The sequence below is a fragment of the Strongylocentrotus purpuratus genome, unplaced genomic scaffold (genome assembly GCF_000002235.5).
Source record: "Strongylocentrotus purpuratus isolate Spur 01 unplaced genomic scaffold, Spur_5.0 spur5_scaffold_12, whole genome shotgun sequence".
Lineage (NCBI taxonomy): Eukaryota > Metazoa > Echinodermata > Echinoidea > Camarodonta > Strongylocentrotidae > Strongylocentrotus > Strongylocentrotus purpuratus.
This window is the reverse complement of record NW_022145597.1, coordinates 28,968,959-29,041,047: the sequence shown is the minus strand read 5'-3', so window position 1 is coordinate 29,041,047 and position 72,089 is coordinate 28,968,959. Positions and strand designations below refer to the sequence as shown.

The following is a 72,089-nucleotide window of genomic DNA, read 5'->3' as shown; positions in this document are numbered from 1 at the left end:
TTGAATTATTGGGACATTCTAAACTTTTATGCGGGTAGTTTGGGAAAATCATGATCTTAAAACAAAATGTAAAAGTGATAATAGGGTACATATTTGATGACCACATCATATTTAACAGCAGTATATACTCGCTAATTGCTGATAAAATCATTTTCTGTCTTTTTAGACTCAATTCAGTCTGCATTTATCTTCTTCTTCTTCCCCATCACAGAAATGGTATATTCGTTCGCCATTTTGTCACGTGACCTTTCGCTAGCTCCTCTGTTTTAATAGTCAACCTGGGCATGCGAATATGATCGCAGAATAGAAAATTGTAAAGCAATCGAGTGCATAAAGTCCACCGTCCACATTAAACAAAACAAACAAATATTTTGTTATGAACGCCCGCTTCTAGTTCACTATCTGCACCATGTCCTAATAAGCAAAGCATTTTATCAAAGATTCAGGTTCAGATTTTAGTTTATTGATCCGTATTTAAAAAAAAAAAAACAGAAATTGGAAATGAAAATATTCACAATTTGAAGTAGGTCCTACGTGTGCAACTGTAAAATGGCGCCAAGCTGGAATCCTCCCAAGTGGAGGGAAAACACAGAATTGGCTTTTGTTCTTCATATTCCATTACACATGAACTTATCACGTGATCTTAGCACTTGTCTCATGTATGCTTTTATTTGTAAAGATTCATACAACCTGCCTTTATGGGCTGAAGTTGAAATTGAATAAATAGTCAACTGATCAAGTTGAATTGAAATGCTGTACGATTATAAAATTTGCTATAAACAAATTCTAAACTTTGTTGATATTTTGTCATAATTATTAGACATATCATTCATTATGAAATTCTTCAGTTTTCGTTGCAAGCAAAAACAGCTGAGAATAAGTACTACAGTCCTTGTGTAGGCCTATGTGCCTCGTGTATGTGCATAGATTCTTCGATATTCCCTCTTTGCTTGTTAGTATCGTACTCCTTCCTTTCTCTATCTCTCCCACTCCTCCTACCCCTCTCATCCTCTCTCTGTTTCTGCATGCATCACTTTTATACTCTGTCTCTCGCACCCTATATTCTTACCTACCATTTCTTTTCTGTCAATGTTTGTTCAATGTTTTTAACAGGGGAACATAACTTTTCTTGTTTAAAGTAAATGGAATGATATCATTGGTAATATTACATATGCATCAAAATAATATTCTTATATCGAAACGATATTTTGAATGGCACACATAAAGTCGATATAGGGTTTGTGTTGATTTGTATTTTAATAGAAAGAAAAACAAAGAAGAACGTAAACTGTTTTTTAATTTCTTAGTTTTATTAATACAGCAAACGAATAATATCGTGTTGAATGAGACGATGGTTCTAGTTCTCACAATGGTTCAGGAAACAGGATAGAAAATATGTTTTGAAGATCATATGCCACGCTATGTCCAATCATTTCTCAAAATTCCTATTTATGTTAAACGAAAAAAGTGTGAAATGTTAAAAAACTAAAAATCTAATATCGGAGTATCACTGCTACGTTTTGTTCATGGTTACACGTACATAGAACCTGTCACAACTTTATTGGTGGCTTTTTTTTTTCTTTCTTTCTTTTCTTACCTCCCCGGATATAACAGATCATAGCCATTAGGTATGTGGTGTAAAGAAAGTTTTCTTGAATTTTGCTTTCTGGATTGTGCACAAACTGTATTATTAGGGGAAACTTTCCTCATTATTTGAAAATATTGCAGTAAGTATTTGTTTCTCATTATCTTTATACATATCATTATATTTTGATAATAAATTCCTAGCTACTATGGAGTTCCTCGTACTTAGTATAAAACTGCAAAGTAAATTTTTACCCACAATATTTGTACAATCAGCTGTATCGCGAAAATTTAAATGAAACAATGTACCAAGTCGTGTTAGATGTCTTATTTAAGGATGTATGAAAGAAAATTCACAGTTAGAAAAAGAATTAATATATACAAATTTTAAAATAACGGCTTTACAATAAACGTCAATTAACATGGGTACAATCATTGTAAAGCAAAATGTTTGGTAACATAAGAAGTAACGATTATGTCCCAATATTAATCTTGATTTTTTTTGGCAACATGGTGCAAATTATGTTCAAGCGTATTATATTGCATGCTTCTTGTCGTACAGGCTTACTCCCATTATAGTGATACATTTACATAATGCTGGGATCTGCGAATTAAAATCTATTTCAAAGGAATTTGCCAGGTCTGTGAGGTCTGCTAATCAAAATATATTTGAAAGGAAACTGATAGGGTTCCGTTTATTCAATTTTTAAGATGAAGATGGACTACCATTTTTCATTTACTCTGGAGATCTGAAAGATATCATTTTATACAGAAAAATTAAACACGTAATAATTATGGGAAAATAAAATCGACTCTAGTTCAATTCAGAAGGATACATTTTAGGTACAACACATAATTGACATAATTGAACTACTATATATAGCATCCTTTGAGTCGTCATGCTATAGATCCTGTTGGCACGCACAGGTTGAACTGAAAAAGGGATAAGAAAAGAAAAACGAGAATTACATTAATAATAGTTTATACATAAACCACTTTTTATACTGGATTTTTTCTTAATTAAGATGACAGGGCAATTTCTTTAAGTCTCATCAACAAATGTATGTCAGCAGATTTGATTTGATATGATTTTTTATTTCTGCATTTTTCCTAATACAATAACTAAATAACAAAGAACATATAAACGTAAGGTATAATACCAAATATACAAACAATAATATCTTCATGTCGATTTTATTTAATTTTTATATATGTACATAATTATGATAACGAAACTTAACATTTCTATAACATATTATCAAAAAGTTAAAGTATTATCCGAACTATCTGTGGAAGCAGTGCAAAAGACCGCAATCATAAACGATGCTTGACTAGGATGGCGGCCTTAAAAAAGAAAATCTCTAGGTAAAATTTAAATTGAAAAGTGTTTGAACTATCTTTGTGTATGAGCTTGTGGGTGTGTTGTGTAATGTATATTGTGTGTGTGTGTGTGTGTGTGTGTGTGTGTGTGTGTGTGTGTGTGTGTGAATGTGCGCGCGAGCGTGCGTGTTTGGTTGTGTGTGTAGCGAATAGTGGATGTGCAAGTAGCTCTGTGTAGTATGGTAGAGTGGAAACAAAATAATGTAGCCTTTTCAATAAAGGAAACCAAGAATACGAAATAGAATACAAAATTTGCAAAAATGAGTTGCAATGTGACCCAAATTGAGATATCAATGATATTTACCTACTGCATGTTGAATAAATTATATAGATACTTCGATATGAGAGTTTTTAAGAGATGCTTTAAAAGAATAGAGATATGAACAATGCCTCATTGAATCTGGTAAGGAGTTCCAAACATCCGGTCCATGATGTCTTACTGACTTTTGGGCTAAAATTTCAAGATTTTCAAGTGATAATTTGTTGAACAAAGGGTGAGTAAGTTTTTCAATGTTTGAGTTTAAACTGTAAATTTTGTGAGAGAAGGTTGGTAGTTGATTATGAGAATATCTCTACATAAAAATGCCTGTCTGAAAAATGTGAATATCTTGATTTAATGTTTTTAAACGATGAAATAAAGGTTCCGTGTGTGATATATAATTAGAGTTAGTAATCATGCGAATCGCTCTCTTTTGAAAAAAAAAAAGGGAATTAATTCTTGAGACAATGAGGGCAAAATACCGAGCAATAATCAAACCCGGGACCTCTCGGATAAGTGTTATGAGACTTCACCAATACACCACATAAATTATATTAGAATAATTTTATATTGACTCTAAATTACAAAAATTGCCTCTGGCCTACTTACATTTCGAATTATAGCTATATATGCTATAATCATCTTCTTCTCATTAAAGACTAATGAACATTTGGATTCTGCATGGGCAAATATTACACAAAATGAATAAGGAACTATATATGTTAATGTTTGCAAAGCTTTTCTCGTGGGCTTCCTGAAAGAAACTTTCATTAAGCAATGTATTACCAAAAGACCTGATCCCATTATCGTCAAATGATAATATATGTTATCAATGATTGATTTATTAACTAACTTTCGTCCGTGTTTCTAGTAACGAAATGTAATTCCCATTTCTAAATCAGATAAGATCCAGTAAATTGGTATATGATTAGCATAGACTGCACGAGCTACAGCTCAAGAGGCAGATAGCTAACAGAGAACCGACATCCCATGAGGCCGAAAAGCCCTAAAAACCGAAAGCCCACGGGACATAAAGCCCATGAGACCCGACAGCTTTTGATACCAACACTCCCACTCGACCTACAGCCATCGAAAAAATAGCCCAAAGAGACCAATAGCCCAAAAAGTCCACAGCCCAAGAGACCAGCAGCAGCGAGACTAACAGCCCAACAAGTCGAGAAAGCCTCCGATACAGACAGTCCATTAAAACGACAGTCTTTAGTAGTTTGTGTTTGTGGGAAAACACTAGAGCTACCCTGTACTTATCTGATTATAAACTTTACCTTGTCCGTGATCCTATGCGCGCCAGAATGTCTCAATGATGTAAAAGGACACCATGATTAAAAGCCACGGGATGATCACAAAAGTGACTACTCCTCGGAATGGTATCAGACCAAATCTGCCACTGGAACCCTAGATAAAAATAATGATTAGCACAAAAATATTGTACATGTATCTGGACTCTGAAAACTAGTAGTGATGATAATAATAATAATAATATTGATAATGATCATTGATAATAATATTAATGATAATTATGATAATAAGTGATACATTTACAGCGTTCATAATGCACCACGCACGGAGCTCAAAAGCAGTAAAGAATTACCTTTAGTGGATAAATCTAGATCAGCGTTTTTCAACCTTTTTTCAGACACGGCACCCTATTCACAAGAAAAACAGTTTTGAGTCATCCCAACCCCGAATTCATCACAGAATATCAAGTGCATCACTCTGAAACTCGCACCATGTACACAACTACGAGGACATACTGTATATCCACGAGCGAGCGAGTAAAATGGGACACCTTTAAGATAAGATATAAAATATTATGTGAGCGACCAACTTGCCGCTCAATTTACATGAATATGAGGATATCCGGCCTTTCGTTGCCTGGAATTATCCCGTTTCTTAGTGTACCGAGCTATTAAAGCTGACATGTCAAAAATGCAATTTCGATAGAAAAGATTAAAACATATTATCAGGGCACTTTGCTGTCAATTAGAATGATATTTGGGAACGTCTTTGCTAAAATATTGATTTATTCGGATACTGACTGAAATCATTCTGTTTCTGAAGATTGCGAGGGAGCGAAGCGAGCGAGAAAGTACCCTTTTTATCTTATAAAGCTATTTCCTCACGTGATTACATACTTTAGTGATTTTTAATATTTGGTATATCACGAAATTAATGTTATTCCACGATAATTTTTCGATGCGCCCCGGTTAAAAAATGCTGATCTAAATAAAATTGCCTCCAATGATGTACATCATTATATCTTTTGCATAAAACGATTACGATGTGTTAATACAAACATTTAATATCGTTTATCACATTATAATACTCTCGAGTAATGTGCTCAACACTACACGTAAATTCGTCACTCAACATCACTCCCTAACCGCCACAAATAAAAGAAGATAAAAAGAAATGAAGCCAATATCACATTATAGTCAACATATAATATCTCTTCTATCTGTTAATTATAAATAATATGTATCCAATCTCATGATAAACACACATAAAATGTTTATTCATATATTTACATGCCGTTGTGGTTCATTATATTTGGGTCCAGACGTTGGTTTGTCAGACATGTTGTATAGACGTCACCTTTCGATCCAACTTGCACAAATTATCAAACTCGTTTTGACTCTCCTACGGCAACGAAATTAGTGATGTGCTTCCCCGCGCCAACACCACTACAATATATCAACTAATGCCTCTCTTAAAATTATAAAATGGGTTCAAGAATGTAGCCAATTAGAAGCGTCGAAATGGATAACGCGTGCGACATTACTTTTACCATTATACACGCGGAGTGCATTTTGGTGAATTCTCGATTTTTTACTCATATTGTAGACTCATCTTATATTAAAAAAAAATCATGTTTTTAGGTCATGGATTAGTAATATGCACTTGATTAAGTCGCAATGAGACAGACAAATAATTCGACAAGTCCAAAGGTCATTATACTACTGTGACTTAACCTGCGTGCAGTGCATATTCATTTATGCACTCGCAAACACGTATTGTTTGTATGATTACGGGCGAACAAGAAGAAATTAAAATTAAAAAAAGAAAAAGGAGGAGAAGGAGAAGAAGGTGAAGGTGAAGGGGGAGGAGGGGAAGGAGAACAACCATCATTTGCGTAGCAAGGGGGGGGGGATATTTTGGGTGTTCAAACACCCCCCTCCCCCTGGCAAACAGGGGGTGTTTTAGGTGTTCGAACATCCCTTTTTGTTTTGCTCAAAGGGGGGGGGGTGGATATTGAGGGGGGGGAAGGAGTGTTCATAAGGCCATATTCACCCAACAAGAAATTGTCCCATTATGGGAAAGTGGATCTCATAAAATAGATTTTTTAAATTGCATTTAAATACGGGAGTGATGTTGATTGAACCGTGCATGCTGAAAATAGAATTTTCATCTACAAGTAGATTTTTGTTCAGAGTAAGTTTTCCTTATTTTTCTTCTCTTCTCCCTGTGTGCTCTTCATTTTACGAGTTTACCTTTTTTTCTCTGTCAAACACTCACAAACACACGCACATGCACTCACTCTTTCTCTCCCTTCCTTTCTTACTCTCTCTCTCTCACAACATTTTGTCTACCCCTGCTCCTTTATCATTTCCCTATTTAATTGCTTTACCTATTATCATAATAATGTTTCTTCCAAACACCGCCCACCTCTCCCCCAACCCCCTCTCCCTTCCTCTCTCCTCTCTTTTGTCTATTTGTCTCTCTTTCTCTCCCTCTGCCCTTCACTCCCTATCTCTCTCCCACTCATCCTACCCCTCTCATCGTCTCTCTGTTACCGCATACATCACTTTTATACTCTGTCTCTCGCATCCTCTATTCCTACCTACCATTTCTTTTCTTTCATTTTTTATCAATGTTAGGAAGAGTTGAATATACCTTCCTTGATTAAAATAAATGGAATGGTTGCATTGGTGATATTACATATGCATCAAAATTATATCCTTATATAGTAGGCAAATATAAATGGCAAATATAAAATTTAATATAAGGTTCGTGTGAAGTTGCATTTTGATAGAAAGAAAAACAAAGAGGAACGTCAAGTGTCCATAACCTGTGTTTTAATTTATTAGTTTTATTAATATAACACTCGAGTTATATTGTTTCGCATGAGAAGACGATTCTAGTTCTTTTATTGGTTTAGGATAGAAGATATGTCAGGAAGATCATAGGCCACTTTGTGCTCAATACTTTCTTTAAATTTCCTATTTAGATCGACAAAAGTGTGAAATTGTAAATAACTAAAGATCCAATATAGAGTATCATTTTAACGTCTTTTCCATGGTTAAACGTACATAAAACATGTCACAAATTGATGGCATTGTATGAACCTTTCTTTCCCCATTTATTTTCTTTCCTTCCCGGATATAACAGATCATAGCCGTAACGTCTATTGGGTTTAAAAGGTTTCTTGATTTGTACTTACTATATTGTGCACAAACCGTATTAATTTGGCAAACTTTTCTCATTATTTGAAAATATTGCAGGGGTTTGTTTCTCATTATCTTGGTAGAAACAGAACATTTTTGTTGATAAAAAATTCATACCTACTATAAAGTATCGTGTACACAAACTTATAAAAGTGCAAAGTAACATTTCATTTCATTTCATTTCATTTCATTTCTTTATTGTGTCCCTAAAGGATAATTGTTTATATGCACATGAATAATCTTGCTTCAACATAAGAACATAGGAACAACATATAATTGACATTTTTACCACGGAAGATTTTGGCAATCAGCTGTATTCAGCAAATTCAAATGAATCAATTTACCAAATCGTGTTTTACCAAATCGTGTAATATGTCTCATTCAAGGATGTATGAAGGAGGATTCACAGTATGAGAAAATATTATATTAAAAAAATTATATTTAACGGTTTTACAATAAACATTAAAATGAATATCATCATTGTGAATCCTGTAAAAGCCAAAGGTAGGGTAACATAGGAAGTTACGATAAATCTAAATGGGCAAACTGTTACCCAAGTAGGGTTTTTAAAAAGAGTCAACAATTTTGTTGGATACATAATTACCCCCGTGAAAATTTTGTACCCAGTATATTTATATCAAAGTGTAGCTAACAACAGTTCCATTAACATCTAGCGGAGCTTGGCTTCCTTCACCACCAGCCTGCTAAAGGGATCTTGAGGAAAAGCATTCCTAATCCTGATGTTTTCTGCGAAGAACTTCACTTGAAATAAGTTCTTGCATCGGGAATAACAACCCTATGGAAGTGTCGGTCGTTAGGTGTGGCTGCGATGGGGCGTTTATAATCTTGAGGGATTTTATCTAAAAGAATCCAACTTCAAATTGTGTTAGATAAGTCATCTTTGTGGCACTTGTATTTTCAACGTTGGATGTAAACCATTGCATCTAGCCATCTTCTTCATTTTTTCTTCTTTCTGTACTTGAGATGACATTTTATACATCTGATCGCATCCGGAGAACAATACTTGCCACATTTGGCACAAGAATTGCAGAGTGGCTTCTCATAACATTTCCTACATCTACTCGCATTACGAGAACAGTATCCGCCACAGTCGATACAGCCATCATCGTCATCATCGTCGGATGAGCTCTGGGAAAGGTGACAAATTATTTGTGACTTGCTTTCTTTCTTGTAGTGTTAGGGTGGAAGAACATCATACAAAATATCACCTCAAAAAGGATAGCTCCTCAACGTATTTCACATTTTATAAGAATATTTATATGCGACATAATCAGCCTAGTTTATTCGCGTCAAGACAGTTTCTTTCAAAATGAAATCTCATAGCCAGAACGCGACTTTCTTTAAAAGCCCTCTTAAAGCGTCGGGAGCCCCAAATTCGCTAACAAATTCGATGGCAAAATTTCACATGAATTTTGTAATGATGTGAATGAGGATGTCATATAATGCTTAACTCTGGAAGGATTTTCAAAAGAAATGTGTCGTGAGACGAATATTGATGAAAGAATACAAAGGTTATAGAACAATTACTCCCTGGGCAATCTTTCCCCGAGGACAATTACCCCCCGGAAAATTACCCCCTAGGACAATACGAAAAGGAAAATCTGCTTTTATTAAAACTCACTTATTATCAGGGTGGACTTCTCCTTAAATGAACAGGGGGCATTTTCAGGGGGAGAGATAATTGTCCTCGGAAGTGGTTGTCCTTGGTTGTCCGGGGGGGGGGGAGTAATTGTCCTAGAGGGGTATTTTCAGGGGTAGGGAGGAGGTGGGTAATTATCAATGGGGGATAATTGTCCTCGGGGATTTTCCGGGGTAATTGTCCTCGGAGGGTAGTTTTCTGGGGGTGATTGTCTTGGGGATAATTGTCCTGATACGGAATAAGAAACTTGGCTTTTGTGTTGTACGCCGAAAACCTAAATTTTGTATTCTTTCATCAATATTCGTCTTCAAACACATTTACTCTGAAAATTCTTGCAGAAGTCAGTTTTAAATGACAACCTCTTTCACTTTATTATACAATTGAAGTGAATGTTTAACATCAAATTGTTTTGGCTCCGAACACTTATAGAGAGGCTTTAAGGGACAACAAAATAAAGAAATTATATATAGACCATTAGCTGGCATCTTCAAATATATAGCGATACAGGCGACATTTTGTTACTTGACTCCTATTTTGTTAATACCAAATTGCCAGTTTCCCGCAACAAATAATTGTTATGGTTTTGTAAACACATTTCGGAAATTTTTCAGATTGATCGATTAATTTCTGATGAGTTCCTAATTTCATCTTCTAAAGTCTTGCAAACAGATCCTAGCCCTCAAAAAAATGGAGATGATTGAATATCTTTCGCCGATTCTCAATCACTTGTATTTCTTGTTCGTATGATACAATACGAAATCATAATAAAAATGGTAGTACATGTATGTTCCAAACAATAAGCCATCCGTAAACTTCGTCGAAAACAGTAATATCATATGCTTTTCACACTAGTAAAATTTTGCTTAGCCCCGAAATATCGGTAGGGCTAAAAGGGAGTCTTAGCACCTAGGCTATATACGAATAGACTGATCATGGGCTAAGCATTGCCTACTTTTGGTTCAGACACGAATTTATCGAAGTGGGCTAGCCCACCTAACGTACGGCCTATGGGGCTAGTTGGCCCTGCAAAAAAGCAGGGCTAACTCCGCAATTACGGTGCTAATGTGAATTTTCTTATCGTGGGATAGGCGCCAGGTACAGCAATAAAACAGCATGTGTGAAAAGCCAAAAAGGTTAGTCCGGGGCTAAGGAAAGTACGGAGCTAAGAAAACAAGTGTGAAAAGCATTAAATTGGTGCTATATTATTACTGCTACAAATAATTGCGGAGTAACCAGAACAAGTAATAAACAGACTTACCGTGTCTCGCCCTCGGCCTCCTCCCGATTTCTTTCGTGTTGGCTCGTTTCCACGTGTTGACGAAGTATTCGGTCGCTGTGTTTTCTTTTCCCGTTTTGGTTGATTTGTAGTTGGCATGATGATAATCGTTGTTTTATTTTAACGATTCAATGCTGGCTATTTCAGTTGTTTGTCGATTGCCTCAGTCACTTCAAATATGAGTTACTTCGCGCGTCTTCTGGAGAGCACTATGTTGAATTATTGGGACATTCTAAACTTTTATGCGGGTAGTTTGGGAAAATCATGATCTTAAAACAAAATGTAAAATTGATAATAGGGTACATTTTTTATGACCACATCATATTTAACCCCAGTATATACTCGCTAATTGCTGATGAAATCATTTTCTGTCTTTTTAGACTCAATTCAGTCTGCATTTAACTTCTTCTTTTTCCCCATCACAGAAATGGTATATTCGTTCGCCATTTTGTCACGTGACCTTTCGCTAGCTCCTCTGTTTTAATAGTCAACCTGGGCATGCGAATATGATCGCAGAATGGAAAACTGTAAAGCAATTGAGTGCATTGTGCACTGAAAGACACAAAAAAATAATAATATTCATCAAACGCCCGCTTTTAGTTCATTTTCAGCGCCATGTCCTAAAGCAAAGCATTTTATGAAAGATTCAGGTTCAGATTCTAATTTATTGATCCGCATTAAAAAAAAACAGTATTGGACACCACTGGCATGATTAATTTGAAGATTGCGCCGGCCAAAAAGTCGCTCAGTGGGGGGGGGGGGGGGGGGAGGGGGGTTGGCCCTCGAAAATTAGAAAATTTGCATCCCCCAAAAGCTAAAAATCACGTGTTTTTACACGTTCCCCCCCCCCCCCCCCCTGGATCCGACACTGCCTGGCAATCGCTAGGGTAATAATGATTTCAGGGTCCTCGGGAAAACAACATTGAAGCTATTGAGGCTTAATTCCCTAGGTTACCAAATTATTATTATTGTTACTAGTAGTAGTGGTAGTAGTGGTGGTAGAAGTAGTAGTAGTAGCAATAATAATGTGCGTTTCGATGTTTCTTCAAGTAGTGCGATGATCTGTCGGTTTTAGCAATGTTCCTCACTGCTTGTGTCATTCCATGGTCCTGGGCAGCAACTGACTGCCCGAAAACCTTCCAACTGGTATCTCTTTGTTTGCTATCCCGATATTAGATGATCGTACATCCGTGCAACAGTCGCTGCAACAATCACTTCCAGAGCTATAGTGTAATTGTTCTTAGTGTGAACGGGTATCACTTTAGGTATATAAGCATGAATATGAATGTCAGGATCAGTTTGCATTATGAAAATATTTTTAAAAAAACTTCATACGAAATTTAGCTAATCATAAAAATCACCTCACATACAATTATTAAAACTAATCTTGAGCTCTGGTATGTGAATCTTTTTTCTTTTTTCTTCTTCTTCAACTTTCGACCCTTTATTTTTGTTTTCAATCTTTATTCATTTTTGGGCTTGGAACTTTTTTTAGCAGTACCCCCCCCCCCCCCTCCCCCGTTGCAAGTACACCGGTGAGTGTACCAAGAGCTCACGAGACCGAGAAAACAAAGAGATGCCTATAGGGGATGAAACAAATATCTGTTTTTGTGGGCTGTAGATCTAGTGGATCATTAGAAAAGTTGGCAGAAGGTCCGAGTGACCAATATTGTCGGTCTAGTCTGCTGCCGGTCGCGGAAACTATCGGTTTCATTGGATGTCGGTCTAGTCTGCTGCCGGCCGCGTGGACTGTCGGTATCGTGAGATGTCGGTTTATTCTGCTGCCGGTCGCGTACTTAGACTATCTGTATCATGGGATGTCGGTCTAGTCTGCTTCCGGTCGCGTGGACTGTCTGTATCATAGGATGTCGGTCTAGTGGGCTGTCGGCCTCATGGAATGTCGGTCTCATGGAATGTCGGTCTAGTCTGCTGCCGGTCGCGTACTTAGACTGTCTGTATCATGGGATGACGGTCTAGTCTGCTGTCGGTCTCATGGACTGTCTGTATCATGGGATGACGGTCTAGTCTGCTGTCGGTCTCATGGACTGTCTGTATCATGGGATGACGGTCTAGTCTGCTGTCGGTCTCATGGACTGTCTGTATCATGGGATGACGGTCTAGTCTGCTGTCGGTCTCATGGACTGTCTGTATCATGGGATGTCGGTCTAGTCGGCTGTCGGTCTCAAAGACTGTCTGTATCATGGGATGACGGTCTAGTCTGCTGTCTGTCTCATGGACTGTCTTTATCATGGGATGTCGGTCTAGTCGGCTGTCGGTCTCATGGACTGTCTGTATCATGGGATGTCGTCTAGTCTGCTACCGGTCGCGTGGACTGTCTGTATCATGGGATGTCGGTCTAGACTGCTGTCGGTCTCATGGACTGTCTGTATCATGGGATGACGGTCTAGTCGGCTGCCGGTCGCGTGGACTGTCTGTATCATTGGATGTCGGTCTAGACTGCTGCCAGTTGCCTAGATGCTTTGTATCATGGGATGTCGGTCTAGTCGGCTGTCGGTCGCGTGGAATGTCTGTATCATGGGATGACGGTCTAGTCTGCTGTCGGTCTCATGGACTGTCTGTATCATGGGATGACAGTCTAGTCTGCTGCCGGTCGCGTGGACTGTCTGTCTCATGGGATGACGGTCTAGTCTGCTGCCGGTCGCTTACTAAGACTGTCTTTATCATGGGATGACGGTCTAGTCTGCTGTCAGTCTCATGGACTGTCTGTATCATGGGATGACGGTCTAGTCTGCTACCGGTCGCGTGGACTGTCTGTATCATGGGATGACAGTCTAGTCGGCTGTCGGTCGCGTGGACTGTCTGTATCATGGGATGACGGTCTAGTCTGCTGTCGGTCTCATGGACTGTCTGTATCATGGGATGACGGTCTAGTCTGCTGTTAGTCTCATGGACTGTCTGTATCATGGGATGACGGTCTAGTCGGCTGCCGGTCGTGTGGACTGTCTGTATCATGGGATGTCGGTCTAGTCGGCTGTCGGTCGCGTGGAATGTCTGTATCATGGGATGTCGGTCTAGTCGGCTACCTGTCGCGTGGACTGTCTGTATCATGGGATGACGGTCTAGTCTGCTGCCGGTCTCATGGACTGTCTGTATCATTGGTTGTCGGTCTAGACTGCTGCCAGTTGCCTAGATTCTTGGTATCATGGGATGTCGGTTTGTCGGCTTCCGATCGCGTGGACTGTCTGTATCATGGGATGACGGTCTAGTCTGCTGCCGGTCACGTTGACTGTCGATATCATGGGATGTCGGTCTTGTCTGCTGCCGGCCGCGTGGACTGTCTGTATCATGGGATGACGGTCTAGTCTGCTGTCGGTCTCATGGACTGTCTGTATCATGGGATGACGGTCTAATCTGCTGTCGGTCTCATGGACTGTCTGTATCATGGGATGACGGTCTTGTCTGCTGCCGGTCGCGTGGACTGTCTGTATCATGGGATGACGGTCTAGTCTGCTGTCGGTCTCATGGACTGTCTGTATCATGGGATGACGGTCTAATCTGCTGTCGGTCTCATGGACTGTCTGTATCATGGGATGACGGTCTAGTATGCTGTCGGTCTCATGGACTGTCTGTATCATGGGATGACGGTCTAGTCGGCTGTCGGTCTCATGGACTGTCTGTATCATGGGATGTCGGTCTAGTCTGCTGTCGGTCTCATGGACTGCCTGTATCATGGGATGTCGGTTTAGTCTGCTACCGGTCGCGTGGACTGTCTGTATCATGGGATGACGGTCTAGTCGGCTGCCGGTCGCATGGACTGTCTGTATCATGGGATGACGGTCTAGTCTGCTGCCGGTCGCGTGGATTGTCTGTATCATTGGATGTCGGTCTAGACTGCTGCCAGTTGCCTAGATTCTTGGTATCATGGGATGTCGGTCTAGTCGGCTGTCGGTCGCGTGGACTGTCTGTATCATGGGATGACGGTCTAGTCTGCTGTCGGTCTCATGGACTGTCTGTATCATGGGATGACGGTCTAGTCTGCTGTTAGTCTCATGGACTGTCTGTATCATGGGATGACGGTCTAGTCGGCTGCCGGTCGTGTGGACTGTCTGTATCATGGGATGACGGTCTAGTCTGCTGCCGGTCGCATGGACTGTCTGTATCATTGGATGTCGGTCTAGACTGCTGCCAGTTGCCTAGATGCTTGGTATCATGGGATGTCGGTCTAGTCGGCTGTCGGTCGCGTGGAATGTCTGTATCATGGGATGACGGTCTAGTCTGCTGTCGGTCTCATGGACTGTCTGTATCATGGGATGACAGTCTAGTCTGCTGCCGGTCGCGTGGACTGTCTGTCTCATGGGATGTCGGTCTAGACTGCTGCCAGTTGCCTAGATGCTTGGTATCATGGGATGTCGGTCTAGTCGGCTGTCGGTCGCGTGGAATGTCTGTATCATGGGATGACGGTCTAGTCTGCTGTCGGTCTCATGGACTGTCTGTATCATGGGATGACAGTCTAGTCTGCTGCCGGTCGCGTGGACTGTCTGTCTCATGGGATGACGGTCTAGTCTGCTGCCGGTCTCTTACTAAGACTGTCTGTATCATGGGATGACAGTCTAGTCTGCTGCCGGTCGCGTGGACTGTCTGTCTCATGGGATGACGGTCTAGTCTGCTGCCGGTCGCTTACTAAGACTGTCTGTACCATGGGATGACGGTCTAGTCTGCTGTCGGTCTCATGGGCTGTCTGTATCATGGGATGACGGTCTAGTGGGCTGTCGGTCGCCTGGACTCTTGGTATCATGGGATGACGGTCTAGTGGGCAGCCGGTCGCGTGGGCTGTAGACGCCCTTCGAAGAGGTGGAAGGGCTGCGCCTGCTAGAAATGCCTCTGTTCCTTTCACCCCTTCTCTGAGTCCCAGTAATTCTGTACAAAATTAAGTACGTCCTGTTTTACTCCTATCACTCTAGTAATCAATTAACAAAAATTTCTCTTCTGTCATACTCTAAACAATACTTCCTGTGTACTGTCTTTCATGGTTATGTATAGGTTTAATGGTCTAGTGGAATCGTAAGCGGACTGTGAATCACATGGTTCGCGGTTCCAGTACCGCCACAGCACCAATGTCCATCGGTCAGACGTAGATCTACAATGGTCACTCTCCACCCAGGTGAGGTACCTGGCCGGAGTGACAGATATTAGCGCTATACAATAGATCTCTATTACTATTATTATCATTATTGTTATAACTTTTATTTTTTACTACTATAAGCAACTACTACCTATTTAGTGGCATAGTAGCATTGTTAGTCGCAAGTGGAAGGGTCATGGCTTAGTGGTAGAGCAGTCAGTGTTCACGGAACTTGAAGGTCCTAGGTTTCATACCTTGACGGTTTGTAATTACCCTTTGGTAAGCCATCAATTATCTTTTACCTACTACCATTTTGTCCCATTCAGTGGCACAGTAGCATTGGTAATCGGAAGAGGGGGTTCATGGCTAGGTGTAAGAGCTGTCCACCTAACCTGAAGGTTTAGGTTCCAAACCTTTACGATGTAGTTGGTATTTGGTAGTTGGTATTTGGTAAGCTATTCATTCTCTTGTAACTTTCAGGACTCTTACACAGATCACAAAGAAAAAAAATCCACTGGATGACTTTCTTTTTAAAACAAGTATAATTTTTTTCGTAAGAAGTCAGGTAAAGTAAATCATTATTATTTTTTTCGAACTATCATAATTACCCCCCAAAAAGAGTAACAAAACCCCCCAAATCAAACAACGTAAATGAAAAGAGTAAAGGGTGAATACGAAACCCGTATCATACCATAGTCAAAGTTATTTGTTTTCTATTTGCAGTACATGTATGTAGGTCAATCACTCTGTGACCTAAGCTAAATGAATAATTTGGAAAGCAATCATTGCAATGATCTGCCGAATCAAAGGTAAATGTTAGATTAAAAAATATACATATTTCACTGAATTTGTATGTCTTGCTTGGACTTTCACATTTCTTAGTTGAATGAGATTTACTGGGACCACGAGGAAGGAAGCAATACTCGTATACATGCCGTGTCTCCTTTGATCACTTAGTATGTTAGTACGAGGAACAAAGAGAACATCTCGTGTTTGTACATTACTATCAACGTCTAAATCAGAATATTCTAACATAATTTTAGATTATTCGAGTTACGTTTATCTTATGGCGATGAAAAGAGATGCATGCAAAAGACACTCCAATTTCCTTTTCTGGATGTTATGTCGATTCACAATTTTTTTAGAAATAATTATCCAAACTTGAGTGTTTTGACAAGACTGTGTAGAAACCTATGGGAAATGTATTTCGAATACCCTGGAAAATTACTTACAAATTATGAACCAAATCCAAGTGTTACTTATTATTAAGTGCCTTCTTTATTTATTCATTTTACTGACAGCATAATTACAATTAGAAAATGTCAAATACATGCATTAGCAAATATACGAATAATAATGTAACTTTGACTTTGACGTGTTGGACACTACACACTAAGAAATAGGTTGCAATTGGGTGCAGATTTTCATCCACCTACGCGTATTTGACAGAGGGTGCTGATATTGTAGCATAATATGCTGTCATGGATGTGCATGGGTGGCTATGCAATATATCTTAAACGAGAACTACTACTTCAATTAAAAATAATACAAATTGCCCATTAAGTAGAACTACTATATCATCAATAATCACTATATTTTTTCCCTCGAAATTCACAATCGAATTGCCTTCAACCCTGAATATGTGTAGGCCTGGGATAATAAAGTCTACTGTTTTCTGTGCTTCTCCACTTACTCATGTTATCAAAATGATGTAAATCTATTATAAGAAAATTGTTGTATACGTTTTAAATCAGCTATGCTTATCCTACGAACATCATATATTTATCATGTGTATTCGCTTGCAAATGGGTACTTGGATCATGGAGATACTCCATGAGGAGATAGAAAGTTCATTCTGCAGGCGAATTTTCTATCAATATAATTGTAAAGTATTTAGACATGTTCATTTCCTTTCTTCTCCGATACTCACTATTCTACAATCTAGTATGTAGACCAATAATTTGTTAAGTTAGCATATAATGTACTTTACTATACCATATTTGAAGTACAGAGTTACATACACTGCAGTGGTACGTATGTTAAGATGGTTGCTGTGGGAAAATGAAACTAGACAAGCCAAACACACAAACAGTGCGATTCGCAGTTAAGGCCCAATCTAACCCGTTGGGCTCTGTATAAGCTGTTTAAAATTGCCACATAATTTTAGCTTACTTCCATTATAATTTTCGAAAAAAGATGAAACTCGCAGAATTCTAAAGGTATTAGAGCATTGTTGTCTGGACCAAACACCAAATTTTGTCAACTAAAAGGGAATTACAAATATTTCGACAAATGTTAGTAGCATGTATATTAACCTATGGCATAATCTGCAATCTCGAATAGGTTATTATTTTGAGGAAAATGTATCAGTGCTTTTAATCCCTGATTGTCTCAAACAGAATTTGTCACAAAAGAAAATGCAGGTGTATCCAATAATTATATTTGTATTTACTTTTTTCTTTTGGTGTCATTTAGTTGCACACTCAAAAGCTAGGTACAATGAATGGTGTGATTTTATTGGCAACTGGTTGTAAGTTACTGATGATCTGCTTTAGTTTTGGTATTTGACTGACTTTAATTCAAATAAGACGGAATATATCTCATATATTATTCTAAATTGTTTATAATTCTTGTATCACACTGGGCATGGCACGCTCGGAAAACAACAAACTAGGGGAGGGGGTATTCATAGCATGAGTGAAATAATAAGGCATTGATTTAGGTTATATAATTATTGTTCACTATTCTCTTTTCTAGCATAAATTTAATGTGATTATAAACCTCTCATTTTCACTGACGCTATCTTTTTGACATGAGTAACAGCACCTCTATTTATAATCCATAAACATAATGGCCCGAATTCACAAAGGAGGTTTAGATTTAACCCATGCTAAATCTAACCCTGGGTTATTTAGCCCAGGCTAAATCTAACCCACGGTTTAAACCTCGCTCGGTATTCACAAAGCGCGGGTTAGATAACCCATGGTCTAAATCTAACCCACGGTTTAACCCACGGTTTAAGCATGCCTAAGAGAGCAAAAAAATAAACTGAGCATGCGCAGAATTGAAGCATTGAACTGAGCATGCGCGCTCAGTACACTTGGTTACTCCACCTAGTTTACCGTCGTCTGCTAAGTCCAGATTCAGTTGTATTTGGGCTATTTACTCTTCGCCTACAAGTAGGGACTGAAAACCGACCGATTCTAAGTTGAGATAAGACTTTAAACCACTATTCACATACTAAAACAGTTCTCTGACAGATGTCCTCAAAATATTACCGAATTTCGCATAAATTACCTCAATAATTCCTCACTATCGTTGTTAATTTATGGCCTATAATCGTCCGACATAATTATGATCAGCTGGGCATCACAACACACTAAACATCGACAGTTTTCGTGGAAGAGTCCACAAAAAACTTCTGTAAACGACCCTTATACCAGAGTGACAATTTTCTATGATGTAGTGTTCATTTTTGAGCTATATGATCACATTTTCGTTGATTGTTATGATGATTTTAGAGCGTAGGTCACACTTTAGTTTAGCAATTAATCAATCCGAAGTAAGAGTAGACTCGTGTTATATATAGCGTAGACTCCGTAGAGGCAGCGAAAGCGATCGATGACGTTTAGTCCAGAATGTGTTGATGATGTAGAAAGAAAGGGCTGAAAGGTTACGATAAATACTATCTGATAGAAAATACTGGCATTAATGCATAAAATGCATAGATGTATTGAGAAAAAAAAAACCGGGCCTACTGGTCATATAAAATAGGAGGACAGCAAAAACAAGGCAGTCTTGACATGTGATAAAGAATTATTAGGCCTAATTCGGGGGGGGGGGGGAAGGGGACATTAATTCTTTTCTTAGGGGATGGGGTTTTTTTTTGAGGGGGGGGGGGTTAATTTTGTTCTTAATTTTTCATAGGGGGGAGGGGGCATTAATTGTTTTCTTAGGGGGTGGGGGTAATTTTGTTTTTAATTTTTCTTAGGGGGGAGGGGGCATTAATTGTTTTTTTAGGGGGGGGGGCATTAATTTTTTCTGAATTTGTTTATTTGCTGTATTAATTCTTTTCTTAGGGGGGCGTTCATTTTTTTTCTTAATTTTTCTGCTTTATTGAATTTCTCAAGGGAATAGTTATTTAAACGAAAAGAAAAGAACTTTTTTGTAAATTTCGTCTCTATTTCTCACTCTTTCACCTTCCTTGTTTTTGTTTGTCTCTCTTTTTTTCTCCAGCTCTCCACCCCACCTCTCTCAGATATCTTTTTATTTCGTTAGAACTCCATTTTTTAAAATCCCTCTCGTACCCCTTTTCTTTCTTTTTTCTCCACCTCTCTCTCTCTCTCTCACACATACCCTTTCTCCTTCTTTCTTCATCTCTCTCTTTATCTTTTGCTCTCTCTCTCTCTGTGGGTGTTTGGATTTAGCGAAACATACTGAATCCATTTTAATTCATGGGGTGTACTGGGTAATTATAAGTAATAGATAACAGCAAATGGTATATTAATAATTAAACAAGATAAACAAAGTAGGTCATTCACTTGTAAAACATTTACCTCCTAACTTAATGATTTCACGAGAAAAAGCACACCATCAAACAAGAGAAATTTATATTTAAATATTGACGATTTAATATGGATAATCAAAACAAGTATTCAAGGTTATTGACGAAGACAATGTTGAAGTCGATGATGATGTCAGTGATGATAATGATGACAGCAATGTTGTCGGTGGCGATGGTGATGAAGCAGTCAAAGAGCGATTTCAGTGATGATGTTGATGATGATGAAGATGATGACGATTTCCCTTTCAAAGTGGTTGGTACCTTTTGCAAAAATGTTTTTGGGAGGAACTATATCAACCATTAGATTTCAAATCATACGGTCTAATTGTTTCAGACCACAGTACTGCATGGGTGTACGTTTCGTTCAGAGAAACTAAAGGGTGAACCAATTCCATATCGGTCATTTAATTAATTGGATTAAAAGTAAATGGGGAGCATCTCCAAAAAAAGGGAAAATTTTCATTTCATTAATAGAGTATCTGTTCTTCCTATTAATAAAATACAGGGCTTGATCTCCACCAGGACTCCTGATGTAGACATGAGTCCTATCAATTGCACCTAGAAAACCTGGCAACCTGCAGTATTGGCAGAACTGCTGCTGTGTTGCTTCTATACTTCTTCTCTTGATGTTGGGAACTTCATGAATTGTTTCCTTCTTCTTGCAAACGCTTCTGACACGTCTTTGATGACTCTGCATACAGAAGACTGTGAAAGTTGTGCCCCATCATGCACCATGCATCTTTTGGAATGACCCTGTAGAAAAAAAAATCCTTTTAGTGAAATATCAACTAGTACAATTTCTTATAAGTTACATGGCCAGATCAAATTCTCAAACTGAGAAATGTTTAATGTCCTTAAAATTGTAGAATAGATTTTTTATTAAATCAGGGCAGTCAACCCTCTTGCATTTAGAGGGAGTCTCACGCCACCACGCCCTTCCTCCCGCTTTGATGTAGAATCTCCCGGTTTATGAAAAAACCTCCCGCAAAACATGGTAACCGCAATTTTACCCTTTTACTTTTTCGCTCAGCCCAGATTAAATAGAAATTTACTAAATACTAAATAAGGTAAATTACTCACCAACAGCATAGAATCGAAGTGCTGTCACTATGTATAGGTATTGGGTCGTTTCTGTCTGTCGTCCTCCGCAGCTCTTTATCCACCAAGTTGATGAGGTAGAGCGCTGTCTCTTTGGAAAACCAGTACCTGGTCCAAAATGAATCATCATCATACACTTCAAAAGGGTTCATGGGTCACGAAGGCTTCTCTGAGGTCTGCCTATCAACTCTCTGTTCCGATCAAGCTGGCGGAGATGGTGAATATATTCAGCCATGCTGTCTCTGTCACAACAAAATAGAAAAAAGTGAATTAAAATTAGAACATGAAATGAAAAAATATCATTCATTGTTTATCAAATAAATCCTATGATATTACATGTTTTGCATTCTTTTGTATTGTAGACAATCTGATTTTGAATAGCTTTTGCAAACTCTAAAAAAAATATTAACGATAGATCTACTTTGATTGCATTAAAGAAATGAGTGCTATTGATTCATACTAGTATTGGGTAATTAGGAAAGATGATGTCACTGAACCTCCAAAAGAACGTAGGGGCCAATTCCTGTCATGTTTTGTTAAAAATCTACTCATGCTTGATAAAATGTGAAATTAGATACATGTAGATCTAGATCTAGACTACATGTAAATTAGCATTAGATGTCCCATGTGAAAGGTTGAATTTGACTAAGATTACATGTACATTAGGAAGAACACACATTGATTTATTGGCTATTTGCTTGCACAGATTTTAAACTTGCTTCGAAATTCAAGTAAAACAATGTATTGATGTAGACTCTAGGCCTAGACATGATCATGATGTACATGTAGTATACATTTGTAGGAGTCGAGTGTAGAGACATTCGAGAGTCAGTACTAGAGTCTAGACTAGTCTAGATCTAAGTTAGATCTATCTAGATGGGCCTAAAGACAAAGTACCTCTCATTCAGCTCAGACTTGTGCTCGAACTCAGTGACGGTGAGACACACAAACACTCAACTTCTCAAGACACAACACAACAAACCATCGGCGCGGGCTTGGCATGAATTTATGAAAAGTAGACTAGGTCTAGTCTAGGTTTAGAAAGGTCTAGAGTCTAGACCACATAGACTAGATTCTAGATCTAGAGCCTGAGGTCTAGTCTATACCGGTACTAGACCCTACGGCCTAGGTCTAGGCCTACTAGTTCTAGAATCTAGATCTAGAAAGTCTAGATCTCTAGAGTACTAGACTAGACCTAGAGGTCTAGACTAGATCTAGTCTAGGTCTAGACCCAAGATGTCTATTTTGAAAAATATTTTATTCCATTTCAATTTCTAAATCTAACTTTAGAATAGGCCTAGACCTCTAGTCTAGATCTAGAATTAGACTAGATCTAGATCTAGGTCTAGATTCTAGACCTCTAGATCTAGATCTGCATCTCTTACAATAATTTACAAAATACTTTTAATAAATTCATGCCATGGTTTGGCGTGCTTTGACTAATTTCTTGAGACTGAGGACTAGATCTAGATAGATCTAGGTCTAGATCTATCATCTAGCCTAGGCCCACGTCGTGTTTGCGTGTCTCACTGCCACCGACTTCGAGCTCAAGCTCAAGTCTTATTCAGTCAGTACTGAGTGTCAGTGTAGGCTTAGTAGTACTAGAGACTAGTCTAGATCTACGTCTAGACCAGGCCTCTGTATATAGTAGGCCTCCGTTAGTCAGATGAGAAGCAGCATCAGCAGAGCAGAAAATACAAATGGAACTGTCGCTACCCCCCCCCCCCCCCCCCCCCGAGGCCAGGAATGTCTCAAATGTCATGATTAACATATTTTTCTTCCCGAATCACACAATTGTGTGATGTTAGACCCTATAACTAATTTCGTATTGTTAGCTGGCACATTCGCAGTTATTGCGAAATTGCCTTGCCTCGCAGGATTACATAAACAACACAACACAAATACACACGCATGGGTCCGAGCTGCGATAGGTTCTGCGACAATGTTCGCAAAGGCTGTGCAACTTACGATGAAGATTATTATTCGTGCACTTTTTACGCACATAAATAATGTTCAATTGGGCTTCCATTGTAGCAGAACTGAGAATATGGTACACATATGTTGTGAATAACTAAAAATACTTACAATGTAGGCTATCAAAGTTGAAAAAAACAGCAACTTTGTGAAGGTCTCTTCACTTTGTTTCACCACAAATTTGTCAACAAAATTTGTACGGTCGTCTGCGCTAAAAAGCCAAAGCTCGCTGGTATGACGTCAAATGACGCGTTAAACCGTGGGTTAAACCGTGGGTTAGATTTAGCCCGCTGTTTAAACCACCCTTCTGAGCAGGCTAAAAATATGACGTAATATGACGCGATTTAGCCTGGGTTAAATCTAAACTTCCTTTGTGAATACCAAAATAATGACCCATGGTCTAAAGCTCGGGGTTATGACGTATTATGACGCGATTTAGCCTGGGTTAAATCTAAACCTCCTTTGTGAATTCGGGCCAATCATTCTCCAAAAACTTAAAAAGTACAAAAATATGTATAATAAACGAAATATGATGCCTTGTTAAATTTTGTCTACCAAGTTTGTTATATGTTCAAGCTGATGTAATGTAAAGGGGAACTCCATTTTCATCATACACAGGACTGTATTACGCCATAGCTTGCATTTTCCCGCCGAAAATAGTTTTTGCTACTTTAGTTTTTAACCTAGAACCAAACTCGGGGGAATTTATTACTCGAAAAAAACAGACAAAACAAATAAATGGTTGTTGTATTCCAACATGCTACTCTTTCTCTAGCTATGTGGTCGTATCAGAATGAAATACAAGGTCAATGGGTTAATCACGTGTGAAGGAGAGAACAGGAAAGAAGAAGGTGGTCATGACAACCAAATTGTGGGACCGCCTTGGAAATTCTAAAACCAGTGGTATAAATTGTGCACCATTCGTAAAACACATGATAGCCTACATCCCCCATGTGATTTTGAGGATTTAGCAGTTTTTACGAGTAAAAGTGACATTCTAGGGTCAACAATTGACCAGTGATACGAACCGACAATGAAGAATTGTAAAACAATTGATGAATTTCCAATCATCCAAAATTATAAGGAGATATGAGTTCTCGACTGACAAGGAAAAAGAACGCACTGCGTCCTCTTCGTACGGTAGTGGAAAGACGCCGGCTATTCAGGGATCGTCTCAATAAAGTGGTATTTGCCTAAATAGGGCAAATTCTAACCAAATTGATCTGTGTACTGCTAATTAGTGATTGAATACTTTAAAAATGATAATTAACATGTATGTGTGCTAACATTTACTGAACAAGACACAAAAACAATCAATTTCAATAATTACTAGAGTATTTAACAGTAGTACTACACATGACGTACAAAGTCAATGGTGCATTGAATCTGCATGTCGCAACTTCATAATAGGTTCATATTAATCTCATTACTATTCTCATTCAAACTTACTGATATAAATCGTTGATGATTATCAAGTCTAGATTGTTATCTTATTTAATTTCTCGCCCCATTAATTATTACTGTAACCAATGAAGTTCACCGCTAACCTATTACTATTTGAACGCACACATAATACAGGCAATGCAGTACTTTTGGCAATGGCGCCGATATTTCCCTCTACATAAAACGTTGATTACATTACTATAAGGGAATTTTTTTAAACAGATATTTTATACTTTTATATTTTGCTTCCTGATATACAATTTGGCAATAAAAAACACGGTTATTTGTGGTATTGTCGACATGTTAGGCAACATGGTAGAGCACAGGGGAATTCAATAAAGAGGTTGCACATGATACCGTTTGTATGACCATGTATATAACACGGTTTAGCATTTCAAATCCATATTACTATGAAAGGTATTGAAATTTAAAGGGAATTTGGTTGTGGGTTTCGTACATTCACGATCTTGAAGCATGCAAACAAAATCAACAATTGTTTAATACTTCCTGAAATATAGTATTGACAAGGAACTATATTTACTTGTGGTAATGACGATATCTTTTTGTCTGCCTGAGAGAACGCTGGGGATTTTCATTTGAAAATTGCACCATATCACTTGCAAGCTAAATTTTAACAAACATGTATTTCGAAATCCTCTCTATTGTTACTGATATATACTATATTAAAAGGAATATGGGTGTGGGTTCCTGTCTTTTGTTTACATTTATTTAATTTCAATACATGTCTGTCGACAAATGCTTAAATTTTGCTGGGTGTTGCAAAACAACAGATGTGGTTTTCCCCGCCAAGATATACCCTCCCTATAAATTCCACGATGGTTTCATTTCTATTCCATCTTCCTAAGCGATTCGGTTAGCCTAGCTCCAGATTTTTCCATCTTACATTTTCGGAACGAACTGTAAGTCAACTATCTTTAGTAGGTAGGTTTATTCGGCCTCTTTGTAACATAACCAAAAACGACTGAAAAGCAGCTAGGAAAACCTCTGTTCTAGGGTAAGCAAATCACCCACCTTGCCTTATTTGGTCATGGAGTTGTTGTAGATTATTTATTGTTTTGCTAATGCATATTCAATATTCAATTTCATGTTGTAATAATTTATGCAACCATTGTTTGACCTCGGTGAGAACACGCCCATCGCCTCACAGAACAACCCGAACCGACGCGACAGCCTACCGCGAACATTTTCTGCGACAACGCAGTGGTAGAGATGACATTTATTGTTCATTCGCACTTTGCCAATATCTCCCGTCGCATAGAAGAGACAACAGGCAACTGTATATTTCGATATACAAATCGAATCTACAGATAAAGCGTGATTGTGAGACAAAAATAAACACATCTATTTCTATTGTTTCTTTGGTGAAGGAACCAGTTGGACAGTGCGACGTGGCAGTTTGATACCAACGCTGCGTGCATCCATACGGCTGACGAAGGCATCCATTGCTCCGACGATTCGCTGGTCTCGCGGTAAATTCCCTTCAGACGGTTCCTAAACGTGAACAGCTGAGCAATCTGACTCGTCTCTCGCTGTCTCTAAGGTAAGAATTGTAATTTGTATGATTCTTCCATTCAATTTCTTGTTAATGTACATATTGAGCTGACTGTTACAATATCAATATCCCTACCACCAGCTAAGAATTCAGAGCCATGAGTATGTAATGTTCGTTTCATGCCGTAAAATCTCATTTCTACATCAGAGGAAAAGGCGTGTATATTTACAAAAAGATATATATATTATATAAACGTAAGCTTTTGATGAGCACAATTTGATAATGAACAGCGGTATATAAGTAGTCATCGTAAAGAGAAAGATACAAGAACGATAATAGTATACATGGGCTTTCAATGTAGGAAATCACAGCATTATACAAAGAGAACATCTCGCTATTTCCAGAGCCGTACAATGATGGAGTGTCCATTAGCTTGTGACAGCTGACGGACATCACATTGTTATTAAGTCCTTGACTGAGAAACACAGATTTAACATATATCTTTGATGCCTCTACTACCGTATTCACTTCCCATCGCCCGTCAAGTTCTTTTCAATGTTTCGATTTGTACATTACAGTTATCATGCATTGAATGAGTTGTTCGAGGTGTTCGTTTGATATGTAAAAGAAGTATGGACCTCATTTAATTTGGTCAAATGTTTTGTGAAATACTACCATCAGCAAATTATTCATCATCATTCTACTCTCCTAACATGAAACTTAGAGTGGATGTCATTTATAACATTATTTCAGGCTGCTGCCTCCTTGTGTGTATACATAGAATGTGTATACACTGTGGTAGAAACTGTTGCTATTAATGTATTAATACTGCTTGATTATCATTTATCTGGGGGGACATTGTGATTCTAAGGATATGTGGATACGTGTATGAGAAACTTTTTACTATCACAAGAAATACAAAGGAACCAAGTTTTCATAATAGGAATACCATTTGCCACAAACACGTCATCATGCTGGGAAGCTTTAATGTGATCTGAGTTATAAAATGCATCACGTGCCCGCAGGCAACTCTGTATACTACTTCAATACACTACGGGCCTACTAATTCGGCGGTGTTGAACACTGGCGACGGCGGGGGAGACGGTCCGCTTAATTTACACCAGATAATATTATTATTAATAAGATGCTTCATTTTTCTGACGATGCAGTATAATTATGTGTAAATACTATATATCTTAATGGATTACGCTTGTATTATCATGGATACTTCTTTCTTGAGAAGGGAAGAGCTGCTCTATTTCATTAAAAAAAAAATAACAGATTATCGTACTATTGCGAAACTGTACTGGCTGTGCTTTACGTTTGCCTAACCATTGTCACGGCAGAGTGATATATGTGAAAAATAATATCTCTGAATTATGGACACCTTTATTTTGGTGGGGCATAAAGCAAGGCAATTCGAATAATTCGATATAGACTCGCAAGAGTTCAAATCATGGCATACATTCCACATTCCAGTTTAAGCTATTTCATTGATATAGGATTTAGGATAACGATGATTGTAGTAGATAGAGCCCGATGAGATTTTAAATTGAATTACAAATATATGCTCCTTGTATGAAAGGACCCTATCTTGCGATAAGCTTTTTTTTTAGATTGCTCTCGCAAACTACAAAGGAAAATGAAATCAACCGATTTGTTAAATCAGGGGGCTGGCTTGCTTAATTTACCCATCAATGGAAACCGTTGATGACCTTTTCACCTCATACCGAGACCCACTGAGAGAGTTGCTAAGTAACCCTCATTGACAATTATAAGAGAAGCTGTTGGTCCAGGGATCAACTCAACAACACATTTCTTTGAAATCGATCTCCAGTTTCAGTTTTATTTTTCATTTCCAACAGAACAGTAATTTTGACACGAAATCAGATATAAAATTCAAAATTCAATAATATAATACATTTTAGTGACCACAATTATAGTAAGATACATACAGAGCGTTAAAAAAACGTGACGGGAGGAAAGGAAGGCAAGACATGATTTGACAATGCACTGATACTAACTTGTATTGTAAAGGAAGTATTAGAAACAACTTCAATTTCCTCTTAAATGAATTAAGAGAGGGGGCAAGTTGAATGTCATTATGAATAGAGTTCCAAAATGTGGGGCTGTATAAATAAACGTGTTTTGAGCTAGAAGGGTTCTCAGCAAAGGTAGATGAAATTAATTACAATGCCGAGTTGGGTACTTATATGAGAGGATATATTTAGGGTGAACATATCAAAAACGAAAGGAAGCATGTTGTTATTATAAGAATACATAAACTGGCCTAACTGAAAGAGATAAAGATCTTTAACTTTCAATATTTTTTTGGAAAGAAAAGAGGATCCGTATAAGAGCGAAAATGAGAAAGGCTAACGATACGAAGAGCTTTCTTTTGTAATAATAAGATTCTGTTTAACAAATTTAGGTGTGTATTGCCTCACACCAGGAGTATATAATTAAGACCTGAGAGGAATAAAGCGTAAGTAAGGAAGACGAAGGGAGATGAGTTTTTAATCTATCCATGACACCAATATTACGAGAAATAGTTTCATATTTCTCTTCATCTTCTTCACACCAATCACTGGTCTCCACCCTACTTTTTAAAACCATCCGCCTTCTATGTCCATGCAAATCAAATTTTACGATGCTGCATATTTCTTAAACACAGACTAAAGAGCAACAACTGCAATTTCGGTACCATGGCAACGGCAACTGATGACAAGGCCACGCCCCAACAACTACAGGTGAGCACGGTATCTACTTTAGAGCCTACTCCGGGAAACGACCCCGAACATTGGGCAGCACAGACGGGGACCTATCCAACGGTTAACGAAGTCAAGAGGAAAAGACCAAAGAATGGTAAGTCTCTAACAGCTTTAAATTCATTCCGATTACAATTTTACCCAAAGGAGGAGGAAGATGGGATGGTGGGTTTAGGATTTAGCTACTAGCTGTTTAGCTGTCTTGGTAGTTCCATGTCTTTTATGTGAACATATTTACCCATGTTTTGTTTCAATGTTTCACAAATCAATACCCCCTCCCACGTTATTATGTTTTTCCTGATAACTTACGGTTTGAGCTTTATACCGTTGAATAAATACATGATCACGTCATTCAATTTTTCCCCATCACGAATCGCTGAGATGTATTTCTTCCCTTTTTCTAATTTTTGTCCCTTATTCATCATCGTCAATAACTAATTATCACAGCAATCAAAGCTTCGTTATACTATTCCTTTAACATTCAATGTGGATAATTAAAAGGAAAATTTCAGCCGTGGGGTTAAGCTTTTTCTTTTTCTTTTTCAATAATATTAATTGTGTTTCATTATCATTTACAAATATCCCCTATGTAGGATCATCACACTCTGATTGAGGAAGACATGAGGCTCTCTGCAGAAGATGGAAGCACCTACATGCCGTGAAGTAGACAACATCTTTGAGCGTTCCCATGGTGACGCCAGGCTATAGGAATGCACATCCTTGCAGAGACAACTCCTGCAGCTGAACTTTTGTATAACAATATGTGCGTATGTTCAATTTCTTCTGTGTCTATGTCTAAGAGGCATGTAAAATAAGCTGAAATAATATGAGCCGTTTCTTATTTTGACCATGTACTGTAGTATGAAGGAATAGACGATTTTTTGTGTCATCTGTCAATGAAAAAGCTTTTGTTAGAGAACATTCCTTGATTTGTATATGACTTGTCTATAATGAAAACTGAAATAGACTGGCTTGGAGGGGGGAGGGGGAGGGGGGGGGGGTCAGCTCTTCATTAATTGGGGATAATTGATTTGATATACATACATATATATATATATATATATACCAATCCCCCCCAAAAACAGTATATAAACATCGTCGGTAAAATGAAAATGTAGACTTTAATAAGACCTTAAAATCGAATTCCACGAGTTGCATGTTTGTTAAAAACACCAATTTAAGTTATATCTTTTCCTTTATCTGCATCCTCATTTATATAACAATCCTTATCATATTGAGAGCGCTACTGTTTGAAATTATATGTAGGTTATATTAGTGCCTTCACCAAATCTTTTTCATACCGTTTTGAATGAGCCGGGTACTTTAGCAGTAGTTTTAAATATTATCTCTATTAAGCCCGTCTGTACTAGTTATCCAGGAGGGATTAGACCTCCCTGCATGGTCACTGGACAGGTGGTTATCTCATCAAATCAGCTCTCAATTAACATAAGAAAAAGGGACCACGGGGGATCAATGGTCACCGATTAGGCTTTGTTTGCTATATAGAGGGCGCGAGTAGCTATACGTAGTGCAGTGGAGCTTTAATTCATAAAGACAAGGTTTGTTTGCAATCATACTCGTGGTGATATCAAATCAACTCAAAATAAGATATGTTCCCCGTTTGAAAACCAATATGATGACTTTGTTTTGTATTTCTGTCCATTTAGTCTCATTATTTTAAGATAATCACGATCACGATCTACAAAAATCCACTTAATTTAAAAAGCCTTGTGCGTCACCAATTGAAATGGGCGAACATGACAATGATGTATTACGTAATCTGAACATGATTTCGATGGGTCATACAATTGGGAATTGAAATTGCCCTTGAGTTAATTTCGTTCTAAATAGATGCGATTGTTTTTATATATATATATTTTAAGCATAATTTATCACTATCCCTTCGAGCTTGGTTTACTTGTGTCACTTGTTATTATGTAGGTTACGATTCCTTGATGATTGTGAAAGACAAAATTGAATAAGAACTCGTTCTTTCAAAAAGAATACTTTTCTTTATTTTTATCATTTTTGTATAATCATATATTGTTGCAAAAGACCTATTGTATATACTATAATAAATTGTATGAACTATAAAAACAGAATGATGAGCACTTTTTTATGAAGTTACTTGGCTGTATATCAGACACACTATTTGGAAAGTTAAGATTGGTACAGAACGTACTCTAAATCAATGTGCAGGTTGGAAATCAATTCTTTAAGGGGTCATATTAGGAATCACTTTGTTTTGGAGTGGAAATCAATGATTAGACGAGTGGAATTCACTCTGAAAGAGTTATATATTTAAACCACTAGTTTGGAGGGGAATCAACTTCTAACCAAGTGACCCCTAACGTGACTCATAAAAAGAGTAGATTTTCACTCGTCTGTATGAAAATATCCCATGTTCCCGTGACGAATGTCGTATCACTATAGAGTGGTGAAGTGTAATGTCATCAAAATATATTTTTAGAATTTCTCAATTTTTTCTTCATTGTCCGAAAGAGCATCAAAAATAATGTCAAAATGTCGAAAACCAATTTAATATGTTAAGTATTGGCTGAGATAGAAGCATCTGAATAAATATATTTCCTACAGGAACTCAGTGTTATATGCTCTGGCTCCTAACCATTAAAATATTTGGACATTATTTTTGATGCTCGAAGAAAAAGTTGAGAAATTCTAAAAATAGATTTTTATGACGTCACAGCTTCGGTACTCTATAGTCCATGAACCAGCACTCCAGCAGCAAGCAACGTTGCAAATCAATGTTTTCACAACTCAATCAGCATCTCAATCAGCATGTGACACAGAGAACTGTCTTCTTATTTTTGTTGGAAGAATGCCCCCCCCCCTTTTTTTTTTTACAAGAATGATGAGACCCTTAATCTGATTTGGCTGATGTGTGGACCTTAACGAGACGAAAGTTACGGAGGTCCCTAAAGTGATTACGATGAACCATCTATTTTGTGCTAACAATGCTCCTTGTAAGCTTCAAATTACATCAAGTACGCATATTTTTTCAAATTTACATGGAAAATCAACAAATAAACTAGTTAAAGTCTAGAAGCCCTGTAATTGCATGTGCGTGTGTTTACTTATAAATATATATAAATATAATTCAAGAAAAGTTTTTCCTTTTACTAAATCATCAGCAACTCTCATGGGGTAAAATGTCCACAATTTCTTTTTTAAAGTAGGTACAATGAAAACAAAAGACACGCAAACTATTTCCACTATTTGATTGTTCATATTATATATATATATATTTATAATAAGAAGAAGAAAATTCAAATGCAAACAACCTAGCGACTCTGAAAATGCAAACGAGTGAATAATGGTGCGTCCCTTTATCAAAGTACCACATGCAGTGCGGTCCTATATTTTGTTTCCATAAAGGTTGATAAAAATGTCTCCACCGTTAATCGAACCCGGGTCATGGGCCTAGAACGCTAATGCCTTAACCACCTGAGCACGGAAACGGGCCAGTAGTTTCGGCGAGATCAGATTCAATTAACCGACAGAGTGAGCAATGTTTTCATAGCTGACAGTAAATATTATACAGGAAATATATATATATATTCATATTCTATGTTTATATTTCTTGTCGGCGATGAATTCTTTAAATAATTTTCAAGAATTTTATAACAGGCAAGATATATCTGACCGACAGATTAAAGGATGAAAGCTTAGTTGATGATGATATCCTGTGGCATTCCTTTCATTATTGGTTAATGATCACATTTTATTGACTATATGATTGTAAAAAAGACAAAAAGCAACATACAAACACGATAAGCAACTCTCGTTTATTACCATGATCTTATAACATTTTTAATGACGTGCAGACATGCAATTTGGGGGATTTAGTTTGACTTTCTAAAATTCTTCATCCCAAATCTCTATACTCTCTTCTCCGTCTCGGATTTTCCTTTTTTGTGTCCTTTTCTCTCCTTTCTCTCCTTTATTTTGTAAAGTTCTCATCAATTTCTCTACCCTCTCTTTATTCAATACTTTCTCTTCATAACTTATTATGTCAAAACGTTTAACGAGTTCTACCGGCGTTATTATATCATCTCGAGTACCATACATTGCATTTGAGTGTTTTTGCAGCAACATTGGTACAGCCATTGATGTCTATTTAATATCGTGCTTGTAAGGCGATCACTCGGTTGGATTCTCTGAGTACACCGCGGAGTGAAGCGAGAGATTCCATGCATTATTGGTGAGACTTCATCCGGGGTACCATCCTCTTTATCAGTGGCGTATCCAGGGGTTATGGCCTCAAGAGAAAATTTGCACCCTCCCTACATATTTCCTCTCTGCTTCACAGCGTGATGATTATATTAAAGGCCAAGTCCACTTCAAAAATAACGTGCTTATAACAGAAGCAGAAAAATCATACAAACCAATCAAAAACGATAATTAATAAGAAAGTTATGAATTGTTAATGACATGAACAACTTTGAAAATCACAAGACAAAATTGGCAACTCACTCATGAGTCCGTGACGTCATTGCCTCACTATCCAGAAGCCTTTAATGTACAAAACCCCAGGGTCGTATCGTGGCAAATTCCCTCCAGGACAAGTACCCCCGGAAAACTAACCCCCAAAGACAATAACCCCGGTGAAATTACGCCCCCCCCCCCCAGGACAATTGCCACCCTTTCAAGGGACTTACACCCCAAGGGAAATATACCCTTAACCCGTTTACTACTGAACTCTCTTATTCTCATAGGTTTGATACAGGGGCCACCAGGTTCCAGGAGGGAATGGGTTAAGGAAACACCTTTAAAACTCAAAAGTCTCAATATATGTTTTTAAAATATGTTTTTATACAACCCATGATAAAACAAATCTATTCCGTCAAAACTAAGAAAATGAAAGCTGATGACATTTTTCTGTGCAGAGCAACTCGGAGAGGAGTTCGCATGAAACAAGTCATGACAGCGTTGCCAATTTTTTTTTTCTCGGATGACAACTTCAAAAATGCATTACTTTCATAATTATGTTTAATCGGATTTTGCTCAAACTTTCACCAACTTGTTTCTCTATTTGTTATGCTTTTATCAAACCCAACTTACTATCAGGGTAGACTTCCCCTTTAATTACGGAGTGGTTGTCCTTGGGAGAGGTAATCTTCTAGAGTTTTTTTCGGGGGGTAATATTGTCCGGGGGGGGGGAGGTAATTTTTCAGGTGGTGTAATTGTCGTCGGGGTGATTGTCCAAGAGTGTAATTTTCATGGGGGTAATTTTTCTGGGGGGGGGGGGGTGGGCGTAATTATCCTAGGGGTTATTTTACGGGGGTTGTCTCACTGGTACGTGGCTGAGGTGATTGTCCCGGGGGTGATTGTCCTAGAACCCTCGAAGGGTTGATAATCAAAGTCTGAATAGGCCGATCTGAAGCTTTGAAGCACATCGATTAAAGCGGTATAGTTGTTGTTTTTCACCACAAGAAGCGCATTTTTAGAGTGAATATTTCCATAAAACTTCCTTCAAAATTTGTTCACCATAAAACTAGACCTCATTAAAATCATGAAAATTATAAGAATTGCAACGAAAAAAAATCATCTAAAAATGTAACGAATTATATCAAGGCCTACTAGGGATTGAGCTATGATGTCATTAAGATGTAGGATTACAATCGAATGTTGAGCTTTTGACATGCTAATTTATGCACTTTATCCTGTTTTGGAGGCGAAAAGATTCAAGAAGATATTAACGAAACTTATAATTATACTTGGAAGTATAATGCAAAGATATTTATAATCAAAATGCTTCAAAGACACTTGTGTTGCACTATATCCTTTTTGGGAGGGGGCAATATTACCCCGACTCTAATACACCATCCTTTGTACTTCCTATGCCCCCTCCCCCCCCCCCCCCAAAAAAAAAAAAACTGGATTGGGGACGCATATAATCCTTAAAGAACCGCAATTTCTATTCCTTTTCTTGCCTTACTATTTCTTTTCTTTATCCACATTATACCCCACTGATAAACAGCGACAGAGATGCCAATGGCATGTCCTATTCTTGTTTTTCATATTTTTACCATTTCTCTTCCTCACAATGATTTTTGCACTCTTCCACTATAACCGAAAGAAGAATATTGTAGTAGGTTAGCTTATTAATATGACTAGGGAATAAGGAAATGAATTTCGTATATCAGAAATGTTTCAAAACAATTATTTTGACCCATATCTGACTCTATACTGAAGGTATTTTCCCGCTGACAAACGCAATAATCTAACAACAAAAGAAACTTAAATACAATGCATCTTAACATGTCGTAAACACGCCCCTCTCCGTACACACGAGCTATGGCTATTACGAAATACCACTTTTTCCTTGCCGTGCAATTATCAAATTTCGAAATACATATTTCTCCCTCGTATGCATGTCCTAACGTGTTTGGGTGTGCGCCCTCTTATTCATTAGATCCACGACAACAAACAAACACTCCGAAATAGAACGTAATCTCACACCTATAACGTGCACTTTTTAATAGAGTAAACAAACCGAACGTGTACTGCAAATTCGTGCGCGATAATGCGGGTAGCGATTTCATTGGTATATTGTTCTGTTTTCCGCGCATGACCGGGTCGTGCATACCAGGCTATATTCGGGTACGAGAAGCGGGAGAAATACAGCACTGGTGTATGAGTCCGATGTAATCTTGCATACCCGTCTAGGGTATATTATCAGTACTATATGTGCTTAAAACGTTTTGAAAAAATGGGAAAATATTACAAGACTTTTCAGTCAGGTCCCCATTAATTTTATTTGTTCTACTTTATTTGGGATTTTAGAATGCACGGATCTCATTTCAAGATACTATAATTCTAACATTCCGATAACAATAAAATATTCCACCATTTCAACAATATTCTTAGTAATCCATGCAATGTTATTGTTATATATTAGTTAGACTTCACAATGTTTATGGTGGTTATAATATTGTCTTATTATCTTTAGTATATATATTACGCACGTTTTAAAGGTCTACATTTTCGTTTAACTACATTGCATTTGCTGATTAATGACTATGAGATAAACTTTTTGTAATAAAAATATGTTAATTCCAAAGGTAAAGTGAGCAACATGAACTTGCCTTTTTAATCATAGGACTATATAGTATGAAGAAGCCAATATCATTTGTATTTAATCTTGCAGTTTATATTGACATTATTAAAGACGTGCGTAACAATGCAGGGCATTCCTCCGTCTTGTTCCGCGCATATTGTACGGCATATGGCCCCTGTAAAAGTATCTACCCACTTAACTTAATTACATTCTCGAATTTATATTGCATGGATCAAGGCAGGGAAACCGATCAATATCCGCATACATTTGAATCCTAAATTAAAATCTGAGCTCGCAAGACGCGTGCCGATAGAGACCCACTAATTTGGGGAGTAGTCCACTGATTTGGAAATCCCCTAGGCCTGCAAGCCCCTGCAAGCCCGCTATCAGGTCATGGTATTTCCCGGGGTATCAGCGGCATCAGTACTCGGTGATTCGGTACGGAGTCCGTCGTGGTGCGGGGGTGTGGAAAGTACGTGCTGCTAGTATGTGTGTCCGCGTGTGTGTGCGCTCGCTCTTTTCATATCATGTCAAGATGCCTCGCGATGACCGTTAGGCTGAGAGTGCGTTTGGAGCGTAGTGGTATTCAAACATTCAAGACGATCCCTGAATACATACCGCAATAATGCTGTGTGGCGGCTATTTGAAATGGTGTTCGTACTCGTCGTGGGCTGTGCAAGATATATCGTTTTTATGCCTGCATCACCACAAGTAAAAAAATCAACCAACTTCTCTCCAAAATGATTATTGTAGCTACTATGACGTTGGGTAGATAAACCTTTTCACGCAGTTCAAAATGGCTCACCCCAAAATTCAAAACGAATATATTAAACAATTCCTCTCGCGCCCAGGCCCTTTCTTTCTCTACACATCTCCCTTCCTCTCTTCCGTTCTATCTCTCTCTCTCTCTCTCTCTCTCCTTCCCTCTCTCTCTCTCTCTCTCCCTCTCTCTCTCTCTCTCTCTCTCTCTCTCCAATAAAGTTTGTAATGCTCTTGTGGGAACCTTCAAGAGGCAAACGCATCAGAGGGCACCCAGCAATAACTTATAGATCAGTTAGAAAATGACAATAAGTGCCTACCATGGCAGGAACTCCCGAAGATCATGGAGCTTTCTATGGTGAAATATAGACTTGAGAAATTGTTGTGGAGCATATTATGGTTTGTTGAGAACCAGAAAAGCATTAACTAGAATAGAACTGAATAGGGGGGGGGGGGGTGTCAAATCAGTGCGAGTACGCTCGACCTATAGTTGTGAATTGATTAAACAAAATTGTCCCAAATCATGTTATGAACATTTTCCTAGAGACAGGCCGTGTCTTTGTCAAGTGGCCGTTGTTTGTTTTATCATGAAAATAAGTAGAGTGAAATATGCTTACTCAGTTATAGTAAGTTTATTTATGATGAACATCGATAAATGCAATGTATAAACTAGTAATACAAAATAAATAGTTTTGGGCTGTTATTGAAAAGAAATTGTTAAAACGTAAAGGAATATCTTGCAAACACATAAAGTAAATGCATAATAATTAATTTGTTTAATTGTTGTAAGTACTTGGTTGGAATTATGAATTTCGTCGTGAAATGAAGATTCAAATTCTATGACACGATGTAAATTTATTATATTTTATTATGTTAAAGCATGGCTCTCTTTAAGTGTAGGCCAACCCCATTATAGATATCTAATTCACACTAGTAGGCCTACATGGTGTTTTTTTTTTTTAAAGCTAGTTCATCGATATGAATCTCCTGTTTCCCCCTTCATCTTCTACTTTTTATTTCAATCATTTCTCTTCTTCTTCTTCAACTTCTCCTTCTTCTTCTCATCATTATTTTTATATCACTTATTTCTCTTCTTCTTCTTCTCTTTCTTCTTCTTCAACTTCTCCTTCTTCTTCTTATCACTATTATTTTCCTTCTTCCTCTTCTATTTCTTCTCTTTCTCCTCTTCATTCTTCTTCGTGTGAGAGAAAATTCTGTCTCACAAAGAGCATCAAATATTATATCAATAACTCAATCAGGTGAATCGTTAAGAATTCAGAAGAAAATGCAAATGTAATATTTTCCGAAAAAATTTATAAGATAAAAATTGTTTCCAATTTCATCTATCAAGACCAGAATTAACGATTAAAAGAATGGAACCTATCTTTACCTGCACTGAGGAAACTACATCTTTACCCGCTACTGCCGTCTTAGATATCACATTAGTTCTATTATGCTCTTCGATTATTTTTTGAAATATAGATTTTAAGTATTCGTAATCGTCGAATTCGAAGGAAAGCCCGTGGTCAGAATTCAACACTCCATACATTTTATGAAACATGAGCGAGTTCCGTGTATAGATGGCGCTCATGCACACAAAAGAGACGGCAACGCTCTCAAGGCCAAGCAAAGTTCAATGACATCGAACGACGTCACAAAGACCTACCGGAGAGTTGATTGTACCCCATCTACGTTAGAAAATCTCCAGTCCCGTAGTCACCCATGAAGAAATGTACATGTATTCATGTTTCTTTGTCTTTTATATCGAAGTATTATGAAAAAATACTTATAATCAGGAGACAAAAGTAGCCTGCTTGTGTTTCAAAATATGACCTTTTACAATACAGAAAATATTGTAACCCATCCTCATTATATTGCCCATATTACAAGAATTTCCTCCCTTTCTTTCTCTCTGCCCCCCCCCCCAACAAAAAAACCCTCTCTCTCTCTCACCTTTCTTCCCCTATCTCTACATTACCTACATTAGTCCTTTAGCATGTAATCAATCACCAAAACCCATAACATGTCAAACTTGCCTCTTCCATGTAGAATGGCAAGGCATTTTGGTTTGTTTGTTTATTTGTTTGCTTCTTTTTGTTTTTGACACATCTTTCCTCAAATTTCAAATAATCCTCACACTCTACAATCCAGATCGATACCATATTATGATAACACGCACCATACTTCTCTCTATGTTCTATTAATCACATATAAACTTTTAAATCATATGCTTTGGCATTTTGGCCAATGACAATAATATTGATACTGATAAAAATAATAATCATAATAATAAAAACAAAACATTTCATTTTCTTTTGATCTACCTAAATTGAAGATTTATTTATATACCATTTCATCATATGATTTAAAGATCATAATTCCTACACAGCATTCATGGTATTGGCATTCTTAAATAATTGCTAAAACTAAAACATTGCAATCTCACTTGTAAACACTGAGACGATATTTAGTATTCTCGATGATCTAAATTTGAGAATATTTATTTCAAACATTCAGCTAATTGATTCGTGCATTCGGAACTCTTCTACCATTGCATAATCATTAATATTTGCAAGCTAAACTATTCAAAATAGTGTACATCTATGTTCACAGATAAAAATTTGATTGTCAATTTCAATTACAATTACACGTATACATACTAAAACACATTTTGCTTTTCACAAATACATGTTTAAAAAGAAAAAGAAATGAGATGTATATTAAAATTCAAAAAAGTTGAGATGTCTGCCTCAAAAAACAAAATATTGGTACAAATCTAGTTTTTATATTATATGAATTCATTAGAATCTAAAATAATATTTCAGTCACAAAAAGACATAAATAACAAAAGCTTGGCTTAACATGATAAACAAAGTAAAATGACTCAAGGAATTTTTAACAAATTGGTGAAAATAGAACAGATCTGTTTTTTGACTCGTCTCTTGCGAGACTCACATTTCTGTTGTTAGCATGCACTCATTTCAACTTACTTCTCACTTTTTGAAATTATTAGCATGGGCAAGATAAAAAATGAGTTCATAAATATTTACAAAAAATATGTATACTGAAAACTCTGTCAATTAAATTATAAATACAATGCAGTACTGATAGAAAAAACAAGAATATAAATCATGTGTAAGATATGAAAAATCTAAGAAATTATAACACATTGCTAAATAATTATGTTTTTGTCACATGAATACGATAATTAAAAAATAAACAGCAAAGACAACTGACAAAAGAAAATATTCGTCATCAGTTGGAATGTGTCAAGAAAATGATTCAGCATGTTAAAAATCTAAAATCTTTTCAAGGTATATATGTTAAGTATCTAAATATAATATTTGTAGTACAATCCTTACCTCATATGGTAATGTGGGGTCTTACCAAAACTTTGGTTCATTCTTGTGTATAGAAAGAAAAATAATTTTTCCTAAAAATTAATCACCACTTGATGACAGGTCTTCAAAACCAATGGCAAGTGAATATGAGTTGGTTTATTTCAAGTAAATTCAATTTGAGATTAAATCTCTTTCTGTTCTATTAAATATTATTTTATCAAAGGAAAGAATATTATACAAATTTAGTTATAGCATCATGATTTTCATTCAAACTTTCACAAATACAACCAGATTAAGATACACGGTGTACACAATGGTGACAAAATGCATGATCTGTAAAAAATCTCACTTCAAATTTGACTTCGGTGCCATAATTTTCAGTTTAATTTCTCTAAACTTTCCAGACTACAAGTTAAGACTAATAGTGTTAGAGTGTAAAATGTCTTTGTATTTGATTAAATATATGTGCAATCCATCCAAATATATTGCTCAACTACATGTCAATATCTTTAAGAATTATCTCACAATCTCTAAGAACTATATTCAGAATTTCCTGTTTCATGATTATTATTACATTTTACTGATATTCTACAACTAGTACAGATCATAATTAATTGGATATTATTCCAAATCCTATACAAAAACACTGTAATGGTATACATATAAATACAAATATTAGGTGAATGAAAAACATGTATAATTTCAATATAGTACTTGTTTGGTACCTTAAAGGTAAAGACCAGTTCTGGTCATGCAATTGCATTGTGAAAGAAACGTTGTGAATTCAATCAGAAAAGGTTGATCATCTAGCAAATAAGTATTGTTGTATACTGCAAGATTCTGGAATCATCAAAATGATAACAAATTTGGCCCATTCTTCGTAAAATTACAAGCACTGTACACAGAAAGATGTATATGGGACTACGCGACACGTGCGCGATATCTATCCGGTCCAGATAGATTATAATAATTTACCAAATATATCAATTAGTAGGCGGTTTACCGACAAAATTTATTTAGTCAAAACATATTCTTTCACATGATTGGTAATAAGAGCTTCTATTCCATTTTTGAGAAGGGGGCATTTCCAAAAGTGGTCTACCTGTATACCTTGAATGCAAATGCCTTCTGGAGCTTTTTATTCATTCAACTTATTTCTTGATAGGTTTGGTGTCAGCACAGGTAGTTCTCTTAACCTCTATTGGGCTACTAAGTTTACAAACAATCAGCATAAATGAACTATTAGGCCTGACGCATTTTGAGTCTTTGTTAAGTTGTACAACGGAGGACCAAAATATTTTAAATGGGAACTAACCTTTCAATGTACATATTTTTACATACATGTAACTGCTTTTGTTTCAGAGAGTTAAAATAACACTTGGGTTGTTTCTTCACCTTTCTGCATGGTTGCTCATACATGCACTTTTGCACAATTAAAACAATAGTCACCGATTGGCAGAAGGATTGCTTTGTGCAACACAATGACTTTGCAACATCACCCACTTCAAGTCTTGATTAGCTCCATGACAACCCTTTTAACACTGGTATAGATTAATCTTCCACTGGATACAGTTAAATAATCTTAAAAGCCTTGGCTATATCTATTCCATGATAAAGAGATTGTGGCCCTTGAAGAATCTTTGTATGGCATATAAATTGTTAAAAGCTATATCTGGTTCATGCACAACCAAGTTCAGGGAGTCTGTATATACATGTAGTATAAAAACGTCAGGATCTAAGATAACATCATTTACGGTAATTTCATTTCATGTCTCATTTCCTTGGCGCTTTTCATGAAACATTACACTTCTTTGGGTCAGGAGGGCTGTCAGGAATGCCTGGACTTGATGGCTTGATAATGTCTGAAAAAAAGGAGGAAAATGTGAGAAAGAAAAAAATACCATGAAGATTTTCATTTCCAGCAAGTTGGTATTATTTGGTCAGAAATCTAATACTGGTTTGTGTGAAAATTAAAAAAAGACACACTATATTAATGATCTCTTTAAGGGCTAGGTAATAAAACTGTTGTGAACGGTAAGTTACTAAATATTAATGTAATCCTTACCAGCTACCCCATAACCTTTACAGGTGTAGACCAGTTTTTGAAACGCCCCCCTCTCAAAAAATGGAAGCTCTTATTACCAATCTTGTGAAAGAATATGTTTTGACCAATATGTGATGAAACACGGAGAATTGCATACAATCAATATATCTTTAAATAAAATTGAATCGTATTTCATCTAATGAAGAATTGGCAATATACATATTAATTACAGCATGAAATATACAAAGCCCTCCTTCAGTTTATGACTACTTTTAACCAATCAGACGTGAGATTGAAATCATATGAAAATTTAGAAAATTTATACAAGATATACTAGTACCTCCAGCTCTCTTTCTGTCCTGTCTATCTGACTTGGTTCCGGCTGAACTAGTACTTGCCTCTGAGCCAGCTGAGCTAGAACTAGCTTCAAGCTCAGTGACAGGAACAAAAAGGCCTTTCTCATGTTCCTGTAAAGATAAAAGTGACAATCTTCATTGATTTCTGAATTCAGGACGGATTAACGGTCATTCAGTGCCTAGGACATGGACACAGGAACCAGGGACCCGTTTCACAAAGCCCCAATTTTCCAATGACATTTTACTAAAATCAGTGGCAAATCTGCTGATAACCAATCAGAAGCAAGGATTTCAGTAGCTTATCACTGATGACAAGTTTTGAGAAACACCCTCCTTGTGTGTGTGTGTGGGGGGGGGGGGGGAGGGGGTTACGATGTGTTGGTCCAGTGGAATATAGATCATAACTTTCTATCCTATCAATCTTAATATTATCTGTACTGAACGGTGTTGTAACATGAGCTTTGTATCTCTACAAAAGGTGGCATGCTTTGTAAGTAAATAGAAGCGGTAGTAGTAGGAGTAGTAGCAGCAGTTGTAACAATGGTAGCAGTAATAGTACCTCCGTAGTGGTAGCAGTGGTAGCGGTAATAGTAGTAGTGGTAGTAGTGGTGGTGGTAGTGGTAGTACTAGTAGTAGTAGTAGTAGTAGTAGTAGTAGTAGTAGTAGTAGTAGTAGTAGTAGTGGTAGTAGTAGTAGTAGTAGTAGTAGTAGTAGTAGTAAGTAGTAGTAGTAGTAGTAGTAGTAGTAACAGTGGTAGTAGAAGTAGTATGTAGTAGCAGTGGTAGCAGTAATAGTAGTAGTAATAGTAGTAGTAATAGTAGTAGTAGTAGTAGTAGTAGTAGTAGTAGTAGTAGTAGTAGTAGAGGTGATAGTAGTGGGGGTACTGGTGGAAGCGGTGGTGGTAGCAGTAGAAGTAGTATTAGAAATAGTAATAGTAGTAGTTGTAGTATCAATACAATTTTGCTTTCTTTTAATTCCTTTTATATTTATCATCAACTTCATTATCAACATCAACATCATTATCATAATGATGGTGATGAATACATGTGTGAATAAATCATTTCCACCAGGATTTATACAGCACTTTCCAGCTCTTTAAAGCACAAATACATGCAACACTTCTCATATTTTCTAGAAACTTGGGGTAAAAATACATTACCTTGAACTTGAGGCTGTATCGTTGCCATTCCCTCTTCTTATTGAGGATGTTGAATAGCTTCTCGATGTCCTCCTTGAGCTCATTATAGTCCTGACTGCGTCGTTCATACCCAACCTTGAACTCAATAATGAGGGCTCTGTCAAAACACTCCTTCGCTTTCTTGTACTCCTCAATCTCAACTGAATGTGAAACACAGAAAATTGCGACATGGAATAATTATTTAGAAATCTGCATTCAACAAAATCTCAACATTTCAAGGAATGGGTAACTAGAATTTTCTCCTTGTTTGCAAATTAGAACAATATTTGTTCAATTATCTGAATCAAGTTTTCATGAATATGAAGAAAATGTGTGAGCTTCTCATACTCTTTATTCTTACAAGTGGAGTAATATAAGAGAATAAGAGAGTAGCAAGTAGCATTAAAGGGTTCATCTTGAAATTGAATTGAATTTATTTACCACTTTCATAAAAACATACAAAGGCAAAGAATACAATACTTTTTTGCAAACATAGAAAAACCACTAAAATGGAAAATACACTAAAGGAAATTACGAAGTGGTTGGATCATCAAAAAAGTTACAAAAACTTATAAGTAGATGATCCTAAAAATGTACACAAAAAAAAACTAAACAAAAAGGGGACAAAGAAAATACAATACTACAATGGTAATTACACACATAAAAATTGCGTTTGTCAAATTCAAATTTGCTGTATCAGGTGAAGTTTTAAATGATGCTTAAAACTGTTTAAAGATGCACACTGTTTAAGTTTAGGGGGTAGTTTGTTCCAAATAGTGGGTCCTTGGCATAAAAAGATACTATTTGAAAATGAAGAATGACCATATATTACACGAGTGTCTGCTGAAGTCCTGGTATTATATCTATGAATATCGTTATTGCTCTGAAATATATTACAAAAGATTTCTGGTAATAGGTTATGATAATATGAATACATAAAAACACAGAGTTGAAAATCATGTAATAATGATATTGGGAGAATATTCAGTTTCAAGAAAAGAGGTCTGCTTGGACTTAAAAATGGCTTGTGGCAAATTATACGAACTGCTCTTTTTTGTAGGAGGAAAATACGATTAAGTAAATGCTGTTTACAAAAACCCCATATAATGTTACAGTAGGATATATAAGGCAAGATTAGTGAGTTGTATAACATTATGAGAATTTTGGTTGGCAAGATGTCTTTAAGTTTACTCATAATTCCTATTGTTCTAGACACTTTACGTAGAACTTCATAGACGTGTGTTTTCCATTTAAGATCTTTATCAATATTAATGCCTAAGAACTTGGTTGAATTGGTATGTTCAATCAGATTTCCATTCATATATATTTTTACTTCACTAACACACGTCTTTGGAAAGTTAAATAACATAACATTGGTTTTTTCATAGTTAAGTTGCAGTTTATTTGCTTTAATCCACTCACTAACCTTTAAGAGCTCAGTGTTTAGATTTTTGGTCAGGCATTCAACATCTTTATGCTTATAAAATATATTTGTATCATCCGCGAACAGTATAAAATTCAAAATGGGAGAGACTGAATGTAAATCATTTATATAAATTAAGAAGAGCAGTGGGCCTATAATTGACCCCTGCGGAATACCACAGGAAACTAATTGTAAACTTGAATTTTTAGAATTGAAAACAGTGAATTGTTTGCGATCATTTAGATAACTGCGAAATAATTGAAGAGTAACACCACGAATTCCATAATAATAAAGTTTTGAAAGGAGGATATCATGGTTAATTGAATCAAACGCTTTTTTAAAATCCAAAAATATACCAACAATGATTTCTTTGTTTTCAATTGCCTTTGATACTTGTATTAAAAAATCTAAAAGAGCATGATCAGTTGAATACCTGGCCCTAAATCCAAACTGCTTATTATAAAGTATACTATGTTTATCAAGAAAACCGTGTAGTCTGGTATAGATGCATTTTTCAAAGATTTTAGAGAAGAGTGGAAGTAATGAAATGGGTCTGTAATTTGAGAATATATCTTTAGGTCCCTTTTTATGAATGGGAATAATTTTGGCAATTTTCAGGTCAACAGGTACAACACCTTGCTCAATACATGAGTTAAAAATATTGCACAACGGTTTACATATGACATGAATAACCTTTTTCACTACAGAACAATCAATGGAGTCAAAACCAGGAGCTTTACCATTTTTGAAAGATAGAGCATTATTAATTATTTCTTTTTCAGTGATGGGTAAGAAATATGCAGTATGAGGAAAATTGCTATTTAAATAAGAGGTACAGTTAATATTCGTTACGTTCCTGTTCATACTAGCTAATTTATGACCAACATCTTTAAAATAATCATTAAAGCTCTCAGCAATTTCTTTAGAATCACTTACTACTGAATTGTTACACTTAAACACAGAGGAATTTTTCTGATATTTCTTTCTCTGGAGAATATCATTAATAGTTCTCCAGGTTTTATTAATGTTTCCTTTAAATGTACGAAACTTTGAAAAGTAATAATTTCTTTTGGCACTACGAATTTGGTTTGTGTAAAGATTACGGAATTTGTTGTAGCAATCTTTTCGGAGTTCAGTAGGATTTTTAATGTACTTTTTGTAAAGGTAATTTTTTCTTGAACACATCCTTTTCAGTTCTTTAGTAAACCATGGTTTATGATTTTTCTTATAAATTATTTTTTTGAGTGGAAAACAAGTACGATAGATCTCAGAAAAAACCTCCATAAATTTCTCATACATCAGGTTTGGCTCCTCACGATAAACAGAAAGCAAACAGGTAAAATCAGTTGTAGAGAGATCTCTAAGAAAACAGTTGACATTCATATCATTAATTTGATGTTTGAATACCGCTGGTTGTTCTTCATGAATACCTTTAAAATCAAAAACTCCAAATATTGGTAAATGATCAGATATTTCAGAGGTCAATATACCAGAAAAAATATTGCAGATACTATTTGTAAATATGTTATCTATCAAGGTTGCTGTGGAATCTGTTATTCTTGTTGGCTTTGTAATTAGAGGAGCAAAACAAAACGAATAAAAAAGTTCCACCAACTCATTACACAGGTTTTGCACATCTAGTTTCATCAAGTCAAAATTAAAATCTCCAAGAAATATACACTCCTTTTTCTCTATGTACACTTTGCACAAGATGTTCCTAATGATATCAATGAAATTAGCCTGTGATTGATCTGGAGGTCTATAAAAAACGCCAACAATAACATTTTTACCTGGCTTAAAAACTTCTATAAAAAGACTCTCACAAACAGGGTTAAAGACTGAAATGTCATTGCGTACAATGTACCTCCTATGAAATGCCCTCCTATGCCACATAAGATAAGGAATATTTTCAAAAGGGGAAAATCTATTTTAACAAGATCTATTGAACTCAGCTCGGAATGTTTCCAACCAAATGGGAAAGGGGAAATAACAATAACAACAATTCCTGTTACAATCATCTAAAGAACTCACAAATATTCTTGCCAGCCTTTTTCTCCTGTTCGCCTAGCGACATGTAGAGGGAGCCCACAAAGTAGTGCGCCCTGGCGACATCAGGATGATCGTCTCCTAGGGTCTTGACCCTTATACCGGTGGCCAGGTCCGCGTGGTTCAGGGCCGTCTTGTAGTCCTCCATCTCGCAGTACGTCATGGCCAAGTTCTTCAGCATGGTGCCCATGATGGAGGTTTTGTCCAGGTCGACTCCACGAAGGGCCTCCTGGCCCTCTTTGTAGGTGCGGATGGCTTGCTCAAAGTACCTGTTGAAGACATGCAAGCAGGGGTCGTCAAGGGGAATCTGACATCATTCGGGTATTCACACAATAACAGACATTATCAATCACTTCGAGTGGCCTTCACATTTACAACCAACAGGTTCTTTGTAATGTAAGCACTACACCAGAGATGCCAATCTCTTGACACAAAAAACAGATTTTGGAGAGAAAAATCAGATTTTCTCGAAAACTCGACACAATACTACAGGCCCGTCTGCCCCGGGCCAGTAAAATTTCAGAAAAATGTTTGCTCTTTCATTAAAATTTAATGAGAAAATTGTAAAGCAAAGTTTTGTTGGGGTTGCGAGGGTTTACTTGTACATGTCTCTTTGCGATTTTGCTGTTTTTATGGGTTTAAAAAAAAATGAAAATTGAAAAAATGAAAAATGAAAAATTGTATATTTTTAAGATCGTATTTCACTCTTATTATCGAACTAAATACGATTTAATCGTACTGGTTGGTATCTCTGCTACACCCTTCACAGAGAGTATCCCTGCTCCATCAACCATCCAACATGGAAAGTTCATCACCATGAATTACTCTCACCCAAAGATTCTCTGAGAGACTGGAGAGCATTTCTTTAGGATACCCTTTTATCTCCTGGCTGGAGATTGGAAAACGTGGATTAATGTCTTGCCAAAGGACATTAGTGCAGGGCTGTGATTTAAACCCTCAACCCTCCTATCAAAGTGCACATACATTTTATCATAGTGTATAATTTTAAGTGTCTGCAGTTCCTCATTAATGTCATGATGGATCACATGAATCAGATTATCTCCCATCCTGAATCAAGCATGGAGGATATTAGTTCCCTTACCTCCTTCCCTTCTCCTTCTGGGTGATAGATCGGCTATAGCTGTAGCCCAGCTCGTGGTAGCAGGTACCAATATTCATCAGATAGAAAGTGTAGTCTGGATGCGTTTCTGGGTGGTTCTTGGTAACGGTCTTTAGCACTTCCAAGGCTAACTTGTGCTGCTCTAAGGCTTCTTCGTACTTCATACCCCTAAAGAGAAACAAATAACCAAACAAACAAAAACCAATTGAATATTCATCAGATAGAAAGTCTAGTCTAGGTCCCTGTAAGAGTGGATCTTCATTTCAGTCTTTAAAGGAATAGACCAGTTTCGGAAATGCCCCCCTCTCAAAAAATGAAATGGAAGCTCTTATTACCAATCATGTGAAAGAATGTGAAGGAAACCGCCTACTAATTGATATATTTGGTAAATTATCATATCTATACATCACATAGTCCCATATACATCTTTCTGTGTACTGTGTACATTTTGATGATTCCAGAACCTTGCAGTATACATCAATACTTATATGCTAGATGATCAACCTTCTCTGATCGATTCCACTACGTTTCTTTCACAATGCAATTGCATGACCAGAACTGGTCTTTACCGTTAAGCACATCTACAGCTCCAAAGGCATTATTGTGCTTTCTGCTCTTAAAGATAGGCATCAACAACATTTCTAATGATATTTAAATCTCATTGGTAGATTACTGTAACTTTAAAAACAGGAATGAATCCACATTGTTTTGTCTCGCTACAATCACTTACATGCAACTTTACCAAAGTCATGAATGCACTTACTTCACTACTTCTATAAAGTAAAGTTTTAAGTTTGTACATATGTTCTAAATGTACCATGAAGTTCTTTGCACTATTCTCAAACTAGAAGGTCTTCCTAGAAAATAAAGCTAATGCTAAATTTGTCTGTATCTACAGTACCATGTAAATAATACGACAGACGGAAATGAACCTACTTGAAGTATGCCGAACCAAGAGCGTTGATACTGCGTGCACTGACGAGGCTGTTTCCAAGGTGACGGTGCCTCACCTGGATGCACTCCTTGAGAATCTTGGTACCTTCCTCTCGCATCTTGTTCTGCATGTGGCCCCTAGCCTGGGGTTTCTGGACTAACAGATTACCTGAGAGTGATTGACAAAGAGGACAGAATGGTAGCTATTATGGTAGCTTAGTGAAATGAAGTGTCTGGCATGCAAAATGCATAATTATTGAAAAATAAAATCTTCAGACCATTGATGTATGACCATGCCATCAGTAAGCAAAGCTAAAGAGATAAATATAGAGTGAAAGAGAGAAAAGGCCTATGGAAATATTGAACGAAGGTATAAAACTTTTAAGAGTATCTGAAACGAAATGAAAAATGACAAACGAAAGAGGATAATCATTAATTGAAGGACTTGATCATAAAAGGATAAGTGGTTTTATTAAAACTGTTCTAGAATGTATAGGCAATCTTATTGGTATTATGACACCACATGACCCTGCATCATCTCTCCTACTATGCCTAACATACAAAAAAGTTCCTATCATAGAGTGATAATTCACGACTTATTCCTGACACGTACAAAAATAAGACGCAATGAAATGCAGTAGATGCAAATGCCAAGGACTTTGATGCACATACTGAGATGAGTGTTAGACTGTTAGACTGCACTTATACTGTGATGTCATTCAAGAGCGTATGGCGGCCCCCATGACTGTGCGATTGTTGGCATTTTGTTCAGGTTTGTTGCTTATTTCTCTACTTTAAATTCATATTGTGGACCAATTTTATAAAACAAATAATTCATGTTTTAAAGCTTGTGCATTAGTGGTATGCACTGCACTCGGTTAAGTCAAAATGAGCCGGATAATGAACTTGACATTTAAGTCTCCTTCATTGTCTGATTGCAACTTAATCTGCATTCACTGCGTGTTCACTCACAAACATGAACTATTTGTATGATATCCATCCCACTACACGTGTGGTTCACTGACATCAACTGACCTTTGACATAGAGACACTGACTGTAACCTTCCCTGAGGTCAGGGGTCATTGTGAGCTGAGTCTGACAGTAGGACATAGGATTGGCGATTGCAGTCTCAGCCTCTTTGAATCTGGGCAATTCATAAAACATTGAATCTCATTTGTCCACGAGTGAAAAATGCAATATATCTTAAATTAATCCAATCCTATCCAATTCAAAAGATACTTGATATAGCGCCTTAAACCTACAGGAGACAACCTATAGGGATCCTTGAGAGTTCAGGCTCGTTCAGATATTGCTTTCTTCTCTTTACCTCTTCAGAGGGACATTATTATTGCATTTTAAAATACATATATTTACAAAACAAGTAAAATGAAACAAATGAATTATATACAAGATCAACATAATTTCTTAAAATGATCATTATAACATTTCTATTACTTTCTTTACTTTGTTGAGATATGACGCAGTAAAGCATCACAAAAAAAAATCTTGAGCGTTTCTCTTTGTGTAGAAGAACGTCAACTGTTTGCAACAAAAATTCTAAGCGTATTCAATGAGCTTTGAAGCATATTACACTTTACATCATTAAAAACCAATGCGGTTTTGCAGCATCATATCTTGAACGAGGCTTTAGCAGCCCTAACCTCAGCCATGACCAAATAAAGCCCGTGGAGCAACCGTCTGGGATGACTACCTAACTCACTTGTGAAGCTGCAGCTCCTGATCGGCGAACCACCCCTGATGGTTGACCCATCCAGGCATGTCGCCGAACATCTTCGCAGCATCCGCCCTTTGGCGGAAGAACTTAGATCTCTCCTTGGTGAACATGAACCGCTCCATGAATGCCAGGATGTCGCTCTCCCTGGCCATGTTGGATCGGAGAAGGACCTGTGGGTACTCCGGGAGATACTTGGTGAGGGGGTGTGGTTTCCCGCTGAAGGTCTTATGCATCTCAAGCTCAAGGTACTGGGTGATGTTGGCCTTCTCCTTCTCAAGGCGCTGTAAGCTTCCGCAGGCATCCTCGTCATCATAGGCAGTGAATTGCTGGAGGGTTTAGAGATAGGAGATGAGGAATTACCAACGCCAGCATCTCTTCCTGACTCACACATTGATCGAGTTGTATTTTGGCTTAATATATCGAAAGCTATCAGAGATTCATGACAGGAGGGTCTTGCAGAAAGCAGAACGCCGCCCTTCCATAAAGACATCAGACATGACAACGCGTCGTTGCTACATACGCACAGCATCACTAGCTGCGCAGTTTTGAAGCAACAACATAGAAGCATTATTCAAGAAACAGGTTAGTTTGAAATCCGTCTGGCCAGATGCAGACCACCTTATGTGTTTCTGCATCAGAAACGGATTTAATTTTTAAACATCTGTCACATCTGGCCACTGAAGAAGAGTGTGACACTAACCTGTTTCTTTTGTTTTTTGTTTTTTTTGGACAACTCATCGCCCTCCGCCTGCCGGATGGAGGGTGTTTTATGCCGTTTTGTGTTTTTTTCACTTTACATTGGACTGAAAACTTCATACAAGGAAAGCGATTCAGAGCTTGCCCTCCTTGATCCTTAACATGCTTCCTCTATAGACCCTTAACTTGTCATTATACCATGATTTTATTGAGGAACATCAAAAAGACTATAAAATTGACGCTACTGCAAGTACAATGTTGAAGAGTAGATGGCAACCTTCCTCCCACACTTAGCAGATTTGATACTGGGGTAGAAAAGTTTTCTTCCGGCTTCCATAGAGAAGGTACAGCAGTGTCAACTAATTCATTATTTTATCAAACTATCATTCAGGTTTCATGAAATCCCCCAGTGATCTATGTAGGCACCATCATAATCAACCCCCTATAGTTAATTAGTTACAAAACTATAATTTCTAGCAGACTTTCAACTTCTTGACCCATTGTATTTGTATGGGAACCAGGGCTCCGTCTTACAGAGAGTTGATATCAATCGCAACTATGTACATAAGAGATAGGAGACTGCAAAATTGCGATTGATTGGATGACTTACGATCGATTTGGATCGATCGTAACTCTTTGTAAGACGGGGCCCAGGAGTGCCTTTGCTAAATACACTCATTGCCTCTGCTACCCTCTATGACCAAATATTGTAGTTGCAGGAGTGAGAAGTTCTACCTCTAAATTTCATGCTTACTTGTACCTAATTGAATATTTTTCATTTACTTTTGTCGCTCCCAATAATTTCAAATGATTGGGGGGGAACAACATTGAGTTACCTGTCATACCTGTCATAACATTTTAACAACACCACATTTTTTGTTTACTTTGCCTCATATGAAGATTTGTATCCCATGGTGATATTGAACTTTCATACTTACCCTGAGTTGCTGAAAGCATTCATCTATGAAGGAAAGGAGACCGGACTGAAAGGTCCTCTTCATTTTCTCATCCGCCTCCACCTTCATCAAACAAAGGCATCTCACGAGGGGGTGCATGGAGTAGAACTTCTCTCTCGCCCTTGCGTCCCTCCCACCCCCAGACTGAAAGATATCCAGAGACTCTCGGAGAAGTAGACTCGTTCCCGCGACGTCATCGAGCTCAAACTCCAGCTCGTCGGACAGGGACTGGCGGCGGGAGCCCTCTTGGTCCACGTCGGAAAGGATTTTCAGACCCCAGGTTTGGCTGAAGAGACCGGGGAGGACGGCCAGACGAATGAGGTGTAGCTTGAGGTTAGGGTTCATGTCTTCAAACATCACACCAAGGCACTTGAGAACCTAGGTCACACAAAGCATATGGCAATTATAAGTTTTTAAGACCTTGGAGTCACTTCCTTAGTAGCATTTGAGCCAAAACTCAGAGTATTTCTTTATAAATACAGGCAGAATTTGACAGTTACTGTTTTGCCATTGGACATCGGTAAGGTGCAGTATCTCATCCATTTGGTGTACCAATACCACTTAAATAATCAAAGATTATTCCCTTCTGCTGATCCAGCAATCCCTCCTTTTTTAAATCAAGAAAAAAAAATTAAAAAATCGGGGGGGGGGGGGAAATTGGGTAATTATCAGACCTGATCAATGTCATCTCTACCAATCTCCTTCTATTTCAACATCTCTCCTTCCGTATCTGAATTATTTACTGTATACTCTATGTTGAAATAATTGTATATCATGTATATATACATTGTGTTTCGTATTGTACTGTTGAGAAGGAAATAAATGTTAATAAAAACAATACAATAACAATCTCCTGTTCAACCATTCTCTCTACCAACCTATCAATGCCCACATTTGTATATCTAATATAACAATATCCCTCTCTATCAATATCCATCTCTAACAATATCCATCTCTATCAATATATCTCTCTAACAATATCCCTCTCTTCTCTCTACCAATCCAATCCAATTGGTAATCTTAAGTGCCTTTTGTACTCTTTTTACCTGATTAGATTCCCTGGCAGACTCTTGTGTAGCATCCTGGCCCAGACCCCACAGACTCTGATCGTTGAGGACCAGTTTCATCTTCATCGGGTTGGCGAGAAGCCGGAGCACTGTGTCTGGGTCCTTTCCTGATATAAGCTGGCTTGCCACAGCTCGAAGCGCCTGAGGGTTATTCCCACAGTGCTCTGCCAGCTTCATGGCCTTCTCCTCGGTAATCGGCTCCTCTCCTTTGACCGGTAAGTTACCCCGGGGACCTTGCTGGACCGACTTGAAGAGGAGCTGAACAGCTTCCTCCATCTCTAGGGATTGCACTTCTATCTCCTTGAAGTTCTGATGGAAGTTCTGATGGTTGTCCAGGTGAGCAAACTTCACTGCATACCTGTGTCAAAAGAAACATATTTTCAAATGATTTCGATTCCTCATGCAATACACAATACAGTGAATAATTATAATACAAAAATATGCAATGAAGCGACAAATATAATAGAAAAAGCATGAGAAAAGAGGAAACTAACTGGAAGCAGAGCTTGTTGAAGTGTTAGTTCCTTAGATGCTGTTTTACAATATAACATGAACAAAGTATGCTTAGAAATATTTAATCAATTTCCTTCAAGGGCAATCCAACCCTTGTAAAAAGTTAATTTTTACGAAAGCAGAAAAATGACAGAAACAGAATGGACTAATTTTGAAATGAATCAAACCACTAATGAGTGAGTTATGAATGTTTGAAATATGAGATCACTAGAGCTGTCCGAATCTCAAAAATTATAATTTTGTCTGTGGACTGTGGTGTAGTAACGAGCAGTAGTACGGTGTAATTCATTCCTTAATTTGTTATTTTGTCACTGATTTTATTCAAACTTTCACAAGTCTGCTTCTCTGATTTTTCTGCTTTCTTTTAAAGTTGTTTGCTCTTAAGTCTTGCTATTAATGATATACAGCCGCCAAAAACAAATTTTGACCAGACCAGGGGGGGGGGGGGGGGGGGGGGGGGGGGGTTGTTTCGCAAAGACTAAGATTGACTTTAAGTTGGACTTAACTATGGCAGGCCGTTCATGCCACTGTTTGCTCAAACCATTTACTGGCATTTGTCTCTCAAGGGACGTACAAATCATGGTCACAAATCTACAGAATTTAGACTTTTTGATGATTCATTATTGAAGGAAAAAATATTATCTAAAGATCATAATCAGAGCTGCCAACCTTGTGCGACCAAAAAAAGGAATCATGATGGCAAAAAAAAGGAATTTCAAGCCAAAAAAAAAAAAATCATAAATACAAACTTACAACCACGTGCGACACACTCCCAATGCAGAAATGTTTATTCATCATGCTGTTTTTTCCATACAAGCAGGTAATTTTTTGGAGGATATTTTGGTATTATCGGCATTTCATTTTTTTTGAGAATATTTTTCTCTTCAAGTATGTTTTAAAATGAGTTTTCTATTGAATTTGCGATCAAATCACCATTTAAGGGCAGTTGTTTGACATGTGGTATGTAAAAAAAAAAAAAAAAAAAAAAAAAAATTTTTTTAATTATTAAAAAAAATATTTAAAAAAATATTTTATGAACAAAAAACGTTATCACGTAATTTGGAAGAAAAAACGGAATGGTTGGCAGCTCTGCATAATGGACGGCCTGCCATAGTTAAGTCCAACTTAAAGTCTATCTTAGTCTTTGTGAAACACTCCCCTGTACTGCTGCTAATAACTTAATACCTTGATGTGATGATGATTTTTATATTGGAGTTTTGTTGCAACTCCAGAGTTTGTTTCAGCATGTTCTGGAAATGGTCTTTGGCCAGTGAGGTCGGCTTCAGCAGGTCGTCAGCATTGTCAAACAGGAAGATATATTCTGATGGTAAAGAATTTTAAGAATTTAAGATATCTTTCTGGGCCTCACAGTCAAGTTGAACATAACTTCCTATTGTCACTCCTGATGATGAACAGTCAACCTGTTCAGGACTTTCAGCCTCTCTCTCTCTCTCTCTCTCTTTCTCACACTGCATTCATAACCTGGTTCACAAGCACTTTTCACAACTCCACTCATGAAATAATACCCCTCTCTCTCTCTCACTCAATTTTCTATTCTATCCCCTGTTAAACCCAACAATCCTTTTTAAGACTACCCACATGGTGAAATCGCAAAGTTAATGAATGTTAGATTTTTAGCGTATTATTTTTATTCTAGGAAGACTACTCCAAGGTCTAATATGACCCCATGAGACAACTTCCCCCTCCCCCCCCCCCCCCCCCCAACTACCTGTACATAGAGTGTACCCCTTTTCAGAACTACCCACATAATTATGAAAATAACCCCCTGCAAAAGAAACCTGGACAATTCTCCCCTAGAACCCTACCCGCGGACAACTCTCCCCTAGAAACCTACCCCACAGGATCATCAAAATGATAAGAAATTTGGCCCAGTCTCTGTAAAGGAACAAGCACTGTACACAGAAAGATGTATATGGGACTACACAAACATGTGACATAGTTGAGTGGAAGATGACTACATACATTGTACATCATCATCTTTCAGTACTTTCTTCTCTTAATAAGGGTTAATGATTTTCTACAAGAGTGCCTTTCTTTAGTTTAGTTCATATATTTTTTTTTTTTTTTTTTTTTTTTTTTGGGGGGGGGGTGAAGATTTGAAACAATGATCATTGAGTATGCTGCACAAGTTCTTTGAAGCATGAATGCACTCTTTTATGAGTCACAGTTGGATGCCTTGATATATCTGTGACTCAAAGAATGCTATTAAATATCAGGCTTGAGTCAGTTGAAAATATTGTCTGTTTGGAGCCAGGAGGGTGTTATATCCGTGTTACGTTTTGTGGGTATAAAAGACGCATATTAGTATAGGCTCTAATGGTGAATTCGACACCATTTGAGTGTTTACCAAATAACAGGTGTTTTCAATCACTGGGATTAGCCTTCATTTTGTGACCAACAGGCCTGTAATGCTCTGCATTTTCCACCCATTTCCCCATATAGTGGTAAAGCCATTATCTTACTTTTCCCTATCAGACCTAAGATTCTATAATAGACTAACAGGGGGTATTTCTTGATGGGACTACAGGTTTGTTGAGTGCAGGCTTGTACATGCATGCACCCGTTAATGGGGTTTCCACCAAGTTTTGCGTCAGCAAATCGGACCTTCTAGCTGCACAAGGGAGCTGATGCTCCTCTCCCTGTAACGCCCTTCTGGCTCCAAACAGGGGGTGTTTCACAAAGATCCTAAGTTGAACTTATCTCTAAGTTGGACTTAAAAAATATGGAAAGCCGTTAGTAATATTGTGTGAAAGTTATTTTAAAAGGCATCAAATGTTGATTCAAATCATTCCTATTTTGCATTATCAAGGAGATTCAATGATCTTGATGTGGAATTTATAAAAAGTCTAAAATACTTAAATTTTTGCTTTTGAATATATTTCATTTTAAGACTACAGATGGCTCTCCATAATATTTAAGTCCAACTTAGAGTTAAGTTTGACTTGGGATCTTTGTGAAACACCCCCCAGACGATATACGTTATTCAAAGATTGTACCCAATCACAGCTAGCTGCTTCAAGTAGATACAGAAGATACTGCCTTATAACATACACTTTGGAAACCAATGACACTTACCTTCTCTGCATGACTTTATCCAGTCGTAGACGAGATGGAGTTTGAATTTGTTTGCTTCTTCTGGTTTTCCTACGGAACTCAAAAACGCCATGCCAACATCAGAAATGGAATCCTTCTTGTTCAGGTCTACCAACACTAGCCTGCAAAGTAAGTAAATCCAATTTGATTTAATCACATAACATAACACATTCAGAACATGCAATTTGTAAAGGCTAAAATACATCAGCTGTTTTTTTTTTAAATTGGCAGCACTTGAATGTTTCTTTTATTGCTATGTTCTAATATAAAATCATGGATATGAAAAGAAAGTGTATTGTCTGAATTTCTTTTAAAAATTTAGAAAAAATGACAAAAAATAACCCCACTGTCATTTACAAAAATCCTACTCCTGTACGTCAAAGAAAACAAAGAACTCTTTATAACAATACTAGTGCTTATCTGGCGCCATACCAGTTCATTTGCAACTTTTCTTTTTCGACCCTGCCATTTATTCTGATGTACTGCCCACTCAATGGCTGCAAAATCATAACAAATATGGTAGTTTATTATTGATAGTAGTTGTTGTTGTCCTAGTAGTAGTAGTATTATTAGTAGTACTAGTAGTAGTAGAGGTAGTTATATTTATAATAATACTAGAGTATTATTATATTTTTGCACTATTATTTCTCATAACCTGCATTAACTATTACCATTTGTCCCCTTACCTTGGTTTAGGGTTGTCCATCATTTCAGCATAGATGGTGCATGTCTCCGCCCCTAGCTTGGTCTTACCGGTCCCTGCCATCCCCCAGAGGCAGACACACCGCACCCCTGGATGCCGCGCCTCCTTGAAGAAGTCCAAGATGATTCTGATGTAGGAGTCACGCCCAACGAACAGAGGGTCACGCCTACAGAATTGAAAATAAAAGTTTCATTTTTTACCCCTTCCATGACTTTGGCGTCTGAAGACACAGACTCTAATTTGACACTTAAACACAATTCCATAAAGTCAGAAGCAGAGACTAGCTCTGTCAGTGTCTGGCACAATCAAGAGCAGCTAAAGCACAGAGCCAATGTTCGAGCACTATACCGTGTAGTCTGAATAGTCTCTTAGTGAGGACACTGTATCACGCACTATAACCGAAAAGGGTTTGTACTTGAAAACTAGCAATGGGCCTTCAATCTAGCTCATTTAAAGTGAGCCATGGATGACATGCTTTTATTTATAAGGAAAAGATAGCATTTTTTTTCTGACACAGAAAAGGTATCTCCATTGTGGAGTTTATTCTATATTTCATACCCATCTTCAAAATTAAACAAACACTACAATTAAACAACTACAGTGAACCCTGTGTACAAGAATACTCACGGGACACCGTTACACGAAGCAGATGGCTAGGGTTCATGCCTGCAAACTACATCAATCCCCCCCCCCCCCCCCCCCCCTGGCCTTATTATTAAAACACTAGTAGGTACACTGACTGGACATAAATCAATACATAGGAGACTATTTGGGGGGGGGGGGGTCAATGACATCCCCTTCCTTGACTAGAAAAAATACAATAACACAATTTACACAATAAAGGAGTACATTTTTGTCTTAAGGCAGCTGTATAGCAAAATATGAGGGCAAGAAAAGACACGTCTTCAACGCAAAGGCATTAGAGTAAGTCATGTTGGTGAATAGTATTTGCTTCAAGGATACATCCTTTCACGCCAATACATTTCGTTAAGCTATCGGTACAAAAATAATAATTTGATAAAAACACATCGCAAGTTCTGGAAGACATACCTGCCGGCCAACATGCTAACCTTCTCCAAGTACTCTTTCCTATTGGCTTCATACTCGTTGAGCCTTGGGATAAGCTCGTTATATTCTGCCTTTTTGAACAACTCTCGTAATAAAGCTGGACAGAGGGAGAAGCGGGAAGAAAGAGTGGAATGGGTAAAGGCCAAGAGGGTAACAAGAAACAGTTGTGTTATATGTCAAGTACTTTGATCTGTATTTGTTTCACGATTCATAAGAATGCTTGTTGCCCTGAAGTAATCATACTGGATAGTACTCATGTAGTTCATACATATCCCAGACCCTGCAATATACAAGACATTACAATGACTTTGAGGTCCCATTGCTTCTTTTCTATTCTATTGCAACATCGTTTTACTATAATAATAATAATAATATTCCGCTCCTATAGCGCTTAGTACAATGTCTCTAGGCGCTTTTAACGATATACCATTACCCCGGTCATTGAATTCAGTGCTTGCCCGCACACACTGTGTTCACAATCTCCACACCCTCAAAAACTGTTTGACCAACAATGGCGGCCGCATCCTACCGGGTACCTATTTAACAGCTGGGAGGAGAATATCCCAAAATATTCACTATGGGTTATAATTTAATCATGGCCCTGCTTCGGAAGGACATTTCTCTATTTAGGGAAATACATATCAAAATCGGCAGGGTGATTCCTTCACTATTTCACTTGATTTCAATTTTAAAAAATTGAGGGTTAGATCCCAGCCCGGCACAAAACTTCTTTTGGCCACTTGTGTACGTCTGGGGTGATTAGCTTGGAGCCGCAGAAGTGTTACATCATGATGGACACAAGCACTTTACAAGAACCCTATATCAAACCTGTTTTATCTTCGCTAATCAGTCCTTTACCCTCCAGCAGTTCTAACAAATCGACTGGTTCACTGATCGAGTCCTTTTCTCTTCCAGTAAGCTTGTCTCCAAGGATGAGCTTGATGTCTCTAATTTCCTCATTTGTAACCTTGGAAATATAAAAATGCAAAATGTATACCGATACCCGAAATACTGGTAGGTAGTGTATGCTGAATGAATCTATGTATGTTACAAAATCACATTATTCCTTTCTTTTCCTCGCTTCATCTTCTTCTTCCTCCTCTCATCCTCTTTTTTTTCTTTCTTTCTTCTTCTTCTTGCTCTTCTTGTTCTTGTTCTTTTTTTCTTTTCTTTTTTCTTCTTCTTTTTCTTTCTCCTCCTCCTTCTCCTCCTCCTCCTCCTCCTCCTCCTTCTCCTTCTTCTTCCTCTTCTTCTTCTTCTTCTTCTTCTTCTTCTTCTTCTTCTTCTTCTTCTTCTTCTTCTTCTTCTTCTGTTTCCTTTTCTCCTCCCTTCTTCTTCTTCTTCTTCTTCTTCTTCTCCCTTCACCCTTCTCCCTTCTTCTTCTTCTTCTCCCTTCTTCTTCTTCTTCTTCTTCTTCTTCTTCTTCTTCTGTTTCCTTTTCTCCTCCCTTCTTCTTCTTCTTCTTCTTCTTCTTCTTCATCTTCAAAGGGCTACTTTGTAGATCTATACAAATGTACGGCTCACCTCTTTAGCTATATCCAGGAGAAAGAGCCCCCATGGCTTGATGATGTCCTCATTGAAAGCCATCCTTGTTTATTCAACCAACCAGGTGCTATGGCAGACTTATCACATTTCCTCAAGCAAGGTAGATATGTGACTGAAAAGAAAAATTGTAACAAAGGAAAGACAATGGTCAATATTGTTATAATTTGTATCTCAGTTTTAGCAAACTCGGTCTTCTGATTGAAAATTTCATAAAAATGTGTGTTTTTAATAAACTAATTTCATCAAAGTGGTTAGACAGAAATAACCGTCTGGTATGGGTCATTCTTTAATAAAACTGACATTTGTTGACATTCCCCATACACAGGGGTCAGAGCCAGATGCAATCTCAGCGGAACAACCGTCAATATCAGAGACCGAAGCTTTCGGTCTACTACGTGGTAGGCTGCATAGCCCTTAATTTGAAGATGATGAAGAAGCTCTAATAAGGAGAGGAGAACAAGAAGAAGAAGACAAAAGAAGAAGATAAAGAAGAAGACAAAGAAGGAAGGAAAAAAAAGGATGAAGAATAAACCAGCTCATTAATTAGGCCTAAACTAAAGAAATCAATTTCTTATTTATAACAAAAAATTGTATCACAACTACGTACATGCACGAAGAGTAGAATATGAAGAACTGAGCTGGGACCTGCAACATGACCTTCCAATGTTATCACAAGATTCCAAGCTCCCAGCAAAAAAAAGTGGGATATTAAATTACGAAACTGATCTTACAAAAACTGTGGAAATTTCAGTGACGGCATAACTGAACACCTGACATATGCAGCTACAATATGATGCGAGTTTCAATTTTGACAGGTGTTGAATGCCCCCTCCCTAATTGGATCAAATCGAGTCAGCTACACTAATTTTGTTACAATATAGTCACAAAACATGATTGTCATTTCTCATGTAAATTGTAGCCAAGGCCTCTCACTCTCGGCCTCCCTTTTAAGCACATTCAGCCGAGGTATCCAAGAGCAAGAGGTAGACTGTCTATAGACCGAATTACAGCTTCAGTCTGTGATATTCAAGTATCAAGTATCAAGTTTATTTGTCTTCCAGAAAACACATGTGACAAAATATAATAGAGTATAATCATAACAGTACAATGTAGAACAAAGGAAGACGAGGAGACCTTGGTTGAAGCACAGCTTGTTAAGTTAAGGCCCCCTCATATGATGTGACAAAGATAACTTATTTATGAATACAACAACAAATATGGAATATATAAAACTATTTACAAAATACTCTCAGAGAACAACTACCCAACGTTGCATCTAATATGATCTAATATGGACAAACCCAAGCCGACACCAAGTCGAGACATCAATGAGTTATTGCTCTCTGAGTGCAGAGGTCAAGTAGGAATATATGGTATATGTAGTATGTACAGATGAGAAAGAAGAAGAAAAAAAGAAAAGGGATAAAGGGGGTTATATGTCAAAGTCAAGAATTAACGAAAAAAAGATCAAGAGTAGAGTTAAATATGCTACAGTACACTAACAATAAAGCTTGATAACACATTCATGTGTCATCGACATACTTGTCAAGAAAATATGACTTAAGTCTACGTTTAAAAACTGAGATACTTGAAGCATTTGTTATGGTAGTATCAAGTGAATTCCAGAACCTGGGGCCAGTGGACATTAGTGTATTCAAAGTGAAGGTTGTCCTTGCATATGGTAAATGGAGAGCAGAAGCCTGTCTAGTATTATAGCTGTGAATTTGGTTATTTCTTCTAAAGATTTGAGCAAGGGCAGGAGGGAGGTCTCCAGAGTGAATGCTAAACATGAGCATTCCAAGTTGCATTGAATAGAGATCTTCTAGTTTTAGAATACTGTTTTCATAATAAAGTAGATTTGTATGTGCACGATAATTTGCTTTACAAATTATTCTAATAACCCGCTTCTGCACAACAAAAAGCCTGTGGATTTGAGTTTTGGATGATTTGCCCCATGCCAACATACCATAATTGATATATGATAAAATAAGAGTAGAGTACAAAATGAACAATACCTCTTGAGGTATACATGATCTCAACTTATAAATAACACCAGTATTTTTTGACACCACTTTACTTAATTTGTCCACATGAGTTTTCCAATTCAGTTTCTCGTCTATGTATATTCCAAGAAATTTCGTTGAAGTTACTCTCTCAATTGGGTTATTATTAAATGCCACTTCGCCTGGCAAAATATATTAACTGAATTACTGAACAGTATATAATTAGTTTTCTGAAGATTCAAGGATAACTTATTAGCATTAATCCACTTCATTACTTTTCGAAACTCTTCATTAACAGTTTTCAACAATGTTTGTGGACATCTATGAGAAAAAAATACACTTGAGTCATCAGCAAAAAATATGAATGCAATACACTTGATGAGCGTTGAAAATCATTAATATACAAAATGAATAAAAGTGGTCCCAAAATGGATCCCTGGGGAACACCACATGTTACTTTTTGGGGACTAGAGTCAATTCCATTTAAGGACACATATTGCTTTCTATCAGTTAGATAACTTCTAAACCAATCCAAGGCGACTCCCCTGACACCATAATGACATAATTTACTTAAGAGAATTTCATGGTCTACAGTATCAAAGGCCTTGGAAAAGTCTAAAAATGTACCAATGGTGTGTAAGCGACTATCTAAGGCAGAAGCAAGTTTATCTATAAGGTGTAAGATTGCATGTGTTGTTGTATGCTTCTCCCGAAAACCAAACTGATAATTACTGAAGACACATGTTTTGTTTAAAAATGTTATAGTTCTTACATAAATAATTTTTTCCAGAATTTTTGAAAAACAGGTTAACAAAGAAATCGGACGATAATTTGTCAGTAATTGAGAGTCACCTTTTTTAAAAATTGGTACAACTTTTGCGATCTTCATGTTTATCGGTACAACTCCGCTTGACATAGACAAATTAAAAATATGAACTAGTGGTTGAAGGATACCGACAATAACTTGCTTAATAAGTTCGTTCCCAATATGATCATACCCAGGACTTTTCTTGTTCTTGAGGGCTCTAACAATACCAAGCAATTCTTCTTCATTTGTGGGCACCAGAAATAAACTTTGCATGTTAGGTTCTACTAAGTAATCATGAAAATCAGTTTGACTGTTAGGAATATTTTTTTCAGATTCGGACCAATATTACAAAAATATTCATTAAACTTTTCCACTATAATATTTTTATCTTCAACCATTTGGTCATCTATATTCATTTGTATTATACTTGTTACTTTAGATGCTTTTTGAAATACATTTCTTATCACCTTCCACGTGCCCTTGATATTATTGTAAGTTGCTTTAAACTGTGCTAAATAGTATTGTTTTTTGGCTGCACGCAGCACAGAAGTCAGAGTATTTCTGTAAACGGAATATTTCCTTTTTAGAGCTACCGTCCCTGCTTTCTTATACTTATAAAACAGCTCATTTTTCTTATTTATTGATTTCAGCATAGCATTGGTGACCCACGGCATACGTGGAGTTCTTCTACGGTTGTTTTTACTCTTTACTACTGGAATATTAGCATCATACAACAATAAAAACCTATTCATGAAAATATCGAAGGCACTCTCATCACACTCATTCTAAAGAACATCACTCCAGTTTGTCGCCAATAACGCCTCTCTAAACTGATTAATATTTTCTGGGGTGTTTCTTCTAACATAAATGTTCTTATGGGTGACTACAAGTTCTGCTGAGAATATACATCTGACTCCATGCACTCACCCCTCTGCATAGAGATTAGAGACCGAAGTGAAACTTACTGTACAATGCATCGTACAGATTATCGAGGGCAGTTTGTGTGGGATTGCCGATATCATCGCGCGCAGTAGGCCTACACGGCGTTTACAAAATTACAATACGACACGCCCTTCAAATCGTCAATCGTGGTCTGTCATGGCACGATCTGTAAATTCAGGGGATGCTATGATTTTTAATAAGTGATCCATTTTACAAGCCCATAATATAGTTTCCGAAAACCACATGCAATCAACAGCAATAACAAAACAACTAACCTCGTTCTGTTTAGGAAGAACTGGTCACTAGCTTGGGAAGCCGCATAACTACATGCAGTACAAGTTGACGATTCGCGTGATAACGCGTCACGTACGTACGTTCGCGTTGGTCGTTCGAAGTCGTCATGCAAGATGCATGATAAACAAAATTTGGGGAAAACCCCGTAAGTGATGAACAGAGAGGGCTAATTGGGGTAACCATGGACCTCCCAGGTCGAAAAAACAGTTGAAACCAGTTGGTTTTTTAATTGATATCTACTGGAAACAACTGGTACCAGTTGAATCCAGTTGACGGAACTGGGATATGTGCCAGTTTATTCTACTGGTTGCAACTGGATTTTACTTGATCGAAACCAGTTGACAAAGCTGCACGATGAACTTATACGCACCAGTATATCCCATGCAATTGAAACCAGTTTGTTGTATATCCACTTGGAACTACATTAAAGGTAATACAAAGTTTCGGCAAATTTTGAAAATTGGGTGGAAAGTGATTCTTTATAATTTGGATATATTTGGATGCCCCTGTGGATTAATTATAAGCACTAGAAAAATTAGCCCCTAAAACACTTCTGCTTATTTCTAGACAAATTGAATATAAAAATTTACCGGTGCTCCCGCGGTAAATTTTGATAAATTTCAAATAGCGCCTACGGCCGTACAATGGTAGCTGCGACCATGAAAATCTCAGAATATGTAGATGTGATATATAACTTCCAAACGAGAATAGCAAATTGGTTGATTTTAGGCAAGACGTTTTATATGTGTGTGTGTGTGTGTGTATTTGGGTTTTTACAGACGTCTATCAATCAGATATGATTATTTACGTCTGGGGACCGACTTTTAAACGTCACCATCCGAAAGACGTGACTCAGTTTCGAACCTGGGGCCCGTTCCTAGAAACCGTCATAAGTCTAACTTCTTGACTATCCCATTGAAACGCGTGTTAATTCTATAACACACGTTTCAATGTGATAGTCAAGAAGTTAGACTTATGACGGTTTCTAGGAACGGGCCCCTGCGTTCTCGGCTGAATCAGTTTGTAACTTCCACTGTTAGCTGGATTACAGGCGCACGCCACAACGCCTAGTTATAGCTTATAGCTTAATTAATATCTTGTCCTTGAGAGGGAGCTATACAACAAAAAGAGTGTATTATTTACAATTTCATACCTTTAAACTCGATTTCAACCGCGACAATGATCACTGAATATTATAGGATCGCATATGCTTCCAATTTGTTCATTTGAACCAAATTCATGACCCCATACCAAAACTTTGTATTACCTTTAACATGAGATATGATATGTAGATACCACGCCGAGCTATGCGGAAGGATACATAAATAAATGGTCTTACAATATGGCTACTAATCAGTAACTACATCGTCTGCCAGACTCTATCATATTTCACCGAGTCATAGACCTATAACATATTACAACACAGTTGATTCCAGTTGAAACCAATTAACCTTTACTGGTAAATTGTTACACCAGCTGTTGGAACATATTGAAACCCAATGGGTGTAGTTTCCAAGTTCATTTGAAAGCCATTAACTATAGGCGTATATTATTAGACCAGTTGATACCAGTTAAAACCAATGGGCTTAACTGGTAATTCATAACTTCATTCCAGCACAGTGACCAAACTGGACCATTTAAGATGCACATATCAGAAGGCGATGAAAACACCTCCCTGCTCTCATCGGATCAAAGAAAGAATCACGTCGGAATTATGTCCACCCGTAATAGGTCCATGGGGTAACCGAGTATAATATCTTTCGAGCTTGGAGAAAACGGAGAAACGGAAACAAATACATGTACTATAGTGTAAAACTGGCAGAAAATAAGAGCGTGTAGTAGACGTGCAAAGTGTGTGAACTACTATAGTGCATGGCCGTGACTCCCGGAGGGGGGGGGGGGTACCCATTTTTGGTTTGGACTGGGGTGTGCCGCTCATCGAGCTGCGAAACCCCTACCCATTCTTATAGGGGTCATTTTTCTCGAGAAAAAAAATTAAATTTTTCACAATTTTCGGGGACGTGACTCTTTCTCTGAATTTTTTTGTTTTCATAATTTTGATAATTACGTTAATGAAATTTTTAGAACTCAGTTTAAAAGCTTTTATCACTTTGTTTTAATCTCATAGTAGAAACTGATATAGTTTCTGAGAAGATAAAATTCAGCGCAGAGATTCGGCAAAGCACTTTACTTTAGGAGAGGAAATTAGGAGTTACTTCGTCATATAAGGTGATTAAATTTCTACTTTTCTGTTGGTAAAAAAACGCTTGATCCTAGCTTTGCTCTAATTATGTGCTCAGTATGATGCTTAACATTGCTTGTTGGAAAGACAATTATACCAAAAGGGGACATTTTAGACAACTCGAGGGTGATCCTTAGGGAAGCGAGCATACATGTAAGTAGGCCTAATCAAAAAATTACTTTAATAATAATAATAATAATAATAATTTATAATTTTTATATAGCGCTTAAAACAAATGTCTCTAAGCACTTTACAAAATATACTATTACCCCGGTCATTGGATTCAGTGCTCGTCCGCACACACTGTGTGCACAATCTCCACTCCACCTGGGGAGCATTCCAGCCGGGCGTTACTTGACGCTCACAAGCTGTTTGACCAACAATGACGGTCGCATCCTACCGGGTACCCATTTGACACCTGGGTGGAGAGTAGCAAGTGCAGGTTTTGCCAAAGGATATTAGTGCCGTGTCGGGATTCGAACTCTCGACCTTCGCATCTCCAGTCAAGCGTCTTAAACCACTCGACCACGACACTCCCATACTCCCCCCCCCCCCAAGATGAATAATATCTAGCGTGGATTCATTTAAATATTACAAAGGAGCATTTTTTTTATCATTTGTATTTGTTTAGCTCTATCGAAACTGTGGCAGTTCCAGGTGAGGGTCAAAATAATAAGCCGCGGCCTAAAACAAGAAAGAAAAGGAAGAAGAAAAAACAGAAAAGAGAAGAAGAGAGGAAAAGGAAAAAGAAAGAGAAGGGGAAGAAAAGAAGAATACTAATTTTTAAAAAATGCTACTCCGAGGAACGGGTCGGCAAATCCCAGCTCAAGTTATGTGAATTGCCTGCACTGTAAAAAAAAAATAAGATGGTCAGATGTTACTTGGTAAATCGAATTTTGGCAAATTTTGTCCGATATATATTGGTTTATTTTCTCCCAACCATTTACTATTATGAAGTTACCTATGGGTAGGTGTTGCTTGGTTCGAGTCCCGCCGCCGCACTAATGTCCTTTGGCAAGGCATTGATCTACATTTGCCACACTCCACCCAGGTGAAGTAAATGGGTACCTGGTAGGAATTTATTCCTTGAAATGCAGCGCGCGTAACAGCTGCACTGCTAAAGCCAGGGTAATTATGCTGCATTATTGTAGAGTGCTTAGAGAATTCTGATAAAGTAAGTGTTAGGCGCTATATAAGCAAGGATAATTATTATTATTATTATAAATATTGTCTAATAATTGGTTTATTTTCTACCAACCATGTAGTTACCGATAAAAAATTGGGTAATACTATTGGGCAAATTAAAGTTAGGCCACTTTTGTCAAATGTTTGGTTTATTTTCTCCCAACTATTTGCTACATGTACATGTATAGTTACCCAATTAAATGTTCAACATTAGCTGGGCAGATGTTATTGGGCAAACGTAATTCAGGCAACAATAGGGTTCTGTTCTTATAGAGGTGTCGTGGTCGAGTGGATATGTCACAGAACTGTAAATAGATCACAAGGTCCGCGGCATTATATAGAGTCCCGTCACGGCACTAATGTCCTTTGTATATAATTTTCTAATACATATAATATTTTATCCAACTTATTTGCCAAATAGTATCTAATATGCTACACATTATGGTGAGAATTGGGTGAATTTCTGATTGGGTAAATTTGTGTTGGTTAAAAGTTGGGTCTTTTCTTTTCATCCAATACTGGGTAATTCATGGCAAAATCTTAAATTTACCCAACAGTTGGTTGGACACAATTATTAATCGCCCTTTTTTGGTAAAATTGGGCAATTTTTTGCCCAATATCCTTTAGAGTGTGCATCAACGTATAAATCACTGGCTAATCCGGGGGGGGGGGGCGAATCATCCACAAAAAAATGGAAATGGGAAAAAGAGAGAAAGATGGAAGGAAAACATGAGAAGAGAAAGAGAAAAAGATAGAGGATGAAGGAAAAGGAGAGAGACAGAGACGGAGGGAGAGAGAGAAAAAAAAAGAGAGAGAAAGAAAGAATGAAAAATAAGAAGAACATGCATGAAACTTAACTTTACACTAACAGATTACATTTCCGATGGGTTTGCTCGACATTTCCCTAAGAAGTCTGCGGACGCAGTGGAGGATCCAGAGGGAGGGGGAGGGGCCTTCCACTTGCCAAAAAACAGGTAAAAACACGTTAATTTTACCTTTTTTGGTTTAAAAAAGGAGACGGCCCCCTTTCCCTGAAAAAAAATTATATATGTTTTTTTTATGTGTGTTGAAGGGGGGGGGGATGTTGATGGAAAAAAAATAGGGGGTACAACAATACAACAATACGAAAACAGAAGTTCTATAAGAGAGGTTATTTTTAAAATAAACTGAAAGGGGCTACGTGACTTTTAAAATAGGAAATTACAATTTCTATCGTTCGTGACGACTATTTTGAATTTCCTATTTTTTTTTTAAATCTCAAAAGCACACTAACTTTAGTCCATGGTTTATGGAATGCTATGTGTCCATATGAATATATTTTTTAATAATTTATTATGTCCCTAAGTTACCATGATCACATAATTATATCATAGTTATATTGTTGTTTTTAAGTATGTTATTACATTTTATTTTAATTTAGTGACAGATTAAATTATTCAAAATAATATATTCATACGCAAACTTGGCATTCCATACTTAGTCGGTGGATTAAACTATGGACTAAAGTTAGTCTGCTTTCGAGAATACCACCCAAGAACTTGGGCTCTGCCCCACGACTCCCGGCAAAGGCTCTTCCCCTGAACCCCATCCGCAAAGATAGTGGTTCCCAAGACAACCTTTTATTATATGAGATTATATTAGAGAAAGCGTGAGGGGGGCTTTAGAGAAATAGAATCCAAACGTGGTTTATTCTAATTCCACAACGGTGGTTTACAAATAATGCTGAAATGAGATAATTTTCCGAGATTTTTCCTCACTTTATGCGTTTGTTGGAAAATGACAAATTCCTAAATTTACAGCCAGGAAAGAAAATGCTTCTTGAGATGCCTACATATCAGGGTCCGCGGAACGGCGGGGATCGGGATCCTCGGGGCCCCCCATACTTTCTTTGAAAATGTATATTAAAGAGAAAAAGAAAGAAAGAGAGCGAGAACGAAAAAATAGTTAACTGCCAGCGTCACATTATAATGAGGTATCATAATATGCTCATCTCACCATGATTAAATGCCTAAAACCCCAAGGGCTCTGCCCCCTGGATTCCACCTAGAGCCCTAAGACGGGCCCTTAGATGCTCATCTGGCGGTCATTTAATGCCTAAAACCCCTTATTTCTGGGGGCTCTGCCCCCTGGACCCCACGCCAAATAGTGTCCTGCCAGTGTCACAGATAATAAGGTATCAAAAATGCTCATCTGACCGTAATTAAACGCCTAAAACCCCTGAGCTTCCAGGGGCTCTGCCCCCTGGACCCAACCAAGAGCCCTTAGGCGGGCCCCTTGATACTTATCTGACCGTAATTGAGTGCCTAAAACTCATGAGATTCCGGGGCTCCGCCCCCTGAATCCCAAGCCAATAAGTGACCTGCCACTGTAACAATTAGGTATCAAAATAATGCTCATCTGACCGTAATCAAATGCCTAAAACTCCTGAACTTCCGGGGCTCTGCCCCTGGACCCCGCCTAGGGCCCTAAGTCGGACCCCTGAATGCTAATCTGACCGTAAATTAAAACCTTAAACCCCTGAGCTTCCGGGGCGGACAAGGTATCAACATATGTTCATCTGACCGCAGGCGATTAGCCAGGGGGGCGGTGGGGTGGTCCCCCCATAAACGTCGGCCAAAAAAAGAGAGGAGTGAAAAGGAAGAGAACGTAGGAAGGAAAGGGAATAGACAAAGAACATTTTTGAAATTCAGACAAGGATTAAAGTCGAGAACGGTACAACGAATCGTCTTCTTTCTCCAATGAATTAATGAAACGTCAAAGCTTCCGCGCTTCGCGCGGAGGGGGAGGAGGGGGAACTGAATTCAGACGAGGATAATTTTTGAGAACGGTACAACGAATCGTCTTCTTTCTATAATAATTTAATGAAACGTCGAAGCTTCCGCGCTTCGCGCGGAAGGGGGGGGGGGGGGGAGGGAACTGAATTTAGACGAGGATTAAAAATCATAACGATATACAACGAATCGTCTTTTTTCGCTAATGATTTAATGAAACGTTAAAGCTTCCGCGCTTCGCGCGGGTGGGGGAAACTAAATTATTTTCGAGAGCGGAACAACGAATCGTCTTCATTCTCTAAACATTTAATAAAACGTTGAAGCGGGAGGAAAACTGAATTTAGACAAGTATTAAGAGTCGAGAACGGTACAACGAATCGTCTTCTTTCTCTAATGATTTAATGAAACGTAAAAGCTTCCGCGCTTCGCGTGGGAGGGGGAAAACTGAATTTAGACAAGGATTAGAAGTCATAACGGTACAACGACTCGTCTTCTTTCGCTAATGATTTAATGAAACGTGAAAGCTTCCGGGGTGGCTGAACACAGACGAGGATTAAAAGTCATAACGGTACAACGAATCATCTTCTTTCGCTAATGATTTAATGAAACGTCGAAGCTTCCGCGCTTTGCGCGAGAGGGGGAAAATGAATTTAGACAAGAATTAAGAGTCGAGAACGGTACAACGAATCGTCTTCTTTCTCTAATATTTTAATGAAACGTCGAAGCTTCCGCGATTCGCGCGAGAGTCTGGGGGGGGGAACTGAATTTAGACAAGGATTAAGAGTCGACTGAGAACGGTACAACGAATCGTCCTCTTTCTCTAATGATTAAAAACGTAAAAGCTTGGGGGGAAACTGAATTTAGACGAAGATTAAGAGTCGGCAACGACACAACGAATCGTCTTCTTTCTCTAATAATTTAATGAAACGTCGAAGCTTCCGCGCTTCGCGCGGTAGGGGGTGGCGAGGGGGAAACTGAATTTAGACAAGGATTAAGAGTCGAGAACGGTACAACGAATCGTCTTCTTTCTCTAATGATTTAATGAAACGTAAAAGCTTTCACGCTTGACAATGCAATCGCATGACCAGAACTCAACTTTAG

At 37.6% G+C, this 72,089-nt stretch overlaps 1 protein-coding gene and 3 long non-coding RNA genes across 5 annotated transcripts; 1 reads left to right on the top strand and 3 right to left on the bottom strand.

Moving 5' to 3' along the window:
* Positions 1 to 2,296: 2,296 nt before the first annotated feature.
* Positions 2,297 to 6,027, bottom strand: LOC105440056. Its single transcript, XR_971503.2, has 3 exons — positions 5,770 to 6,027; positions 4,507 to 4,636; positions 2,297 to 2,517 (listed from the first exon to the last, which is right to left on the bottom strand). It is a non-coding gene; the product is annotated as an uncharacterized LOC105440056 (long non-coding RNA).
* A 14,285-nt stretch (positions 6,028 to 20,312) lies between these two features.
* Positions 20,313 to 21,822, bottom strand: LOC115922760. Its single transcript, XR_004063600.1, has 2 exons — positions 21,350 to 21,822; positions 20,313 to 21,022 (listed from the first exon to the last, which is right to left on the bottom strand). It is a non-coding gene; the product is annotated as an uncharacterized LOC115922760 (long non-coding RNA).
* Positions 21,823 to 25,963: 4,141 nt separating this feature from the next.
* On the top strand, positions 25,964 to 30,072 carry LOC752161. Its single transcript, XR_143750.3, has 3 exons — positions 25,964 to 26,345; positions 28,972 to 29,162; positions 29,659 to 30,072. It is a non-coding gene; the product is annotated as an uncharacterized LOC752161 (long non-coding RNA).
* An 11,173-nt stretch (positions 30,073 to 41,245) lies between these two features.
* Positions 41,246 to 67,381, bottom strand: LOC100888565. 2 transcript variants are annotated; one of them, XM_003730321.3, is made up of 17 exons: positions 64,772 to 65,082; positions 60,723 to 60,855; positions 60,027 to 60,165; positions 59,181 to 59,295; positions 58,114 to 58,296; positions 57,410 to 57,549; positions 55,499 to 55,634; positions 53,780 to 54,158; positions 52,716 to 53,111; positions 51,067 to 51,407; positions 50,381 to 50,490; positions 49,349 to 49,514; positions 48,395 to 48,580; positions 47,278 to 47,561; positions 43,806 to 43,984; positions 42,631 to 42,757; positions 41,246 to 42,108 (listed from the first exon to the last, which is right to left on the bottom strand). In XM_003730321.3, the coding sequence occupies exons 2-17, from the start codon at positions 60,783 to 60,785 to the stop codon at positions 42,038 to 42,040; spliced, it is 3,015 nt and encodes a 1,004-aa protein (XP_003730369.2). In that variant the 5' UTR covers positions 60,786 to 60,855; positions 64,772 to 65,082; the 3' UTR covers positions 41,246 to 42,037. The 2 variants fall into 2 exon arrangements, with proteins under 2 accessions (XP_003730369.2, XP_030838193.1); XM_030982333.1 differs by lacking the exons at positions 60,027 to 60,165; positions 60,723 to 60,855; positions 64,772 to 65,082 and adding an exon at positions 67,360 to 67,381 and having other exon boundaries at positions 59,181 to 59,687.
* Positions 67,382 to 72,089: the final 4,708 nt, after the last annotated feature.

What these genes read in the sequence shown, in the direction of transcription:
- LOC100888565 (XM_003730321.3), bottom strand. Translation starts at nt 60,785, where the DNA reads ATGGCTTTCAATGAGGACATCATCAAGCCATGGGGGCTCTTTCTCCTG. An exon ending in CAGAAGGAGAAGGGAAGGAG is followed by an intron (nt 47,562 to 48,394) that starts GTAAGGGAACTA and finishes TGTCTTCAACAG; the next exon opens with GTACTTTGAGCAAGCCATCC. An exon ending in AAAGGCTGGCAAGAATATTT is followed by an intron (nt 43,985 to 47,277) that starts GTGAGTTCTTTA and finishes TTTCACATTCAG; the next exon opens with TTGAGATTGAGGAGTACAAG.